Genomic DNA, 71,914 nt, shown 5'->3' with positions numbered 1-71,914 from the left:
GAGAGGGATTTCCTCGTTTGTTATTGTTTTGGGCGTTTTTAGTATCTTCCAACCGCATCTCCCTGCACTGTCATGCCCTACGGAGAAACACAGCAAAAACAAACCTCTGCCGCCTTAAGGTGCTCGGGGCGGGGGATGCGTTCCGGAGCCTGCGCATCGCATTGTCCTTGTTCAGGCAGGACTCTCTCGCTAATTGACGGTAATTGGTGCTGCGGGACCAGCAGCGGACCAGCCGCAGGGCCCCTCCGAGCCCGCGGCCCCCGCTCGCTGCTGCTGCGGCCTCCCCGCTGCCGGGCCCGGCCACCCACAGGGCTCCGCCCGCCCCAAGCCCTCCGCAGGGCCGGCAGCTCCCGGGGAGCGGCCCCTGGCAGCGCCGCGGGCCGGAGGGGAAGGGAAGGGAGGACAGCACGGCCCGGCCCCGCCGCCCCGCTCCCTCCCTCCTCGCCGCCGCACGTCCTCACCGAGCGCGGGTAGCGACTCGTCCGGAGCCCCGAGCGCCGGCCCCGATGGGAGACGGAAGGAGAGCCCGGGTGGGCAGCGGGGATGGCGCGTCCTGCCCGGTCCGGCCCTGCTGTGCGGGATCGGGGCCGCGCTGCCCGGGGCTCACCCGGCCATAGATTGAGCCTCCTGCTCCTCGGATCCCTCCAGGCTAAGCCCCTCCTCCCTGCCCCTTTCCCTGCCTCCTCGGCTCTCCAGAGAGCTCCCACAGCTCCCCGCTTCGAGCGCGTCACGTTTTTTAGTTTTTTCTTTTTCTTTTTTTTTCAGCAAAATAGAGTGGTTCTTTCACATTCCCCCCACGGACTGAGGGCCAATTGAGACTTCAGTTAGAAGAAATGTTGTAAAAGAATCTATTTAATGATATAAAAGAGGAGCACCTCTTTTATGCTTACAAGTAGAAAATAGTGAAGTGTAAGGTATAGGAATGTCAGGAGCCCTGTGTTTAAAACATGCAGCAGAAACCTCGCCAAGAAGCTAATGAATATCTTATGTTTTCTGCAGACCATCATGCAGAGCAGTTCTGCTGCTTGGAAACCCCCTACCCTTCCCACCTTGATTGAAACAGCAAGGATTCCAATCACTAGAGCTCAGAAGAGATGCCCCAATTGTCTTAAAGTAGGAATATTGATGAAGTTATTTATTTAACTAGCAAAACGAGTTATGGTGAAGGTTAAATTTCAGAGCAGGCGTATTATGCATAAAATGTAAAAGAACTTACATAACCATGACCCAGCATCAAAAGGATGGATTTTGTTTACGAAGTAGAACATGCTAGCAGGAGTAATTCCCTGTTTTCCTGGCACCAAAATAAAGAAGCATCTGCTTATTCACATTTTGTGGAAAAGTCAGTGTCCGTAAAGGAGAGAGAGGAGTCCAGCAAATTCCTGTTCGGGGAGAGGGTACACTGGGCAATAGCCCTGCGAAGTGTCTCGAGGTTTTAGGGCACAGCCTCCTTTTATCCTAAACTCCTGATTATGCGTTGCTGTGTTCCTTTCCTCATTGGCTGAGGTATTAGGAAAGCATGGATTTCCTGAAACACCTACTACATATTCCCTCTTGAACATGCATGGTCATTTTCCCCTCAAGTTTGGAAGTTCAGCCCAAGTTCCAAAATAGACTGTGCAGATCCCTTTCTGCTGTTACTCTCAACTCAGAAAATCAAACTGCCTGGGTCCAACTGTCTGGGTTCTGTAACTTGCTCAGCTTGATGTTCATAAAGACATGAAGACCCATTTCCCCTAAAGGCCCCCACAGCCATTATTCCAGAACCTGATTGGTTCTTTCCAGTCATTCCTGAAGACAATAACACCCTATTGCTCCTATCATTAGTGAAGACCCCCGCCCATCGAGTTGTTTGTGAAGATATTAGCATATATTTTTCCTATCAACATAAAATTGATGTTGGATAAGTTTCTTTCATACCATTTGCTCACATAAATTTATATGTTATGTTAGACTAATAAAAATTCACTGGAGTTATCCCAGTGCGTCCTGCACCATCATGAAGTAATGCTTGCTTCTTAAAACTACATTGGTGTCAGGGAGTTTTATTCCTGCATTTTGGTGACAACTCAACAATGCTGAAGTCTGACATTTGTTGGATGTGAAGAACAATGGCACAGGTGAGGATGTGGCAGGCAAATTTCCTTATAAAGCAGCCAACAAGTGATACTACAGATAAGACACAGCTGGCCTATGACTGGCAGTCAGTAACTTCATCATATAAAAGTTGGTCCCTCTTTTTATTTTTTTAAAGAAATTTTCTATCATTTTAAATTTTAGATAGATAAATTTAGATAGAAATTTCTTTAAATTTTCTATCTAATTTTGAAATATTAGAAAGCAGGCATTCCTTATTGCATTGCTGGCCACCTGGAGGATATTTCCTCTAATTAGGTGTGTCAGGACACTTTACTGCAAAGCATTTATTGCTCCATGCTCATATGTATGGATTACAGTGTACTTCCTGGCTAAGACACAAACATCACTTTCCCTAGAACTAATTTCCACACATCTCCCTCTTACTGCAAGTCCTGTTATGATTGTAGAGGGTTATCTGAAGGGGCTTCTGGTGGTCCTACTCACCAAGTGCCCACAGTGTTACAGATGTCCATGTCTTGACCTTCTCTTAGGGCATGTGCTGTTGCTTCCTATTACATGGCTGTGCCACAAAAGCCACTACATCCCTCATTATGTGTTTATCCACTGGTTCCAGCTACACTTAGCATCTTGTGTGCATACTTTTACATTCTGTTATCTGCTTCTTTGTTGTTCCTTTCTTTGGACTAATAAAGCATCATTGTGTCCTGTCCCTGGCTAGGTCTGTGCAGAAGCCTGGGCACCAAGGAGTTCATGTTTTGCTGTGTCTGGAACAGCAGCAGTAGCCACTGTAGTGCAAGTGGGCAAAGTGGAACAGGATGTGTCAGGAGAGGAAGTCTGCATGTAGGAGGAGCAGCACCTTTCTGAGGCCCATTTCCCTATTCTGGGACTACACCCACAAAACAGTGCAAGCGCCAAGATGGGGTCAAAAAGCAGGCATGAACTGTTGACCAAAGCATTGAGACCACTAAATACCTCCTCAAAATCCCACAACCGACTTCCAGAGATAGCCCACAGAGAGATTTAGATTGACTGGAGAGCTTTGGCAATCATCCAACTCCATGAGTAGATCAAGAGCAATCGCTGAATTCATCACCTGGGATAGGGTAATCCTGGTTATGTGTGCAAATTGGGGACTCTAAGGAGTTAAAAAGCACAGTTGCCTATCTGAAACACTGTTTAAGGCTAGGGAAGGACTTGCAATAGGATAAATGTTGTCATCTTACCACAGAAGCCCCATACCTTCTTGGTGATTGCTCACATGCAGCTCCTCACAGCACTGACACCTTCTCCTTCACAGTACAACAAACAAACTCCAAACCTCAGTGATTACTCATAGGCAGCCCCATACAGCACAGACTCCTTCTTCTTCCACACAGCCAACAAACTGCATCTCTCTCCTCACCCAGCTAACCCACTCTTTTATAGCACTCATCCTCATTGGACACAGCTGTGGCCTGTGAAGGGCAGGCCTGCTCCTAATCTTTGGTGATTAGCACAGCTGCAGCTCCTCAGGTGTGAGATTGCCTTCTGCACTATTCTCTTCCATTCTATCCCTCCACAGATAAACACAAAAAGAAGGAATTTACAACAGGAAGGGTCCCATTCCAGGCCTGGTGGAGGCCTTATCTGGTTAACACATCCTGATCAATGCATCCAGACAGAAATTTCTGCTGTGGCAAGCTGTGTGAAAGGAAGCAACTACTCATACACATACCACTGATCAAAGATCACCCCATGTGATGGACACACATTACCTGCAACCAACAGAAGCCCCTCAAAACCTTGGAGGAAGCATTGTCAGAAAGAGGACCTTGCCTACCCTCACTTTTGCATGCCATGAAGACACACCCAGCCTCACTTCATGTGCAAATTAGGAACACACTTCCATTGATACTCAGAACCTGGACTGCATAAAGGTGGGACCACCAAAAGAACAAGTATCACCCCACCACTGAGAAGCCCAGGGTGAGGAAGGACCAATGGGACACCCCTGGCTCCGTAGATGGTGGATCTGCTTGATATCTCTCTCTCTCTCTCCTGCTCTCTCTTCTCTGTTTTCTAGTTATTTTTCTGTCTCCCTACCTCATGTTTGTTGTTAAGTAAAGTCCATGTAGTGGACTCCAGCATATTGTCTCATTTGCTCCTTAATTCAGGCAGAGTCATCTCTCACTAGTAACGGGGATGTGAGGCTGAAGAAAAGGCCCATGAAAAGAGATCTGGTGATTTGGATTGATGGCAAGTTGGGTAGGAATCAACAGTGTTCCCAGGCAGCCAGAAAGGGCCAACCACATCCTGGGGTGGATATCAAGCACAGCACTTTGAGCCTTTTGAGGGAGGTGATTGTCCTGCTCTACTCGGTGCTGGTGTGACCCCACCTCTGTAGGGAGAGTTGTGTGTGAGTTTTGGGCACCTCAATATAAGAATGACATCAAATTACTAGAAAGTGACCAGAAGAGAGAGACCAAGATGGTGAATGGCCTCAACTGTAACCTTTACAAAGAGTGGCAGAGGCCACTTGATTTCTTCAGCTTGGAGAAGGCTGAGGGGTGTCCCCATGGCAGCCTACAACTTTTTTGATGTCATGAATGAGTATTTTGGCTGTTTAAAAAATCATCATCATCAAAGTTATTAGTAAAGGAGGTTTTAATATATATTTGTGAAAGTGTGGCTTAACAGAGTTCAGTGGCGAAGTTTACTGCCACATAGAATAAAGCATACAAAGAAAAACAGGATCAGAAAATGTTAAAAATAATTTTCACAGACTCTGGGTTACAAAAGGATGAGAGTGCTAAAGGGTAAGGGAGACATTCCCATTGGGTCACAATATTCAGAATGGACCCCCTTGCCAAACTTAGCCTCAGGCTTGCTCAAGATTTTTATGTCTAAAGGATTCAGAAGCACTTAATCATTATTTTAACACTTACAAAATTATTCAATAGAGTTTGCCATAAGCAAAGTAACTGAACTATAAATCTAAGCTGGCAATATTCATATAGTACTTGCTCTAAGGGATCTAAAGCCTTCAGACACACAGACAGAAGGCAACGTGTTCAAAGGTTCCTATTAAAAATTCCCCCCACGCTGAGGTCAGTGAAGGAATGCCTTTGCATCTCTCAGCAGGCTCAGCCTTAAAGAGCGGTGTATGAACACAGGCCCTCTTGTCAGCTTTCAGAGATGGTCCTCCAAGCACCAGTGTGAGAGCTGGCAGCTCTGAGAGGTGTCCCACTCAGTCAGAGGCTGGGACACAAAGCCTGCTGACTCTAGGAGAGCTCTGAGTCTCACTTTAGACTGCTGCTCAGAGGGTTGCAACATGCTTGGCTTCAGTCACCTGTCAGTCTCCAAGATGATTCAGGCAGGTAATGCTCCAAGGCTGATTATCTCTTGTCCTTTGTTAGGCAATGGGAGCTTCTGCTGAGGACAGTCTTTCCCACCATAGTCATGCATGAGTTTCTGGTAAGATTGAGGGAAGCTTCATTGCTAAGTCATGGCTCAAGGCTTAGTCCTAAAGGGAATTGCTGAGAGCAGCCTGAGGGATGGAATGCACCACCAAAGGGAGCAGTGGAGGAGGAGGTGCTGATCCCCTCTCTCTGGTGACCAGGAATGGGAAATGGAACAAAGCTGTGTGAGGGAAGTCCACACGGGACATTAGGAAAAGGTTCTTCACTGAGAGGATGGCCAGTCAATGAACAAGCTTCCCAAGGAATTGCTTGTGGCTACAAGTCTGTCTGAATTCCAGGAGCACCTGAACAACACTCTTTGTCATATGGTTTGGTTTCAGAAAGTCCTGTGAGGAGCAGACAGTTGGACATGATGATCCTTATGAGTCTCTTCCAATGTGAGATATACTATGATTCTGTCATCTGAAAATCAGTTGCTGCAGAGTCGAAAATCCTTCTCAACATGCCAAACGGGTTTCAAGGGCCTGTGCAAATGAGGAATTAAAACTTGTTTCTGAATTAAAACAAACTCAATACCATGCTACATTTCTATTCCCTTGCACACCCTCACAACTTCCCATCACAGCAGATATCAGGAATCTGCTGCAGCAGAAGCACCTGGGATGCTCATTGTGTATTGCTTTATGCGTAGCCCAAGGCTTTCTGGTTTCTTTGCCAGCCAGTGTCTAATCTTTGGGGGATCCTTGACCTTTGCATTCTCCAGATTCCAAGCTGTCAGAGCATTCCTCCCAGCCTAGTGCTGTTGGTGTGGCACCCCTGCCCCTTCCTCTCCTTTGTAAAGTATGTATACCTGCACAGTATCCTGTGCTGACAGGAACTGGAATACAGTGAGGTGTGACCAGCACTTGTGAGTCAAGGTATCTGCCCCCCAGGCTGAATTTTCTCTCACTTTTGTAAACATAACTGATGTTGTCAGATAACTTTTACAATGGAAGTTGCTTAAGGAAGAATTTCGGGGTTTTTTTAACTGATAAGATTCACCCAAATCCCTTAAGCATTGTGCAAGATCACATCCCCTAATAAATATGCATTAGGTAGGCAGAGGCTATGCATTAGATGGGTTCCTCTGAATTTTACTTTGTAAAAGAGATAATTTTTTGTCCCTCTGTGTGCTTGATTTATGAAACCTACACCTTGTAGCCTGCAGGAATCAGGTATACTGAGCCCTGGTGTGTGACATGGCTGAACTGTGCACAAGAGAGCACTCTGAAAAAGTAAAGGAGTCCATGACACATACCACCATAAATTAATTATTGGAAGGTGGTGTCAGGATGCTCTACTTGAAGGCTGGTGCAATCCAGCAATTATATGCATTACACTGCATTGGGCCAAATTGCAAAGGTAGCAGTGTTGAAACACCAGGTTGAGAAGGAACATCAGCAGTAGTGGAATTAAGGTAAATTAGAAAGAATTTATATGGGGAGGGTTGGGTTTTTTGGGAGGAATCAGGGCAGAGACAGGCAGGTGTGTGCAGGAGCAATGAAAAAACAAATGGATAATTAGATATAATATGAGGTAAAACCCAAGAAGAATGGGATCTTTTGGCACTAGGACTGAGAATGATTCTCAATGGTGGCATTTTAAAATGGAGGTACTATGGCCTAAACATGTTCTGGTTTCAATATCCATTCTGTCTTGGGTTCAAATGCAGTCCATGGCATGTCTTATTTGTGTGTTTCAGCTAATCTACCAGCTTAGATTCCATTTATAATTGCTCTACGTTACATTGATTTTTGACAAGATTGAGTCTGAATAAACTGGTCAGGTCACTATGATTTGTAGTCCACACAAAGTTAATTTTATTCCAATGAAAATCCACCATCAATAACAGTATTGTTCCCTGCATCTTGGAACACAAAAAACATTACTGATTCATTGCACTGACTTTCCATAATTCGCAGAATAATGAAGGCACACATGAATTCTGAGAATAATGAAGCTCACAGACATACTCCCCCACTTGTTATTTCCGTAATATTTGCTAATAATAGGTGGAAATTGTGTTTTCACTGAAAGAAACAGTGTTGTGCTGGTTATGGAGATGCTGTTGAACAGTATCTATTTTTTACTACCTGGATCCACATCAGGGCCCTGCTTGGGTCCATCCCCTGGCCCTGCTGAGACCCTGAGGCTGTGCCTGACCCAGCCCAGACCAACTGGCCATGGCAAGAGCACACAGCTGGGCAAGGCATCCCAGGTTCAGCTCAGTGTTACACACTCCTTCCTTTTTGACAGCAGATTTTCACACCCACACAGTTGCACTCAAGCAATTCAATGTTGCAGTAATCAGGAGCTGGGGTCACTGTGAGCTGATGGCTGTCAGCAGGCGCTGGATGTTCATATTTGTGAGCTGAGACTGGGTCGTGCACACCAAGCCCCGTCCTTGACTCCTTGCCAATATTTCCGAGTCCTCCCCTTGCAGTGAATAACATGGTTATTGTCAAAAACACTCATTATAACACTGGCTTTTCGCAGATATTAAAATGGATGCTGTATGTATAATGTTAAAGTAACTTTGCTATAAAGATATATTTTTATTTCTGCCATTAACTAAACTTATACATAGTAGTGAAATAGCTGATGTAGTTATGCTTGTGGTGGTTGAACTGCCTGCTTGGTTGAGATAACATGCAATGAACCCTGATGAAGACCCCTGCTACTGATATGCCACTATCAGCACCCACCATGTGTAGAAAGTATGGACCAAAGCCCAAGCTGGAGGTGATAACAAGAATGCACTAAAACCACAGCCAAGGAATACTCATGCTCCAAAAAGGTGGATCGAGGAGGAGCCATGCTAAACAGTTCTTGGAACATGTAAACTAGTTTGGGGAAAAGTCTAAATATGCATAATTGTTTATGAATATCCAATGGACTGACGCAATGGAAAAGGTATGTAAAGGGTGTCTCTGAAACAGCAGGTGTGCTCTTGGCTGAATGCCAGGCACCCAGCTGTTAAACTTTGCTTTATCATCTCCTATTGTCCTTTATTAAACTTTTAAATTTCACCAGGAGAGTGAACCCTGTTTTTCACAGCTATCAAAGGGATATAAACCAGCAGAATATTTTTTGTAGTCTACCCATTTTAACTGTGGTGCAAGTACTCAGTTTTCATTATGGCATTTCATTGATTTTATATGACAGACAACCCATCCTATTTATAGCCACAGCAGGACCTTCACCTTTATCCTTAAAATTGTGTTCTGTCAAAAGCTTCAAACACGAAGCTGCACATATGCATATTCAAAAGGGCACCTCCACTTCCATCATTTCTGTTCTTGCATTTTCCTATTTTATTCTGCATCTCTGACCATTCCTGATACAACTCAGTTATCCAGGTTAAAATATCTTGCTCTGAAGGAGTTTCTAGTGAACTTGAGTGCATAATGAACAGCATCTGCATTGCAGAAAAGGGTTTCAAAGAACTAAATCCCCAATGCCCATCAACCTGATTTTCTTTAAACTGTAAAGATCAGGGATAACCAGTAATTTCAGCTCTTCCCACCTCTGTCCACTGTCTTTGTACTGACTGTTACAGTTTTGGTGCACCACTTATGCAGTCAGGACAGCTGAAGGTCAACGCTTGCTACTGTTGCTTCATCCTCAGACCTTGGAGGCTGGTCATGGTCACTAAACCCTTGAAGCCAGGGCCTCCAGCTCAGTCAGTAACCTGTAGAGTCACAAATACACCCTACTTGTGGGGTGTATTTCCAGTTTCCTGTTTTCTTAATCTTCCTGTTTCTGTTGGGCACCGATGTTTGGTTTTGCTGACCGCATCGCACGCCCCAGGCTGGCAGTGTGTCTGACAGACATATTCACCATTCTTTCAGCAGTTTCCTAATCCTGTTTCTCTGATGAGCTTTCACATCTGATCCTCAAATGGTTCCTAGACTGATTCATCCATTTATCAGTCTCTTTTCAGGGATCCTTATTGAAATAATCTTCCTGTTTCCCATCTCTCCACTGCAACTTGGCTCAAGCAAATATCCAGAACCATAATCCCTGCACTCAATAACCTGAATCTCAAACCACTCATCCTTCTATCACCTCATGACCTCTAAAATCACTGTCAGGCCTGCATTCTGGGATCATCTGCCCAGGAGTTCACAGCTGCACATCCAATGCATTTAAAACTGAACTTCACAACAGCCAGCTGCATTTTGCCTGTGCTGAAATTATAAATTCATGCTCCAAAGCCTTCTACCCACATGATATTCTTTCACAGTGGTTGTGCATTCTTGTTTTGGTCCTTCCTTTCTAAGGGCATGGAATCATAACCTGAACAGAATCAAATTTAAACTCATACCACTAATATGCCATAATGAGGCAGATATTAAGGAGAAGCAGTTAAAAAAAAGATGTTGCATGTATTTATTGTATTACCATTAATAAATAAAGTGAGTTTTGAAGGTTGAGTGCGCTAAGACTATTAAAACTCCACATCCAGATAAAACTATCAAGATAGAGTATATTAAAGCACACCAAGTTACATCAGAGAAAACATGAGCCATGCTGCCAGGGCATTGTATCTCCATAGATGTAAAACCCATGGAGTCACAGATGGAAATGCTGTCAGGACACTGTATTTTGATGGTGTAGCCTTGAAGCCCAGGTGAATTGGTGTTGTGTTTGCTGGTACAGAGGCAGGAGGCTGCAGTTTAGTTCTGTACTGCTTCAGGGCTGAGATTTGCCAAGAGTTGCTTTGTCCAAGCTTGTTTTGGCCCGCAAGGGGCTCTGCATTTGTTTGTTTAGCTGTAACAGCAGTTGCCTAACAATCAGATTACATATAGTATTATCTAACTGGTTCTGACATTAGTTAACTTTGTGCAATTGTACACTAAACTGTATTAGAAATTTTTTTTTTTTTTGTGAAACTATGGTTAGTGCAAATAGGTCATGATTCTGTGTGTGTGACCTAGATTTGCCTAGAAGGGTAGGAGTGCAGGATGATAGCAGAGTCCTTGAAAGCCCAGGCACGTGATGATACCAGAGACCCCAGGGTCATAAACACATTGCTGGCACTCAGTTATTGGCCACTAAAGGAATGTGGCCTTGGGAGCTGGATAAAACCAGTTTTAAGGGGAGGAAAAAAAAAAGAGACAACAAAGAGGAAGTGTCTAACATAATATAAAATATAGCAGACAGTGAATTTTGTTATAATAAGAAATTGTGAAGCAATGGAGAAAGAGGAAGATGTGGTGTGTGTTACAAAATATATAAAAATAAATCGAAGCACAGACCCTAGAGAGAGGAAGTTTCCACCACCAGCATCAAATTTCTCCCCACAAAGAGCAAGAGACACCAACAAATCTCCTATTTCATGATCAACCTTTGAGGCCAGAGTGATTCTAACACCAGAGAACAGAGACAGCTACTAGGAAGTTTCCATACAGCTGTTTTAACTGCAAATTAATGTAACTTTTTCAGTAAAAATGTGAAATACAAAGTCGTGTTTTGTGTCAGGTAAATAAAGGTAACCTGTGTAATTGTAATTGTGAAATGTGTGGAACACTGCCATGGGACATAAAAATATAAAGATGAGTTCTAATAAACAATTGAAAAAAGCAAAGCATGGAAGAAGGTCTTTGAACCAGTCTTTTGTTTGCAATTAACTATTATAAATCTTAAGCTGTTTTGTAGTAAGATTATTTGGATTATAACTTTAGAATGTTGCTTTTTGATAAGAACTTTTTGCTTGTAATTAAGTCTTAAGCAGTTTTGTAATAAGAACCTTTGAAATATAGCTTTAGAATGTTGCTTTGCATTAAGGATTTTCAAACTGTAGCTTTAGAATGTATAACGGATTTAAACAAAAGAGGGAAGTGAACCTATCCCAAGCTCCTAAGGAAACGGTGAAAACATCCTGAAAAAGGAAGATGGACATGAACGTTGCTGATTAATGATTTCAAAAAGGGAAGCTGGACATCACTATCATAGATTAGTGGTCCTAGAAAATAGAAGTTGGACCCCACATCTGGAAGCTGTACCCCACCATCTGGGATACAGATCCTGGGATCTTGAAACCTGGAATAGATCACAATAGAGTATAAAAATTGGAAAGGGCCCAAACATCACCATCACAGATCTACAGTCCTGAAGTATAGAATTGTGATGTAAAAAATTGGAAATAGAAACTGCTGAGAGAGCTCATGAATATGCATGAATATGATCACTAAATACCAGCAAGTCCAGCAATGTGCAGCTGGAGGGGAAATCCCCCACCACTGCACCCAGTGCTGGTTTTGCTCATACGTTACCATATTCATTAATTGAATTACTGCTCGATATATTGGCTGAGTCAAGCCTCTCATTTCTAACAAAAATTATATTATTTAAACTATTCATGTTGCTACCATTGCCACCAGACTGAAAGCAATGCTTTGCTCTTAAGACATTAGTTATGCAAGCAATAAATTTTACTAGTAGAACGTATTTTTTTTAGCCCACAGAAGTGGTGCATGCTGCAGCCCAATGTCAAAGGAAACCACAACCCTGTAATTCAAAATTGCACAAGGGACCTGAAACATGGGCACGTGGAGGGTCTGTTGAGGATGTGTATGACTGGTATCAGAACAGGAACCATGTTTAGATGTATAATTAAGACTGGTATAATTAAGACACATGCCACAGGCAGGGTAACAGTTGTAACTCCAATATAATAATGAATACTGATAGCACAGGCACCATTGTCTCAGAATCAGATGTGCAGAATCAACCACTACCATCCTATAATCATGCTATTTCAGTTTTACCTTAGTAGGGGCAAATGCACCTCTGGGGTTTGTGTTGTCTCCCATTTCTTCCACTTGAAACCTGTTGTAATATGGATGCAACTGTCCAGGACAAGAGATTTATTTTCAGAAGTATTTTCTTGTTCAGGCAATGCCAAATCAAATAAAGTTTTTCCTCCCAGTCAATCAGATAAGCTATGCCTTAAAGCAGTTTTCAGGATCTCTAACCACATATATCCGGAATATTTGTTTTGTCTAAGTATTTCCAAACATGGGCTGTATCACCTGATTTGCAGCTGACTGGTTTTCTGATGGTTTTTTTTTGGGGGGTTTTTTTGTGGCAAGAATATTGCCTTTGGCAATGCAGTAGGCATGGTGGCTAAGAAGGATGTGTTGGGTCTGGCATGTTTAGTCTTGCAGCTTGCAGAAAAGTTGCCAATTTCAATTGTCCTAGGGCCTCTTTCTGCCTTGGACCCGTCACAAAATAAGTGGTTTCGCTTGCCTAAGGAATCACCATCAAAGGTTTTGGTGAAAACAGATTTCAATACGAAATTGCAAAAGCACAACAAACTTTGATGGCAAGGTCCAACCTACTACTTATTACATGCATAATACATATAAACAGAAAGCAAAATAGAATCAATTTAGAGTGATTTTGGTGGAGGGCAGGGATGAAAAGGGGTAAGAAAAAGGTGACCCTCTCTAAACTCCTTCTTAGAGAGGAGTCTGGGTGCAGCTGGATACAAACTTAGGCTTGGATTTGGCCAGTGGTTTAAGTCTAAAGGATTTAGGAGCCCTTAAATGTCAAATTAACCAATGATCACTTACAATCATGACAACAATGACAATTATGGATTCAAGATGATAACGTCTTCTATATTTGTTGTAGGATGTTCAAGTCAACACACACACAAAAATATGTATATTTACAAAGGCACACCTATTAAAAATTTCCCTCAAGAACGAGTGAAACACCCACATCTAATGCCTTTTGGTGGCAGGGGCTGAGTAGCTGGGATATTAGCCCAGGTCCCATTAGCAGTCCTCCAAGTTTCACAAATTGGGAGTTCACACACTGAGAGATCCCACTCAGAGGGAGATGCTGGTGCAGCCCACTGCACTTCAGAAGAGCTGATAGGGTCTTGCTTAGGAATGCTGTTTATAGGGTCCTGAGATGGTTGGCTTCAGTCACCAGTAAATTTTCTGGCTGCAATCCAAGACTGGCAATTACTGAAATTTTCAAAATACCAGCAAGGGTAGTACTGTTCCACTCAGGCTGCAATCCAGATAAGGGATATTTCTGGGCTGCCAGGGGATGACAGATCATTCCTACTCTCCTCTTCCACCTTGGCCAGGCAGCAGCAGTTCCTGGGAGGGTCACTGCTGCCCCTGACCTTGCAAGAGTTCCCAGTACAGCCCAGGGGAGCTTCACTGCTCAGCTCTTACCCAAAGACCACAATTATTGAGATCACAGAGCAGATGCAAGCAGGCTAGAGAAGAGGGGGTGAGGATGCACCTCCACAGGATGCCATTCCCACTCATAAATTGGATTGAGCAAGGGTCACATGGTGTTCATGAGCCTAACGTGTAATTTAAAGATTGTGTAATTAATTAATCAGTGTGTTCAATCATGAGCACATGTGCAGCATATTTTTCTGTCCATGGGAAACACCATGTGTCTTTGATCACCAGCTGCATTTATTCTTCCTAGGAACTGTATGGTTATTAATGTAATGAGGATATTAGCGTGTATTGCCAAGGGAGTTTCCAAAGCTGGTCCCAAATCTGATTGCTGTAGGGACTGAAGACATTGTGAGCAAAGCACTCACTGCAGGAGTGCACAGGTGACCACAGAGCTGAACCCCCTCAGCATGGACAGGGTCTGTGCAGGGTGCCATGCCAGCATCTGTCCAATGACCAAGCCCCTGTTCTTCAGTTATATTCAGGTGGGTGTTCCACCACAAAACTTCTATTTTCTCTTTTTTATTTCTACCTATTTATTGTCAGCCAGCACCTATAATTCATCCACCCAGAGCTTTTATTTTCCTCATTCAATAAGCTTCCCTCAGTCTGTGTTGCTGCTAATGTAGCAAAATGAGAATGAGAGAGTGCTTTTTGTTTTAAACAATACTGATTTAACACCCATTCGTGATCTTATAGCATCAAACCACAACCACTAAGAATATCTGTCATATTTCATTTGTCTTGGCCAGATCACTAAGACAGTCTGGCCAAGATGACTTGGATATGATAAGGGAATATCAGCTGAAGAGTGGACACCATGTCTCTTTTGACAGGGGAAAAAAAGTGGTTTTTGAATGTGCCTTTCATTCTTCAAGCTACTTCTTGAGCTGGCAGTGACTGTAAATGTTTTTTTCTTTTATCCTGTCCAACCTACCTGACCTACTTTTGCTGAAACTGTCCTCCATGTGTCTCCCTCTGGAGATTTTATGGATCAAATACTGTTCTTTATTTTCCTGCTATTTTCCACATCTTCAGTTCCGTCCTTCATTTTCCCAGTATGTTCTCACTGATGTTCTGCGGTCTTGGTAACAATCTGATTTCTGTGCTGTCAACAGTCACAATTCTTTTAATCCTTCTCTTTTACTTGTTTCTGCTGGTGCTTTCAGACACATTTTGTATTTGCATACCTTAGTGTTCCTACCACAAATTTCTGCATCAAGAGGCCCAGCGACTGTATAGAAATCAGCTTTTTTATGCTCTGTCTAAATTATCAGTCACTGTGTGTGGTTCTTACCTTTTCTTTATTTTCCAAATAATTAGTCTAACCACCTCCTTCCACAATTAAGTGGTGGAAAGATCTCTTCTTGCCTTCTTATTTTGGATTCCCTGCCAACTTATATGGCAGTTAATGAAATGAAACTCACTTCAAGACTCATCAGATAAGAAAAGCGATTTCTACTTCATTAATCAGCTGGCTCTGTTTACTCATATTTTCACCAGCAGAAGTATCAGTATGTGCGTGTCCAGGAAATCTGCACAGTTTGTGCACAACATGTTGGACAGGAGATGCCAGTACTGCATCCTGTCTACATTTCCTAAGTTCCTCTTCATTGCTAAAAACAAACAGCATTTGGTTGGCTTTGGAGAGTCAACAGTGACTGTGATCTTGGTATTTAGTTTTACTGCACATGAGTCTCAGACAACACTGCTGGGTCATTGTTTTGGTTTTGTTTTCCTTTCTTAGTTCCATTCTGGCCCAGCCCAGTTTCTTTACCCTTCTGTCATCTTATCTCATGGTTTCATTTTCTTGTTCTCTCGTCATGGAATGAAACCATTGACAGGTTGCACTGTGATCCAGGTGAACTTCTGACCTTAGATAACAATATGTGCCATTATTTTATTACTTTTCTACTGTTTTTTCTCATCTTTCCACTTGCCCAAGCACATTTCCACTCTCACTTCCAGAACAACCTGAGTTTTCATGATGCAAATGTCTGCATAAGTTCCAAATAAAAGTTTGGGATTTTCATTTGCAGGTTAGGATTCCAAGTTGCTTTCTGTTTGAACACCATCCATCACTAACATCATGCATATAAGTTAAATTGCTAGTTGTATTTGTCTCTTCTGTTGCCAAACAACTTCTAGCTGGACCCACCATAGGAAAGGTTTTTGCTTCTGAGGTGCATTGTCTGTTATGCTTTCCAGTTCTTCTTCTTTTTAATAAGGATGCTATCAATATAGGTTAATTCACTGTTTTGTAAGTTGCTAAGGCATATTCAGAATTTGTGGACCTAGCAACCCAGGATTGTGTAGTGTCTTAAGAACAGAACTTATCAAATGCCCTAAAAGCAGCCTTACAGCTTTGTTGTCTCACCTATCTGGAGGATATGTGTGTCATGCACAACACTGCAGAGAACTTGAGACCCTACAGAGCATCTTGTGACAAAACGAGAGCAAAACCAGGCCAGTGACTGCCAGCTACAGCAGTCCCAGTGCAACCCTAAATACTGGGGTCTACCCAGCATGCAAGAAGCCAATTCCTACAGAGTCCAGATATTTATTTCATGTCTGCTCAGAGACTGGTGCAACATGGTAAATCCAAGCTAACACCCACTCAGCAGACCAGCTGCCTGCTTTTATGCATTCACACTGATACATGGAAAAACTCCACAACTGTTAAAAGTTGTAAAGTAAAGTAGGTGTGTGTTTATTCAGCGCTGGGTGTGTGTGGGATATCTCCACAAAGACATGAGTGCCTTCTGAAAAATGAAAAAGTAACCCTGTATTTATGCCCTGAAATGTTACATATGCATCGAGTTTCACAATATACTCATGCATATTCATTTCTCAGTCCTGCCTAGCCCCAAAGGCAAACGAGTTTTCCTCATCTTCTTCAGAGATGTGTTCACTTTCTCCTCTTGCTCATGCTCTCTGGTTTCCTGGTCGCAGTTCAAACCACAGAGCTAGTTTAGTCTGGTTTGGGGTCCAAGGAGCCTCTCCTATGTCAACAGCCTTGCAAGTCTGGCATTCCTTCCATCCTGCATTTGCAAGCAGTTCCTCCCTTATCAGAGTATCTTTGCATTCTCTCCTCCTGTCTTTGCAAGGACAGCAAATGTCAATAAATATACATCCTCTAAACAGCCATTCTTAATCAATCACCCTTCAATTTCTAACCCTCTTGCCTCAAGACTGTGAAAGAGAAACATTTTCCCTATACACAACAGTCTAAACCCACATTCATTGAGAGCAGATCTTCTCACCTTCCCGTAAAAGCATAGCACCATTTATTTTATCATGCATGCTTTGTGGGGAAGGGGCTTATTTAAGTAACGGGATACTGCAGCTTTTGGATGCGCATTTTACTATGCAAATAACTAAAGGTTAGCACAAAAGCTCAACCGAAATTCTTCTTTGGCCTTATCAATAGTTTGTTCCAGTGTTATCTCCTTGTCTGGCAGATTTATGGTGTCATCTTGTTCTCACTTCTTCTCAGAGGGGCCTTGATTCTTGGGTTCTGATGGTTATCTTGCAGAGATAGGGTTTATTGCAGCACCAGCCACCATTTGTTCAGCTCCTCTCTTGAGTTTCCATAATTCTTACAGGAGTCCCAGTGACGACACAGTGTGATGGAAATATTTCATCCCAAAGCTAGACTGGTAATGCCTCAGGTTTAGAGGTAATTCAGAGATCTGTCCCTTTGCTGACTACAAACCCTCTTTAACACACTTTTCTACCTAAATGCTAAACAGAATGTTGCCTTTCAAGGGCCAGTTTGCAGCCCTGTTTATTTGTAAATTGGTCTGAGGTTTTGCTGGAGTACCCCAGCTCTGAAGGGGGAACCTTTACCATTTTTGATTCAGACAGGCTGAGCTTGGCTGCAGCTTCTGTACAGGATCAGCCTCTGGGATCTGTGGTAATTTAAATGTAGTTGCTCTTTCTTTTCAGGTTTTTCCAATGGTTTGATTTGATTTTTCTGCATTTCCATTAACTTGAGGATTTTCTACTACCATGAAGTGTGTTTTATAACCTCTTTTTTTCCCACACACACTTGGATCACTTTAATCAGTTTAAGTAATTCCCTGAAGCATGAGTGGATTTTATGAAAGGGTCCTCTGGAAACCATGTATTTTGTCAGGTATGGAAGGGCAAAAACCTCCATGCTGTCCTTTTCTGGGAGAATTTCAATCTAGCTGGTTAATGACATCAACAAAGACAATCAAACAGTTATTTCTCCTTGCTGTAGTTTGCAGGAACCCTGCATGAGTGACGCAAAAGTCATGGTGAAGACCCTGGGTTTTGTGGTACTGAATCTTTATTCTCCTTTGGCTCATTAAAGCTGTGGCTTTTCTGATTAATTAAGCCTTAGAGCATTGGAGTGTCTTGTGTTTGTTTTTTTTTTTTCTTTTCCTTTAGCATAGCTATTTAGTGCTGGTTTGTTTTGAGCTTTTTTTTTTTCCGAGTGTAGGTATTCAGTGCTTGTTTGGAGGATTTTCAGGACTGTTGGATTAACTCCCATTTGCCATGACCACTAGAACCAGCTTTGTGCCTCTGCAAATGACCTGCACTTCTGTGGGGTTTTAGAACCATGTGCACATACATTGTGTCATACAGAACGTTTATGATGAGTTCTTTTACATCATTTGACTAATCTTGTGGTGTTTGTCACAGGTAAATTTAGCCATAAAGTATCTGTCTGAACCACATAGCTTGAACAGATTTAGGCACAAAATTGTGAGTAGATGAGCAAGTGGGGAGGTTTGTGTGGAGGGTATGGAAAGGTATTTTATATCTCTTGCTGTGCGAGAAGTTTGCATGGAAGAACCCATGTGGTGGTGACAGTAATTGTTCTCTCCCCTGCTTCTCTTCCTATTTCTATCTGTCTCTCTGCCTCACATTTATTGTTAGGTTAAATTTGTACCATTGACTTTGGCATTTGGTCTTGTCTGCACCTTAATTCAGGCAGAGACATCTTTTAATTATCGGACCCTAACATTATTCCAGACGTGGGATCCTAACATCATTCTGGTGGATCTTAACACTCCTGCATCAAAAGCAAATCCACCACTTCCAAGAAAATACTCTCATTCTCACAAATCTATTACTTTTTCAGCAGCAGCCTAAATTTTGAGCTCACTCTCCCTTGAACATCATCATTGTTGTAATTTTCTAGACACTGCAGTTCCTCTTCCAGGCAAGGTAGCACAAGTGTCTGGAGATAGAAAGAGCTTTTATCTTGCTGAAAGAGATGTCAGCTGCTCAATGTCTCTGTCCTGAGTGGCCTTTGAAGGGAATGATTCTCCCTTTTGTTCCCAGGACAAGCAGTCATCTCCTACTCCTGACTCAGCCCAGTGTAATAAGTAGCAATACAGTTTGTTCATTAATTAAATCAATAGCTAAATAATTTAAATTATAAAAGCAATAGCTAAACAGCTAAAACCGCTTGTTCGGCAGGATACAATATGTACCTATGTGCAGTCACATATGGTAGCAATCCTTAACCTCGCAAGAATTGCTTGCCTTGCAAATTCCACTCTATAGGTATAGGATACCATATGTAACTAGATACTGCCACATATGGTAGCAATCCTTAACTTCTCAAGAATTGCTTGGCTTGCAAATTCCACCTTACAGATATGCCTTATAAGGGAAGGTTCACTCAGCAGCCAAAGAGGAAGACTTGGGGCCTTCATCCCACGACCACCAAAGGCAGGAAAAGACCCCCTAGCAATCCGAGGAGCAAGCGCAGAAGACAGAGCACGTCATCCAGGAATCTGGGAGGAGAAGACAATAAAAAGCGAACCTTGGAGGGGAAAAGGTGCGCGCCCAGAGGAGCAGAGACTCCCGGCCTCCCAGCGCTGAACCTTGCTTATTCTTGCTTGCATCATAATAAAGATAATTTTACCATCCTTAAATTCAATGAATTCGTTTATCACACCAGGAGCTGCATTCTCTGCTGCTGTCGCAGACATCTTTTCATAGAAATCCTTTCTTTGGGATTTGTTCATCTTCTGGGAAGCTGAGGCCCCAGAAAGAGAATGTAAACAATGATTATCAGCTGCTGTGAAATGCAATAGGATGCACCTGTGATTGGTTCACGTTCCATGTGTACAATTAAGGGCCAATCACAGGAGCAAGCTCGGGGAAAGATTCCCTGGACACAGAACTTTGTTATTCTTTCTTTTCTATGCTATTCTTAGCTTAGCAGCCTCTGCAACTTCTCTCCTTATTCTTTTTAGTAAAGTTATAATGTATTATATATCATATATCAATAAATCCAGCCTTCTGATCATCAAACAAGATTCTCATCCTTCTCTCACCCTGGAGACCTTCATCGGGTCTCTGTAATATGCTGCTGCTGCCCCAAACGCTGCTTCCAAATGAAGAGCCCCCTTCTGCTAAAGCAAGTGTGATCGATGAGTAATGCGATGATTGACTCTCACAATTAATAGACAAATATCATGTATATAGGTTAAGAAAAGTTTTATAGATTTATGGTTATGTTGTACCCCCTCACGTGGTTATCAAGGGACATCTGGGAGGGCTGGCTTGTCACTGTGGTGACACCTGACCTCCAGTCAGGATTTGAGGAGATCTCCACCACTGGGCAGCGAAGAAGGGGTTGATGGACAGAACTTTGGGAGGGATTAAAGGGTTAAAAAGGAAAAAAACCCTCCATTGTGAGGGAGTTGAGCACATGGTGGGGAAAATCTTTTGCTCCCAGCACCATAACCTTTTTTCTTTTTTCAGTCTTCTGTAGTATTTCTGTGAAATACAAAGCTCTGTTTCGTGTCAGGTACATACAGGCAATGTGTGTATTTGTGATTGCAATATGTGTGGAGATTGACCATGAGACAGCTGCGAATTCTAATAACAACTGAGGAAAGTAAAGCATGGAAGAAGCCTTTGAACCTATCTTTTGTGTGCAATTAACCCTGGTTGATTTAGGAGCATTAGAATTAAAGTGTTAAGGATGTCGCTCTTTGCTTGTAGTTAAGCCTTAAAGAGTTCTGCAATAATAACCTTTTGAAGTATAATTTTAGAATATTGCTTGTATCCTTGAAACTATGACTTTGGAATATATATAAAGGAAATATGCTTATGTCACACCTTAATAAAGCAGAGAAAAGCAGCTTGAGAAAGGAAGATGAACATCAACTCAAGGATTTATAGTTTCGACCAAGGGAAGCTGGACATCACTCTTATGAGATTTATAGTCCTTGCAATTAAAAGGTGGTCACACATCTGGGGAGAGGGACCTCACCAGATGGGTTTCGTCTTTCTTCTTTCAGAAATCAGACCACCACCATCTGGGGATACTCCTTCAGGGATACATCCTGAGAAAAACTAAATCACAATAGTGTATAGAATTGTGACATAAAAACTGGGAATAGAAACTGCCGTTGAGTAAAAATTGGGAATAGGAAGTGCTGAGAAAGCTTATGAGTACCCCTATAAATACCTGTAAGCCTCAACTATCAGTGTGCAGCTGGAGGGAAAACTTCCTCCAATGTACCCAGCGCTGTATTGCTCGTACTTTACCATATTAATGAATAAATTGATTGCTGCTTGAATATTGGCCTAGTCAAGCTTCTTATCTATAACATTTTTGATAAGGTTTAATAAACCTTCCTAAACAATGAAAAATGAGTAGCTATTTCTCACACAAGTAAACCTAAAAAGGCTCCATAAGAATCAATGTAAATAGCAGAAGGCAGCAGAGCAGGTCTGTCCGATCCCACACAATGCACCTTGACTCCAGTTGCTCTGAAATGAGGGCCTGGAAGTGAGGTGAGCCACATCAGGGGTCTGGGTGCATGGGCTGGATCACCAAGCCCTTATCAGGGACCTGGGGATCTCAGCTATGTGGCTGCAGACAAATATGTCCCTATCCCACAGGAGCAGGAGTGTCAGCTACATGACTTAAGGCTCAGGTTGGGTACTAGGAGGTAATTCCATAAAGCTGGCACACCACCTGAAGAATATATGCATGACTGTGTGATATATGTTATACAGCAACTCGTGCTAAAGGAAATTAAAACCATAGCATCTTGTGTACCAAGCCAGTTTTGGGCAAGGAGCAGTAATAGACTACATGATAAAGGATGGAGATTCAAACACCAGGAGGACACTGTCTCCAGGGATGTATATTTCAAGGGATTTCTTTCCTTCTGACAAGACCCCAGCAGGAAGCATTTGAGAGGCATCATCAGAAGTTTATCCCAGAAAGTTTTCACCTGACAGGATTCCAGGAATTATCCACCCATTCCAGGCAGCAAGAAAGAAGAAACTACAATAATGTGCTAAAATATGCTAAAGAAGAGCCCTCTTCCAGAGCCCAAAAGACTGTATAACACAATGACATTTTGGAGACCCACAGGGAGTGTGGTGTGATAGAGGCCAAATCCTGAGTCTCCCTGACCCTGATTGCATGGCTCATAGTCAAATTACTTGTGGCTTTTTCCAAATTTATGCTTTGATAATTTAATGAATTTCCTTAATTATTAAATTGGAGTATTCATTATTAACAACTCTATGCTTTGGATCTGCCTCTCTCTCTCCCTATCTAATACCTGCTCATTGTTTGCTAGCTGGTCCTGCAGGCAATATAATTACTGCTCATCTTTGGAGTCAAGGGGTTTCTTGAGTCAGTGGTCACAATCTCCTGCTGCTGGAATTACTTCTTCTTTAAGGACTTTGGTTTTGAGCCAAAGCAGTTAATTATGTAGTTCATATTCTTGATTTGAGTAGGACCTTGAGGCCAAGATCTTTAGGCTGCCCTTCAAAGTCATTGTTCCTGGGCATGCTTTTGAATGCTTTAGTGATTCTTTAGGTCATCTTGACCTTCTGGCATAACCCAGCAATTTGGGATGTACACTAAGCAGCAACTCTTAACCCATAAAACCAGCAATGATTTTCAAGGAGCCCAACAGCAAAATGTGTACGCTTGTACATTGATGTTCCTGTATTTGATTCTGTCAAGGTAAGACTCTGGTTTTGACCATCATGGTTTGTGTGTCTCACTGGGAATTTGGACATTAAACCTGCAAGCTTGACTTTCAAGATCCCAAGCATGTAAGGTACCATTTAAATGAATTTTCTCAAACCGCGTTTATTTTTTCACTCTCTGAATGTACTCATGGCTCTCAGTCCAAGATCATCTACTGGGAAAAGCCAGGAATTCAGGGGATTTGGTGGGACCACTCTGTGTCAGAGGTGGCTCTGTGACTGAGCTCGTGTTTTCTGTAGTGCTAAGGACAGCAGTGGTCTGGCTGTGATTTTTCATGAGTGAATAGCTGTTCTTTTGCCAGAATATAACCAGCTCATTAAAGGACAACTAAGCTAATTCATACTTAAATGCTATCTCCAAGCACAGTGTAAAACCCTTCTGCCTGGATAAATGAAAAGCAAGGTGGGGAGGCAAGGTCACACAGAAAGCTGTGATTTACTTGCATCTCATGGGAACAAACTGACAAAATCCCATTGTTTTCCTGGATACATATTATCACTGAATTTAGGGAGGCACTTCTATCAAAATAATACAGATCAGTAGCTGGACATTGTTCTCTTGTAAACAGCATTTGGTCATATCAGGTGTAAATGAGAAGCAGCCCAAGAATTTAAACATAGATTAAGTAGCCAATTATTCTGTGCTAAATTGTGTTTTCTCTTCTGTCTGTGTACTGATAGCTTTTGCTTTTTAACCCTGTTAAATCAAATGTTATGCATCCCCAGAATGCTTGGCACATACATTAAAATCACAGAATCAGAGTGGCTTGTAGGGGACCTTTAAAGATTGACTAGCCCAACCAAAATGTATACAGAGTATTCTCACAATCTTTTGCTCCCTCATTTAACTAATAAACAGAATTACTGGCAGTGTACAGTCATGTACACTATGCCAAATGAAGAATCTTTCCCAAAAAATGCATTACATGTTCTCACAGTGACACAAGCACTGAATAAAAAGCAGATTAATAGAACTTTCTTTCTCAGGACTGAACTTTCTAAACAAGGAAAAGCTGTTCATGCCTTAAGAGAAGTAGTACCAGCAAGTCCAGTTATTTATATATAATTTTAAGGTGAGGAAAGGTGCCATTTATTTCTATTAGATGTTTGTCTTTTTGATAATTCCCAAAGATCTTCCCTTCCACTTGGGTTACACAAATGGCAGGCTGGAGGACCTCCATCCCCCACACACTTTGATCACTTTCTGAAAGGGACAATAAGCCTCAGGAAGGCACAAGCCAGACTCATTCAGCCTATTACCCACTGTGGCCCCAAGAGGAAATCTGAGTTCTCTCTACTCTCTGGTAAGAAGACTCAGCACAGAAAGGGCTTGCTGGAAATCCACGAAAAGTGCAGCTTTTTATTGCATCTTAGAGTGATGCCTCAGGTTTCAGCTTTTGTATTTTTCAGATTCTGTGCTGCTTTGCTGTATTCTGAGCTTCATATTGGGGCTCTCTCCACAGAGTAAGGAGACAAACCAATTCCTTCTCTAGCTGGGGACCAAGGACAAATGATTCAAATTTCAGGGCCAAGAGCACAAACAACATGGACTGAAGAGAGAAAACAAGGAGGAGGGGACTTCATAAGCTAAAGCTGTAATTGGACAATTAACTTCAATATGCAAATGGACCAGAACTTATAAAAGTGAGAGATCCTGTGACCAGTTGTGCATTTTGTGACCATTTTGGGTTCATCTGGGGTGTAGCCCTGGCTGGGCTCTTGTGCTGCTTCTAATAAATCCCTACTTTATTCTTTAACTCTAGTCTCTGTTCTAGGTCAGCCTTCTCAAGGCATCAATAATGGAAATATATAAAAGGTTATAATGACAGCTGCATTAGCACAGTCTGCACAAGAAAGCAGTATCTCAAGGTACCACTCCTCCAAGGACAGATGCATTCACTGTGCAGGAATGGAGCTGATGGACACAGCACCAGAACACCTCTGTCCCTCAGGCCCCTGCAGAGGTCAAGGGACTTTTCTCTGAAAGGGCTGAGTCTCTTTTTGCTAAAGTCTGAGGGGCCTTCCCTGATGGACAACAGATAAACAAGCACTCTCTGGAAATCTGTGATTGCCCATTCTTCAGAAACTTCAGGAATCTCCTCTGCCCGGGCTTCTGCCTGGCTTTTCCCATTGCACAGTCAGCATCTGTCTGTAGGACGATATGAGCCTGCACCATGGCATGAATTCTTCCCTTTCAATTATTTTCAAGCTACTGACTGAAAAAAAAAATTGTCTTGGCTGACTCACCTCTGGAGCTGTCATTGATCAGTCTTCCCATCAAACTTCTGCTCTCAGGACACCCATACCTTTTCCTCTGCTTTCAGCACAAACAATGTATGCTGCTTCAGGGCACCACAGAAATGCATCAGCAGGCAGCAATGCAGGAGTTTTGTCAGGAAAAAACAAAACTTTTCAACACACATTTGTCGAATTTTCATCAGCAAAGCTCATTCTTCTTTATTATTTCCAAAGGTAAAGGCTGGATGACCAGGGTGGAATAGGTTTGGAAGGAAGGCCAGACAAACAGGGTTTTAGAGGATTTAATTTTCTGATGTAAATTATTTTTTGGCTTTAACAGCTTTGTTTGATGAACTTAAAAAAGTAAAGAACAGGTAAGTATGTTCAGAAGGTGGGGAAGGAACATTTGTATTTGCCAGCCATTTGCAGCTTAATTTGTAAACTAAATAACAAACAACTGTAAGCTATACAAGACAACAAATGGTATTTGAGCTATGTGGAATTGGAAGCACCCTTAGGAAAACATGACACCTACAACATTTTAAAAGCTCTTAGTCTGCATCTGAAGTAAACAAACTTATCTTGATTAGCAAGAATGCATGAAGAATCTTAGCTACTGTCTTCTCCTGGGTGATCTACAGATAAACAGGATACCAAGGTAAAGAAAACCCCAGACTCCCAGAGAAAAATCAACCACTGTCACTGCAGAGGTGGAAGTGCCTCTACAGTGTGGCTGTGAGACTGCAAGAAACATTGCTTGGATTCCTGTCTTCTCCAGGACTGGGTGTGCAGAACTCTGGATCCTGATCAGCACTGCTACATGTAGTAAGTGTCCTGTTATCATTGGAAGGAAAAAAAAACTGCTGACATCCTTCTCACAACAGATATGTATACACTACGTTGTAACTATAATAAAAGCAGGGCACAGCTATAGCAAAAATAAGAGAAAGATGAAGAAAAGCTAAAGACAATTATGCATAGTTCATATAGGTTTCCTTGGATCATGATTTTAAAGGGTTAGCATTTTAGTTGAGAGTTAGAACTGCAAAAATGCATATTTTATGATTGTCTTTTCACAAATACTAAAATGAATATTATATGTGTTATGTTAGGAAGTTATGCTGTATTAATTTTTTTAAGTAGTGAGTTAAATATAGCTTTAGGTTATAGCATAATGTTAAAGTAGAAACTATATATGTGAGATACTTTTTTCAAGAAAGGACTCACAGCAAGATAGCAGCCACAGGACGCCTAAATCTTTCAGAGAAAGAGAATTTATTGCTCTCTTATCAGAAGAAACGAACTTCTTCCTGCTTCTCTCAGCTATGAAGACACTGTCAGGATTAAGAGGTTGACACTGACCAGACAGAATCCTGTGTTTGAATGGAATTTATGCATCATGTGTGAGATGTATGAATATGCAACAGGCCATTGTTTTAAGGGTTAGTCCTCTGTTAATGTGTGTCCTTTTTTCAGGCTTACTTTGCCCAGAAAAAGGTACCTGGACTGTCCACAATTCTTTGTTTCTATTGTCTCATATTGTCTTAATCCTAATTGTCCAAATTATTGTTATTCTAATTATATTACTATTTTTATAACCATTTTGTTACTATTAAACTTTTAAAATTTTAAAAACAAGTGCTTGGCGTTTTTCACAGAACCAATTCATATTGAAGTTAGATACACCAACAATAGGTTAATGATTATTAGATGCTTAAGCTAAAGATGCTTTAGATGCTAAAGATGCATTTAGATTTTAAAGCTAAATAATATAACAATTAAGCTCATAATTGTTATATTATGAGCTCATTTGTAGAAGAAAGTGGAGCAAGTGAACCGTTCTGGCAACATACTGAAACCAGTAGAACAATGCCCAGCACCTGGACTCTGTGTCCATCCATCACGAAGCAGGGGGCCTTGGATCATGCCAGAGGGTCACAGAGACCTGATGAAGATGTTCCTGACTTCATCCCTGGGACCACTGACCCAGTTCAAGACCATTGACCCAATTCAAGAGAAGAATTGCGCATGTGTGAAGAACTAATAACTTAATTTTAATACAAAGTGGGGATGGGAGGTGCTGGGGTTGTGTATATGTATTATTTTGGGAAATAAATAGAAGGCAAAAATCCTTGAGCAGGCGTAATAAACATACCACTCTCTAACTTTGATTAGTTAGAGAGTCTTTGTGATGTTTGGTTTTAAGGATTCATTCTCAAGTGGCATATGTGCACTGGCAGGATCACTCCTTTGTTAGTATAGCTGAGACTTCTTAGTTTCTGTCAATAAGCTGTGTCACTACAAAATAAATAAAACCACCCTGCTGATGAGCACTGCTCTGGGTCAAAGGAAAGGAATTTAGGCCTGGCCTTAGGTCTTATCTTTGCAACATAATCAGCTGACAGCAACCATGTCCAGGAGCTTAATGGTGAGGACTGTAATAGAAAGGCTAAAATCGGTGTGAATGGGACATAGCTGGGAATGTCTGGGTGTAACTGGTGTGAATGTGATATAGTTGGGAATGTCTGGGTGTGGGAGAGCCAAGTGCAGCCATCAGGGAGAAGAGCCTGTGTTAACAGCACCCAGCTAGCAGCTCATCAAGAACCATCCAGATTCACAGGTCAGACGTGGAGACATAGAACTGAAATGACTCCTGATGATGCCCAGGGACAAAACCACAACTGACCACTGTGAAGACACAAGACTATCCAATCCCTGCCCATGGCTAGCAACCTAACAACCACCCAGGGGCTGAGGAGTCCTTGACACACAGCATCACTTGTCCTCCCTGTCACAACAGGTCTTGGATAGGAGACCTGGATCGGTCACAGTGCCCTCCTGGTGGTCACAGCTCGAACACCCAGGCCCTGGTATGTGGAACCTGGGTGGCCTCCTTGGACACCACACGCCTCTGGTGCATGTGTGGAGGACTGAAAATAAGTTTGTTTCAGTTTGTTCCAAACCAAGTCACCCCCATAAGTTCTCACCAGGGTGTTTCCTACTCCGTTCATTCAATACTGCACAAGTATTTCCTGTGACCAAACCCTCCTAAGGTCAATCCAGTCTTTTGGCCATCTCCAGTTCAACTGACCTGAGAGGAGCTGTGAAAAAATGCCAGTCATCTGTTTTTAAAATTTTAAGAGTTTAATAGTAATAAAATGGTTGTAAAATAGTAATAAAGTTAGAGTAATAGAAATTTGGACAATTAGGATCAGGACAATACGAAAATATGAAACAATAAGAACAAAGTTACGGACAGTCTGGGTACCTTTTCTGGGCAAAATAAGCCCAAAAAAGGACCCACGTAAACAGAGGATTAACCCTTAAAAATAACAGCCTGTTGCATATTCATACATCTCACACATTATGCATAAATTCCATAAATTCCGTTCAAACAAAGGATTCTGATCAGTGTCAACTTCTTCCTCTTAATCATGATGGGTCTTCAGGGCTGAGCAAAGCAGGAAGACTTAGTTTCTTCTGATAAGGGAGCAATAAATTCTTTTTCTTTGAAAGATTTAGGTGTCCTGTGGCTGCTATCTCGGTGTGAGTAATTCCTCTCTTAAAAAAAAATCCCACATACATAGTTTCTATTTCAACTACAAAAACTGCATTTTAACTACAAAAGTACAGTTACCATACTATTAAAATGTTAATATAGCACTACTAATCAATACAACATAATACATATAGTAAATATCTGTGTAGAGCCATATAATATGCACTTTTCAAAGAGACTTTTTCCATCCTCACAATACCATCATTACTCCTACAAATGAGCTTTTACATTTATGCCCCTAAATATTACTTTAAGCATATTTTTTGTGTCCTCATTGTGCTTTTACTGTCCCAAATGAAGGGTCATTACCCACTGGGCAACTCAAATTCATACACCAAAGAGAAATATTTCTATTTGTAGCTTGCACAAAGTAGGGAGATGTGTGGTAACCCCCAAAGGGCTGACTCCCCAGTCATCAAAACTTCGCACTATTTATACATTTTAACAAACAACCAAACAATTCAGTGTGAAGTGGTAAGAAATTACATAACTTTTCATTATTTAGCACTGAAACCTGTATTTGCTAATTTATATCTGTACTTCTGATGCTGATTAGTTCTTGTGGATGGTTCTTCCCTCCATCTGCATTGGGGGTCCATTTTGAGGAGGTGGTCAGTGGGTCAGTGGTCACAATTCCCCTGCCAGAAATACTTTTTCCCCAGTTAGGGCTCAGTCCTGCTGACTTCACTGCTGATGGCTCTCATCCAGACAGCCCATTCATCTCGGGATTGTGCTCCCTTTTCCTTAAAACAAAGGATTAGCCAAGCTTACAAGTTTCTATAAATTTCACAATGCTGCTGCTTAATCCCAGCTGCCTAGAAATAGTTACTGATTAATAACAAAAAAACCTGCAAAGTTAGCTTCAGATAGTGAGGCTAGGTGACTTTCTCCATCACTATCTCACAATTTTAAGGTAAAACATTAAGGTTGAAAAACCCAAACCAACAAATTTGGTAAGACACTGAAATCCTTTATATTTAAAAAAGGAACAACAAAATAACACAATGACTCTTTTTACTTACTGTTTTTTTGGTTGGTGGTTGTTTTTTTTTTTTTTGAGTGCAGGTAATCTTTAACACATTACACAAAACATTAATATTAGAGCAGCTGTATCACTTTGTTATGACCCATCATGATTCTAAACTATTTGTAATAATTTGTCAATTGGTCTTGTCAAAGATTAATCACATAATTTTCCCTATGACCTTTTTCACTGAAACCCACTGCAAGCTGATCTCTCATCAGGGACTCTGTTGATTCCCATGGTATTCAACATATCAAAATGTCAACATTTAATTTTTAAGAGATTTAGATGGGTTAGGAAACCATCCTACTGTGCTGTGTGCCAGAGTAGGATCTCAAAGACATAAAACATACCCATGCAGGTTCATTTGTGTTGTGGGTAGAAAAGGAACAGGAGTACATCATGTCTGTAAAATGTCCGTGACAGTTCTGAATGCTCACATCCACACTTCTGATTTGCTCTTTAGATGATGCTTGCGGAAATCTGCCAGGCTTGCTGTGTCAGGAGTGATAATTGCAGGAAAATTTGCATGAAGAATTGATGGGGAGGGTTGACCAAAACCATGAGCTAAGCCAAGCTTGTCCTGCACCTGGCTGGGGCAAGGCTCAACAAGAGAGCATTGTCTGTGAGGAAGCAGAGGCCTCACAGCCCAGCGTTGTCTCTGAGGAGCACAGAACAACAACAGGGTCTCTGTGCCAGCCTCATCCCCCTCATCCATTGTGATATCTTTGAGGAGATGAGGATGTAAAGGCTCTCTGGGAAGGTCAGATGGCCTTTGCTGCTGCCTCAGCTGCAGGAGGAGGATGCTGAAGTGTCATGGTTCTGTTCTGCCTCTGTTTCTCTATAAGTCACACAACTCCTTCTGACCAAAGGTAACCAAAGACCCTCATTGTCTATAATTGGAATATTAAAAATATCCCCACCAATATCAGCACAAGAAAACAGTTGTTCCCGAACTGAATCCTGCACTTGCAGGATATGATGTTTCTGAACCAATCATATTTGACTACAGTCACATCTCCATTTTGCCAAAATATGAATTTTATATTTCAAGTCCTCTACTTTGGGAGGACAAGAATATGAACCCACTTTGCAGACAAGACTGTGGGCTGGCTGCTCTGTCCTCCCCAGAGCAGCAACACCCCTTTGTTAGGATCTGCACCTCCACCAAACTGCATTGGGTGTACCTTGGAACACCTCCACACAGCACTATACACTTATATTTTGTGGACATAGTGGATTTCTCACTAACAGTCTAACAAGAATCCATAACCTGGAGCTTGAATGAACTACAATTTTGTTAATCTGTGATGATTAAAGTTCTTATTGAACACAATCTATAGTGCCAAATTGGTTATAATCAGAAATTAAAACCTGCCTCACTCAGGCCCTCTGATCTCTGAGGAGAAGCTTGAATGTGGGGGGTTTATTTTCTGCCTAATTGCATACACTTATCAAACATCTGACATAGCCCCGTTTTAATTTAAATCTCTTTCAATGTGTTATCCCTTGCTTCATTCTACACTACACAAAAACAATATCTTCAATCCCTTCTGTTTGTGTTTATCTGAATGAGGAAAATATTCTGCTAATGGAACTGACCTGCTCTCAGGCTTCTGCTGCATCTTAACTCTTGTCATACAGGGTTGTGACCTGAATGCTGAGTCACAGGGGGGACAGCAAAGGGGGGACAGCTGCAGGCAACAAACTGAATACATGCATTTTTATAGTCAGGTCTGATGAAAATTATGATTGGCGAGAACAGGACCCCGATGAAACAAATTTTTGTTTTATTTATAATAATTATTTTGTTTTATTAATATTTGCTACAGTGAAAAACAGTTAATAGTGATGCCTTACTGTAGAACTTTTTATTCTAGCATATAACAGTGATGAAATAAAGTCCTTCTTGGCAGAGAAGGAGGCTGAGCTTAGAAGAAGCAACCCCTGAACTTGCAGTGAACTCAGAATGTCAGGAGATGGGTTCTTGGCACTAAATCTGTTCTGTGTGCACATACAATGACATTCAGGCACAATCAATAAAACTGATAGCTCTTCCCCACATTACAAGGTGTCATTTGTTTGATTCAAGGTGACCCAGGCCCTACAGATCATGACTGAAAAGCAACTCCCCATTTTGAGCCATTGCTGCTATATATAATAACTGTTAAAAAGCAATTAAGAAACTTAGAATAATAAAAAGACTAATTATAATCCCCAATAAACTCTGCTCTGCTAACTCTGTGATTACAGTTCTATTGATTAATCTTGCAGAACTTCTACCACTGAAGAAGAATAATTTAACTTTAGTGGGTGAATAAAATGTCTAGCTTTCCCTACTGCTTTTATTGTGCTCATAATAAGTGTGCAGTACATCTCTTTAGAGACAATCTGGATAGCAAATCAGATCCACTGTCCAAAATTAAATTAAATATTTGCAGACTCTGTCATGGAAGAAGGATGCACCGCACTCAAAAGAGAGAAGCAGTAAAATGTTTTATTGAGGTAGAATAATGATTTTTGACAAAGTTTGATGGAATTTGACAAAGTTCAATGGCAAAGTTCACTTAATTAATTACGGCATGGAGGAGACATACAAAGAAAAATTGAGTTAGAATGGCTCAGACAGGGACTGGAGGCATGAAGAGTAAGAAGGACTGTTTTGTTGAGTCATGAGGTGCCGAGTAGATCCCTTCACTCCTTTCCAGAGCCTAGGTATAGCTGGACCCTGTCTTGGTCTGAGACTCCATCAGTGGTTTGAGACATAAACTTTAAGGAATTGAGAGATTTTAGAGGAGCGAAGATTTTAGTTAGAGATAAGCTTTATTGGGGTTCATTAAAATAAATGGGTAGGCCTTGATGGAGTTAAGAGTTAGTAGTTAACTAATAATTGATTGCTTGTCAACACAATGTTTGGTTACCTGGGTTGATAATGAAGAATATAGAAATTGATAAATAGCTTTTAGGAACATAAGACAATTGCAGGCCTCCTCTGTTCTGAAACCAATTGAAGACAGGGAACAGGAGTTCTAACAAGGGTTCATTTGTCATATTTGCACTGAAAAGGTAGAAAGGTCAGAACAAGCAAGACTTCATTTACTTCCTCATTTTGGGACCCCTCCCCATGAAAGGACCACCGACCCATTTCAAGGAACAAACTACACATGCTTAATAGATTTTGAACAAATGACCATAGAAGCAGGGAATGGGATGTACCAAAGTCATGAATATGTATTTGTATTTTGGGTATTCAATACTTGTATAGATAAAAGGACTCTGTAATCACCTGTAAATTGTGGTGTGTGTTTGGGAGCTATCCCAAACGCTGCCAATGTCACAATAAACACTTTCTAACTTTAAACTGTTAGAGAACTTTTGTCCGTCACAGTTGGATATCTAGATCAATATCCACATTTTTTGATTAATCAGGTTCACTTTTAAGGGAATTACTCACACAAACACCTGAGTACCTACACAAGTCAGCAATCCTTCACAGTAGGAGTTCAGCATGCTCCCATCCCATCCTGAGAACCTGTCATGGGTATGGGATCTCTCAAGCCCAAGGAGTGGCCTCAGGGAGGTATTATTGCCATGCAGCCTCTGCTTCAGCAAAGGGAGCTCAAAGCTTTGTGTTAAAAATAGGTTAGAAAGTGTTGTAAAATAGTTGATAATTGTTAAACATGTAGTGCTAGTTGGGTTATTATATTGTAAAAGGGGTTTAAAGGGTAGTTGTAAGAAATATGGTACTCAATGTACCATAACACACCTCAGTAAAGTGCAGCATCCCCCACGTGAAATGAGCCAGCCTGGACAGAACTGTAATGGGCCAATCCAGTGCCTTAAACCTTCATGCAAATGAAGGATCCAAAAAGAAACCAATCCAGAGGGACAAAAAACAGGATAAAAAGGGGCTTCTGACCCACTGAATCTGTGCTGCTCCATCAGGGCCATTGCTGCTGAAGCCCCAGCACCAGCGCTGCAGCATCCTCAGCAGGCATGCTCCTGCTCAGCCTGGGCCCTCTTTGCTTTAGGCCTTTCTTTTTCTTATAATAAAACCTGAAATCACTTTAGTTTTAAGACTTTGCATGGGCTGTCCATGCTTGTGCACTGAAGTAGTTGGCTGCAAGTCAACAGCAATAACAAGACAAATATCCTGTCTTAGCTCTGATATCTCATTCTGTACCTTTGGTTATCTTGAACCTTTGGGTTTTGAAACCATCTTTTGAAATATATTTTCAACATGCCTTCACTCCCTTGTAGGTGAGGCAGGAGCTTAACAGCCTGCAAGTGTACCCCAAGGACATGAGGCCTTGTTGCATTCATATTTTCTGAAAAGTCCCTTCGCCCAGGATTTTTCTCCTGGGAAGCTGAGAAGCCTCAGAGAAAAATGAAGACAATAATAATCTCATTTTCTTCTCCTGTGTTTTGCTCCTTTGGAATGTGTTTGGAGTTTGTTTACCAACGGGTTATTGTTTAATTGGATTTCTGGTGTGAGTTGTTTTCACTCAATGCAGTCAGGGCCAAGCTGTGTCAGGACTCTGGAGAGAGTCACAAGTTTTCATTATTGTCTTTTTAGCATTCAGTAAGTATCCTTTCTGTATTCTTTAGTATAGTTTATTATAGCATTCTTTAATATTATATAGTATCATAAAATTATAAATTGGCCTTCTGAGAACTTGGAGTCAGATTCATCATTCCTTCCTTTGTCTGGGGAGAACGCAAATACAATAGGGCCTGTCATTGGTGAGTCTGAACCAAAGGACAGGTAGGGTCAAGTGTGCCCATCACATCACCCCAATCCTGCAGGGTAAACCTCAGAGAATACAAGGCTACTACATCACTGAGGAAACTTTCCTGTGTGACCATGCAGGAGCCACTGGCAGTCACACTCCCACCACCACCAGAGGCTTTCACTGCTGAGCCTGAGGCTCCTTCACAGGCTCAGGCCTCTGGTTCCTTCAAGTAACTTAATTGAAGTTACTGCTGGTGCAGCAACAATTAAGTTGAGAACAAGCTAAAGTAACAGCTTGAGCTGGTGCCTCCAAGAAGGGATCCCAAACAAAAGGAATCCATGGGCTTTTATACTCTCACAGTCTAAGCCCATTATAGTCTGGGGTTTTGAGCCCTGGGCTCCTGACTGCCTCTGGGTGTCCAGTTACCCAGCTACCCTCATGTTCCTGTGTGCCCTTTATCCTGCAAAGGGTTGGGACTGGTCACTTCTCATGGCCTGGGGCTCGCAGCACCCAGAGCTCAACCTGCACCTGCTGCCCAGCCTACCTGCACTCCATGTATTCCTCATCTATGCTCCTGTAACTTAACAGTACAGTATTTCTGGTAATTTTTAGACACAAACATTGTAACAGGCAATGTGGCTTTGCACAAGACAAAACTAGGCAGTAGAAAAGTAGAGTGTGAGCAAGTCTGTGGTTGGTTAAGAGTCATAAGACTAGACTTTTCAAAAATGAGATTTACTCAACCTATCTTGAAGGAGAAGTAGCCTTTTTCCACTTCTTTTTGTGGTTAGTTTTTGTAAAATACATTAGCTCCTTATTTTTCTTTCTTTCCTTCCTGCCACCACCAAAGAGAAAGACACTTGAAAAAAATGTTTGAGTTTCACTATTATGCAACTATGCAGTTTAGAGGAAGCTTCTCCTTATTTAGGCTAAAAGATCACACAGATGTCTAAGCAGCCAAGAGCATATGTTCTCTGACCTACATCCTCAAATCTCTCTCCTGTGGTTTCTTTCCCATGACACACTTTCCTGTCGTCTCCTTCCTAGTGCAAGATTATTGACAACCACATCCCAACAGCTTTTCCTACAGCAACCATTAACTAAAGATTCCACAAAACTGTTTCTGCAAACTTTTATTTTACTTCAAAGAGAATATCCCAGAAATCTGGCACAGAATACACATTTCTGTATGGCATGAACAGGCAGCCCTATCCACCTTTCCCTGTCTTGCTGTTATTTTATTTCCTCAGCAGCACTACAGGTTTGGTGCCAATTTAACAGAAACAAATCAGTCTGGAAATATGGTTTATATGGAATTTCTCTAAATTGCACAACATATGTGAGGTAATTGGATTTAAAATCCCTCAGGGGTCTGTTCTGGGGCCAGTTCTGTTCAATACTTTTATTGATGACATGGATGGGGGGATTGAGTCTTTCATTAGTAAATAAGTAGACGACACTGCATGTGTCGATCTATCGGAAGGGAGAAGGGCTCTGCAGAGAGACCTGGTATGGATGGATGAGCAGAGTCCAATGGGATGAAGTTTAATAAGTCCAAGTGCCAAGTCCTGCATTTTGGCCACAGTAATCCCCTGCATCACTACAGGCTGGGGACACTGTGGCTGGACAGTGCTCAGGTGGAAAGGGACCTGGGGCTGCTGACAGCCAACTGAACATGAGCCAGCTGTGTGCCCTGGTGGCCAAGAAGGCCAAAGGCTCCTGTCCTGGATCAGGAACAGTGTGGCCAGCAGGAGCAGGGAGGTCACCCTTCCCCTGTACTCGGCACTGGTGAGGGCACACCTTGAGTCCTGTGTCCAGTTCTGGCCCCTCAGTTTGGGAAGGACCTTGAGCACATCCGGAGGAGGCAACAAGGCTGGAGAGGGGCTGGGAACACAAACCCTGTGAGGAACAGCTGAGGGAGCTGGGGGTGCTCAGCCTGGAGAAAAGGAGACTCAGAGGTGCCCTTATCACTCTCTACAACTCCCTGAAAGGTGGCTGTAGCCAGGTGGGGTTGGTCTCTTTCTCCAGGCAGCACTGACAGAACCAGAGGACACAGTCTAAAGCTGTGCCAACGGAAATACAGGTTGGATATTAGGAAAAAGTTTTTTACAAAAAGAGTGATAAAGTACTAGAATGATCTGCCTAGGGAGGTGGTGGTATCACCACTCCTGGATGTGTTTAAGAAAAGCCTGGATGTGGCATTTGGTGCCGTGGTTTAGATGAGGTGTTGGGGCATGGGTTGGGCTCGATGATCTTGAAAGTCTCTTCCAACCAGGTCATTCTGTGATTCTGTGAAAAGGGGAAGGGCAAGGACAAGGACAGCCAGGCTGACTGTTTCAAAGGGTTAAGCTTCAGCTAAAGAAATGCAAAGCAGAGGACAGTGGAGCATAGACAAGTACAGAAATTCCTGATGGATGCCATCCTCAGAGAAGCAGTGAAGTTGAAAAACATATTTCTTTCCTTTCTATGTGTAGCCAGTATTGGTTCATCCATACTGCTTGGTCAGCCAACAGAATTTGCCAGCCATTCCCCTGCAATCACCTGAAAACTCTAGGGTGTTCTGTGGAAGTTCAGTTTATGTTATATGTAAGTTTAATTAAAGAACAGAATTTTATTGATGGGAATTTTCAATCTTTGTCATCTTTGAGAGTTTCCAAGCTAAGCACAAAGAGCAAAGAAAAAATTACTTATTTGATGCCGAATTTTGCCCCAAAAGGCGAGAATAACTGCCTAAAAGACTCAATTTAAGTCAGCATAGACAGGAGGTATTTTATTACGACGCGTCGGAGAAATCACAAAAGGGATTTCTAAGTATCTTGCAACAAAAGCAAGCCTTTTATACAGTTTTGAATATAAAGTTACATCATATCACATGCATAATCATGTTTTTGCATGCATATTCATAAGAGGCGTGGTGTAGGCGGAGAGTGGGCGGAGACATCTCTTTTGAGGATCATTTTGGTGGTTGTTCCGGTTGCCTTCATCGTGGGCAGGGGTCACCTGATGAGTCTTCCTCCTTAAACTTTTGAACTCCTATCCTAATATGGCCAATTCCCGGTGTACTTGGCTTGGTCCCATGGCTTGGCAAGGCTCTTAGGGTCAGTTTGACATTGTTGGCTCTGAACATGCTTAGCCCATCAATTCCCCTATCCCTATCTCTCTTTCCTGTCATTGTGTTCCATGCCTTAGCCGATTTATTGCTCTATATGTTTCCTAAGTGCTATGCTTTCTTCGAATGTTTCACATTCCATGTTTTAACTCATTATTTCTTGAAGGCTATCCGTTTTGGGGCTTCATTTTGCAAAGATTTGGATCAAAATAACTCACCTGCAACCAATACCAACTCCTCAAATTGTTCTTAGACATAGTTTTTCCTTTTGCTTTCCAACTGCATCTCTTGAAAAACCTGCATTACTCCAATTACTCTCCACTTCCCTCACATACCTGTGTGGTATTCCCTTTAATATTTACTTCACTTGAGAGCCTTTGCAGTGTGCCAAATATGCAATTACCTCTAACTTCTGCTTACATAATTCCTAACAGTAGCTGATATTTATTTTGCACACAATGTAAACAGCATTGCCTTGCTTCTGTTTGAGGCTTGCAGGCCAGACAGTAGATCTACATTTGCCCCACAAATAGTGTCTTTGCCGTTGCCTATTGTCATCCACAAACACAGAGCAGCAGGGGCGTCTTATTCAGCTTAAGTTACAGCCTCATAAAAAACAAGGAGCACTTACAGATTGTAACAGGCCTGGAAAAATTAGGAAGTGCCTCCACACATCTAGACCACAGTTTAGCACACAAAACTTTTTTTATTGCTCACTACTGGGAACTTACATCCCCCAGCTGGGCCCATGAACCAAGCAACTTCCTGCAGGGAGAAGAGTATTTTGGGGAGCTGCCCCCCTTATACACTCCTGGTGACAGGCAATTGATAATAGGAATGGAATATAATGATGCCTGACTTATCCAAGTATGGGAACAATGAGTTTCAAAGAAGTAGATTAGGGAATGTAGAAGAAGACACACAAGATGCTAAATGTAGCTAGAACCAGTGGATAAACAGATAATGAGGAATATAGTGGCTTTTGTGGCAAAGCCATGTAGTGAGAAACAACGGTGCTAAGAGAAATTAATGGCAAAATCATCTATAACCCTGGGGACACTCCAGTGACCACTCTGGTGACCACCAGAGCCCCCTCCAGACAAGACTCTAGGACCATTAAAGGACTTCCAGTAAGAGGTAGATGCATGCAAATTAGTTCTAGGGAAAGTGATGTTTCTGTATTCTCCAGGAATTGCACTGTAATCAATATGTATAATCATGATGGATCACTACAGAATTGGCTGTACCCCAGCACTGCTTGTGGTCTCCTACACAAATGCCAGCTCAGCTCCAGCTCTGAAATGAGTGTACAAAGTACCTTCTCCTTACCTGCCCATGACCTGTGATTTGAGATTTGAGCCCACCACCACTGACTTACAGTCACCCTTTGAAGGAACAAAAGCAGGACACAAGATCTGCTCTCCTACTGCAATGCAGCAAGCCCAGTTTCAAGTGTCAGAGACCACTGATCAGACACAACTTACACTGGCTAAATGTGACACTTTTCCCAAGAAAAATACTATGCTTGTTAGCATGGAAAGAGCATCTTAGAATTCATACAGGCTAACAAACCAGAAGGCAGCAGAAATTAGAGACTGCTAGGCACAAAACCTTCTGGCATGAGAGATTAGGTACATGCTGTACCCTTGAACAGTGTGTTCCTTGGTGCTTGACAGTTTTACTGCTCTTAGTCATCTTCCTACTTAGAGACCAACACACGGCATTCTTTTAACCTTCCCTCTATTGTTTTTCCTGCTCCTTTCACATACAAATGTTACATTTGTAACCCATTTGGAGTAATTGCAATACTCTTGCTACAAGTCTCAGTTGGGAAGTCAAAGCAATAAACCTCTATGTGTGTTTACCTTCTCTAAGTTAATGAAAGGTGGAATATTTTTCAAAATGCCCATGAAATGTCACTGCCTCTGGTGAATCGTTCTATCAGTCTAATGTTATCTCTGGATAAGTGTATATTGAAACAACAGAAAAACAGGTATTTTGGAAAAGACATTTTCAGATTACCTTTTTGTCATTCTTCATACCATGTGATACCTGTGATGAACTATCCATGGAAGTGTCACAAATATTATTTTCAAAATAAAAGTGTGCAGTGAGACCAATCTTGTTGACCTCAAAGAACATAATATGTTACACTTGCTACATCACTTGGAAGAACTCAGGGTGGTTTTATATGGGGTAGTCCAAGAAAACCAGAACTTCCATGAGTAATTAGAAACTCCTTAATACATGCCATGACCTAAAAGGCACTGTGTAAGATAAATATATAGATATATATTTTGTGTATATATTATGTCTATATAGTATGTAATATATAGATAGTTAAGTCACAAGATTTATAGTATAAAAAAATGGAAGTAATTCTGGAGGTTTCAAGCTGAACATGATAGATTACTAAGATTTAATCTGTGGTATAATAAAAGTCTGCCAGTTGTAAATAAATAATAATTTGAAAATTACTTTGGGGTGTCTAAATGTCCCTTTTTTGCTAGGAGGCCATTTAGGCAGATGTCCTTATCTATGCATCTTATTCCAAGACAGGAAAAGATTTCACCCTTTACAATGAGGCATTCCAGGCACCCTGTATGTGTGATGCATTAAACACCTCTGGGAATTGCAGTCTCCCACACAGGGATGTCTGTAGGGATTCCTCACTATGGCTGTCATTCCGAAGCTCTGCAGATGAGCTGGGCTGGCTAAAGCTCTTAAGACCCCACACAATACATGATTTCAAAATCATGGAAAATGAAATCCTCACTGAGTGAATCCCATCATCTTTTGTGCCTGGATAACCAAGCCATCACTGTGTAAGTGAAAAAAAAAAAAAAAAAGCTGTCAAACAAGATTGAGTAGAAACTATAAAATTGTTTTACTCCTATTTAAACTCTGTCAATGTTTCCTTTTTTTATATACAGCTCAGTGACCTCCTGACTCCTTAAGAAGTAAACAGAGCTGTGAATTACAAATCAAGTAAGACTTATGATTACTTACTTCAGCATAGCTCCTTCTGGTGTCAGAACCTGAAGGGAATCAAATACATTTGGGTAAACCTGATACATCACTATGACAGTAACGTTGCCATGATTAAGCAAATAGTAATAACTGTAATGCATAAGCAGTGTGTGTGTGTGTGTGTGGTTTTTTATAGCCTCTAAAAGAAATTAAACCTTGGACAAGAATGCATGCACATTCACTGACCCTAAATCAAGAATGTCTGTTTTGCATAGGTGTCTTGAGCAAAGATTGTTAAGATGCCACATCTGCAAGACACTGTCTGTGTTATTAGAAAACTGTATCTTGGAGGATGTCTAAGAGAGAAAGGCACTGCCTGTTGGAATATCAGCCAACCACTGAGTCATGTAACTTTTGGTCAAGAATTGTATAACAACCATGGGAAACAGTGTGACCTTTATGTTCCAAAATGAACTAGTGATGTGTGTGCCATTGTTTCACAACTAGGTATGCAGAATCCATCTGGCATTCTTTAATGCTTTGTTTGCAAGTGTTACCTTGCCATCATTAAAGAAAACAAACCAGGAATGCCTGTGTAGGATCAAGTATCCAGCTCTTGAGGCCAGTCCTGAGCAGTGGGCCACCATCCCCCAGCCAGCTCCCCCCAGTTTTATTGTTGAGCATGATGCCATATGGTGTGGAATATCCCCTGGGTCAGCTGGGATCAGCTGTCCTAGCTGTGTCCCCTCCCAACCCCTTGTTTTGTATCCAGATGTCAGCACAGGCTGCCAGTCAGATCAGATCACGGTGATATTGCAATATTCCTTTCCAGCTGGTTAGAGTTTTTTAAATTACTGTTCCAACATGCACTCTGGTACCTTGTTGCTTGCCAACATAATTCTCAGTCATGTTAATACTGAGCAATAACAAGAGCTGGCACCATTGCTAACAAAATCTAATAGTCCCAAGAATCTCCCTTATTAAGCACAGCTAAAAGGGGCAGTGAACAGTGACAGCAGCAGTGTGTGGGCTTGTGCTTCTAGATCTGGCCCCTCTGGGATCATTGTCAAGGGACATCTAAGAAGCCTTTGGGAAGCTTGATGCTGTAGGGAATAGAGGCCTTGATGTCTAGCAAGGCTAGTAGGGCTAGCAGATCTGTCAGTTCTTTTTTGATTAAAGGGGCCCTTGGAGGTTTTGTTCCAGATGGCACTGGTTGGGGAGGGTCTGGTCCCCCCCTCAGCCTGAGGGCTACCTAAAACACACAGGCCTTTTGGGGCATTTGGTGTGGGAAGGGCTGGTGCCTTATCTCATAGCAGCACACGCTTCCTCAGCACTGGTGGGGGTGTGCTACAAGCTGTTGTCCTCAGCTAGAAAAGCTTTCCCTGTAACACTGGAGGTCTCAACCCCAACAGGTCTTCAGAGGGTGGGTGCTGGTGTGGAGCAGAGGGAGAGACACCTTTTGAAATGTTTCAGTGAGCAAAGGAGCTGCAGGGGGCAGCTACGCAGCATTAGGGGTTGTGGAAGAAACTGGATCTTCTCTGAGGTCCTACAGCTTCAAGAAACCAGAGTTATGCACTAAAGGAGGGGCAGGCTGACTCTGTCAGGTTGGGATGTACAAAACTCTCGGGATGGTGAAAGCTGGAAGCCTGACATTCCCGCTGCTGGGAGGAGCACTTATGCTCTGCCTGCACATTGTAAGTACAAAATATGCTCAGTGCTGTGCTTGGAAAAAGGAGGCTGAGAGCTCTGCCAAGGGAACTGCCTGAGCCCCACAGGAGCACCAGAAAGAGGGCTGCTCCCTTAGTGCTGACCCCTCTGCTGTAGGGAAGGGGCCTGTCTGCTGACCTGTTGTCTGGGGCACCTTTGCTGCTTTTCAGGGACTCTGATTTACTGTGCAGAAGCCTGCAGAAGCCTCTCTGGCTCTCTGATTATTGATGCCTGCTGCTTTTTCATGTGTGCATCAAATGCTCTCTAATTATTGGAGTGACCTGGATAGCATCAAATATCATACATATAGCTCATCTGGTGTATCCTCAGCCCTGCTGGTCAGCTATGATGGGGTTGTGGTTTCTATGAACCTGGTTTGCTCTTTGAGGCCTGAAGGTTGCTTGGAAGAGCTGGGATACGCTGGACTAGGTTGGGAGGGGCATCCTTGCCAACAGGATGGTGAAGCTGGTAAGAGCTTTAAACTGAGAATGATGAGGAAGAGAGGATGACAATCAAATGAAGATGTGATGAATGAGGTTATCAAGAAAATTATGAGGGCTTATACAAACAGAGGGGACTTCATAATCAACTTGGCTGTCACTGAAGTACATGCATATAAACACCAGGTTCAGAAAGGATTCCCTTGCTTTCTAAACTTTTAAACTAAATCTTAATAATTATCAAGTAGATTGATGTTACCCATTCTGATGATCATGGGCAAACATTTTTTGCTCAGGCTCAAGGATTAACCTTGAGGGGCCTCCCCACTCAAGGGAGGAATCTCCACACACATTCCCACAAGTCCTCCCTGCTGGAACATGGGACTATGCCTTTACAGCACAAAGTGATTGAGTGTCAGTCATATGTGGCTGTGGAGGATATCAGATATCATGGGTCTTCAAAGAGACAAGAAAAGATGTTGGCTGTAATAAAGTTGTTTATTGCATGAATACATCAACCTCGAAGGCAAGGAGTTCAGAGCATTAAAGTCTGTGCTAAAAGTTTTCTGGCATAAAGTCCCAATGTTTTGAACAAAAGCAGCAGCAGCTCCCACAGTTTTTTCTTCTTCTTCTACCTTTTCTCTCACCCCAATACAGGGATTTTATTCACAAATCATCCAATCAGCTAAAAGCACAACTCTAAAACATTCTTCCTAAACCAATCTAAGCTTAACTCTAATGTGCAAAAGCAATGTCAGTTTTTACCCAAAATCTACGCATATAATTTTGTCTATTTATGCAGATAGTTCCATCTGTTCCATCTAGAAATGCAAGCAATGCTCTGCTATGTGTTTGTTATGTCTACAGCTAAGTTAATTTGTGAAAGGTAACACTACTGACCTTTAAATTGGACTTTAGGGCCTTTTACTAGATAACACAGTCTCTCAAGGCACTTAAGATATATTTTTACTTACTTAAAACTAAAACTTACACTTCTACTTCATGTCAGTGTGACTTAATATACCTCCATTTCTCTAAAGGCTCCAATTCAAGCCTTCCATTCCTTCTCTCTGAGGAACTCAGAGAGGCTTCTATTTCATGCATTCCAACATGCTGCTAGGCTAGTCACTGATATGCCAGCTTTTTTTTCTTAAATAAGACATTGTCACTTGTTTGTTTTTCTCCTTCTGTAAACATCTGTCTTTCACATCCTTGTTTGTGTCAGTCTTTGTAAGGAAACATCTATCTTTCACATCCTGTGATGGGTTTAACTTAGGATTGTTGGTCAGGCTGATCTCAGCATCCTTCAACACTAAAAACAATGTTTTCACTGGAGGTGAACTCCATTGAAATGGAGTTCAGGATCTTGAAAGGAGGAAAGAAGACAAAAGCTAGGACTGCTGTCCTGGATTTCAAAAGGCTTCAGCATGTTCAGGGATCTACTTTGGTGAATCCACTTGATATCATCCTGGAAAGAGAACAGGTCCAGAAAGATTGGTTTTGATTGGTTGGATTTTTTTGTATCTCACAAGGAATTCACTTTCTACAAGCTCAAGAATGGCCTATTCTGTTTTGCAGGAGAATCTGAAAGGATGGCAGGAGGGTTTGCATGGATGTGCAAGGAGAGCTTGAACTCAAGGAAGGAAACTCATAAAAAGGAAGCATACAAGAGGTGGACATTAGCACAGGTGACTCAGAAGGAACTGTCTAATTCTGCAAGGATGAGTTAGGAAAACCAAATCAGTCTTATCAAGGGATGTAAAAGGCAATAAGAAGTGGTTCTACAATAGAGAATGTGCACCCACCCCTGAATGTGACTGGGACCTGGTAAAACACAATGCTGCAGTGGGCCATCACGAAAGGTACTGCAAAGGTAGGTGACTTCAAGTAGAACTTAGGCAGAATTTAGGTTTTGGTGGCAGAGAAGCACATGTTAGTGTGAGGGATCACTGAACCTTAGCATACAATGTGTACTGCCACTAACAATGCAGTCTGTGTGTGCTCTTTGTAAGGGCTTGTTCCCACAGGAATGTGTGAAAGTGAAATGCTTTCAGCAAACCTCAGTGTGTACCCTTCTAGAACATTTGGTTTGTACAGTAAGAGATGGATGGATTTGTTTTACTTGGAGGAGTACTGTAAAGATGTGAGGAACAATGAGGCTATTGAACCTTGCCACAGAATGCTGCACAGCAGTGGCTCCACCAGAGAGGACTGTCCTGCTGCATTGCATGTTTCCCAGCATTGCAGGAGACACATCAGACTAACTTTTAAAAACACCTTTTTCTGTAGGGGAACAGAATATAAGAAAATAAAGATAGTGTAGAAAGTAATCTTACCCCTAAGGAGTTGCAGCTGGGCCAATTATCAAAGATTAGGAACAGGCCTGATTTTACCAGGCCACAGCTGTGAGCAATGAGAAGAAGATGCTATGAAAGAGTGGGGTGGCTGGGTGAGAAGGGAACTGGAGTCAGTGCTTGGAAGATGTGCCTGTGAGAAACACCAAGAAGGTATGGAACTTTTGTGATAAGGAGACAACAGGACAACAGTATGGAACCCCTGTAATAAGATGATGACATTTTTCTCTTAAGCATCTTGTGCCTTCTTTTTTTTTTTTTTTTTTCTTCCTTTTGAGATTCAACTGGACCAGAACTTCACACTACAAAGCAGACATAGAAAGATTTAGGTTCTGAATACCATATTTGCCTTAGTCTTTATAATGCAGTTGGGGTTGAAAAGGATCTTTAAAGGTCACCTAGTGCAACATCCGTGCAATGAGCAGGCGCATGTTTAACCAGATGAGGTTTCCATTGAGCTTGATCAGGTTTCTCTCCAGCCCAGTATGGACTGGATAATTATATAGTGAGGTAGATTGGAAACAGCTTCAGCTTCTGAGTTCAAAAATCAGCAGCACAAAGACATTCTGGAGACCAATCCCTTGCGTCAACACTAAGGTCATATCACACAACATCTTCCTTAATGACCTTGACAATGTCACATGAAAAGTGCATGCTGCCAAGTTTATAGATGGTTCAAAACTGGAAATAGTGGTTGATGTTACTCATTGTTCCCAAAAATGGATAAAAATAATAATAAAAAAACACCCTTAATGTAGTATTATGAAGCTGATATTCTTTATTGAATGCTGGATGCATGAGGGGATATCTCCTCTGAAATATTGTGCATGCTGAATGAAGAAAAGCTCCTTTTTAAATGCTGTATTTTACATGCATGTTCATTGATTTTTCCAGAATCAACATACAGAGGATGATAATTTTCCTGGAATCATTAACTTTTTCCCACCCCTTTATGCACATAGTCTTCTGTCCTGGGAGTCTCTTAGGTGATCCCTGGTGGTTGACCCCAAAGTGATACCTGACTGTCTGGTGAACTGGTAGAAGTTGGCACATGGGCTGGCTGCTTTCCAGTTCTTCTTGCAGAATGGAAATTGTGTAGTTCCATAGGCCAGTGGTTTTTGAAGAATAGGTGTTGTATTAGCCCACAAGGGTACAGATGATTTTTTTATCTGACAACATCACAATGTGCCTCTGAATTGTTGTCCTCACAACTGACAGGTTGGAGAGATCAGCAGATAGGAACATAATGAAGCTCAGCCAAGGCAAGTGCTTTTCTGCAGCTGGGGAGGAATAACCCCACATACCAGCACAAGCCTCACTCTTTGTAGAGAGTCAGTGTTAGACCTTCCTGAGTCACTCTTTATATCCTGGTGCTTTATCAGTACAGCTTCTCCACGTGTTCAGGCTGATGTGGCTGAAGTCCTTCCTGCATCTGCCTGCAGTCAAACCAGTTTAAGAGCAGCCTGTGTCTGCTCCTTGGGATAATCTGATGCCAGTTTGAGACAGAGCATAGGTGTGTGAAGTTTGGCAGTTCATGTCCTGCTTCAGATGCAGCTCCTGAGGCAAGACAGTTCCTGGGCTAATTATTTAGTTACTTCCAGCTGAGAAGCTGAGGAACAGTAAACCTACCCAAGCTATATTATGACTGTGATAAATGGATATGTTCTGTGCTAACTAAATCATAACTATATCAATATTTTAGAAAATATTTGTTATAAGGTAATAAAGGGAAAACAGATTTGCCCTTTGCAGATGTTACATGTGAGAGAAGCAGGATACAGGATGTGGTATTGATATAAGCAAGATCCTAAAACAGAATCAGCCTTGGGATGAGCAAAGTTGGGATGATTCCACGTATGCGATCTGAAGTAATGGTCTCTATGAAATAATAAGGTTTATTTGGAATATAATGCTTATTTACACAACACAAAGCTTAGTGCACATACACAACCTGCCAGGTTATTCAGAGGACAGCGAGGAAGACAGCAAGCCTTCCTCCAAAAAGACGACCAAAGAGCCAGGGGACTCCTTAGCAACGAGTGGAGCATGTGCTGTGCAGTACAGTGATGTAGAGTTCAAGAATTGAAAATAGGAGCAGATTTATGGAAAATTATTGGTGAATATGCATTAGTATACAGTATATAAGGTTTGGTTTGGATTCTTTTGTTACCCATGTGAGGCAGGATGAGAAGCCCTCCCCGTACCCTGGCTGGTTTTGCTTATGCTTTATACGAACCTTAATCATACTTAAATAATCACTGCCAAATTTTTGTATATGCTTGATTATATTTAATATACTTGACTGTATTCATTTATACAAAATTGCTGTTCAATTAACATTCCTGCTGAATTAAATTTTGTTGTTTATTAAATTAGACATATAGAACTTCATAACACTACCCACTTCCAGACTCACTGCTGAGGAAAGTGGTGAACTGAATCTTGTGAAAAATGGGAAAAGAGCTGGTTGCTCAGGTCAGCACAGGCCTGTGTGCTGTTTAGGTTTGTCACTCAGAATATATCAGTACCACACAGTTTGCTACAGCTTTATCATGTCTTCTGACTCCAGGGAAGGGATCCTTCAGGGAGGCCTGCAAATGGAACCAGGAGTTTGTAATTAGCAGATGTGACTTAAAGTATTGACATGACTATAACTTTACTGAAATTCATGTCTTAATTTTGCTTAACAGAATAGCTAACAATGGCAAGGAAATTTAGGAAGCAAAACTGGCAAAACAGGAAGACAAGCAGCTGGATATAATATGTGCAGGTAAGAGATAAGGGAGACTGTCTGGTTTTGCATTAACAATTGGCTAAAAATATAGTAGCTTGATGGAATGTATACCTAACCACTTGCTTATTGAACACTAACCAAAAAAAGGAAAGAGGTAAAAATGCTGTTTAAACCCACTGAAATCTATATGGAACATAAATGCTTCTAGAGAAGCATTTCATAGAGTGTGGGCTCTAATGCTTTCTCTCAGCCAGCTTCATAAATGCATTTTTAACAGACAAAAACTGTTTAGTCTGTTGACCTTTGTTTCAGCAATTGGCTCATGATGACTGAATGGCATTGCAAGGATAAATGTTCAATTATGTGCATGAGGTCTCACAGTCAAACTGGTCACATACAAGCAATTTTTCTTTAGGGGGTTTTATAGCTTTCACTGTAATGGTACAACTTGAATCATCCAATTAGCCACTAATGGATATTTCTAATTCCCCAATCATAAAATATATTTTGTAGACCTTGCAGCATCATCATGCATCAGCATCTGTTGAAGCAGTGATCCTGCAGAAGGGTGTAGTTTTCCTCTGAAGGTCTAGTGGTTTTGTAGACCTGGTGGCCTGGTCTTCCTCTGGGAATCCAGGGAGAAGAAAGCTGCTCCTCTGGGAATCCAGTGGGAAAAGGCTGACTGGTGTTCCAAATCTCAGATTCTATCCAGGTAGGAATGTTTGGCTCCTCCCCCTGGACACAGCATCTCACAATGGGACGATGTAATTTTATCAGTCATGCAGTTATGTCATGCAGACTTTAGGGGGTTTTGTCAATGGCCCATTAACAGAAGATATTTTGGAGGGAGGATGGGTTGTGGAAGAGATGAAGAAAACTGCCCCACCTGGTTTTAACAGGTGGCACATTTAACAGAAGATAACTGCCTGACCTCTAACAGATGGAAATAGAATACACACCCCTGGCCACATCTTGTATTTGCAACCTAAGACAAAGCAGGAATATAAAAAGGAAAGGAAAAAGAACCAAGACTGTGACCATGTTCACAGGGGTCTGAGGAGGAGGGAAGAGAGGATCTGACTCAATGTTTCAGAAGGCTTGATTTATTATTTTATTATATAAGTCATATTAAAACTATATTAAAAGAATAGAAGAAAGCCTTCTGATGAAATCCTATCTAAGAATAACAAAAGAAAGAACGAATAACAAAGGCTGGTGGCTTGGGCTCTGTCTGAGCCATCTGACTGTGATTGGCCATTAATTAGAAACATCCAACATGGGCCAATCACAGATCCACCTGTTGCATTCCACAGCAGCAGATAATCATTGTTTACATTTTGTTCCTGAGGCCTCTCAGCTTCTCAGGAGGAAAAATCCTAAAGAAGGGATTTTTCAGAAAATATAACCCAAAAAACAAAGACAAAATTAATTGCAGGACAAAAGAGCTGGCTCTTATCGCTGCAGATAGACATGCTAACAGGAAACCGGGTGCTGTGGAATGCCTCTACTGATGGCAGGAAGGAGGAAAAAGCCCTTAAAACCACTGTGGCCCTTGCCTGAAGGCTCCCAGCCTCCCCTGTACCGCTTCCAGGCTTGAGAGACCGCTTTCTCCGAACTATTAATGTAATAAAGGAATTCACCAAATTTAAGAATCGTATAATTATCTTTATTTTTATGCAAGCAAGAGTAAGCAAGGTTCAGCGCTGGGTGGCCAGGAGTCCCCGCTCCTCTTAGGCGCGCACCTTTCCCCCCTTTAAGTTGGCTTTTTATTGTCTTCTCCTCCCGGATCCCTGGATGACGTGCTCTGTCTTCTGTGCTTGCTCCTCCAGTTGCTAGGGGGTCTTTCTCTGCCTTCTGGTGGTCGTGGGATGAAGGCCCCAAGTCTTCCTCTTTGGCCACTTTCCTTATAAGGCATATCCATAAGTCTAAATTCTACAAGCTAAGCAGTTCTTGCAAGGTTAATAATTGTTACCATATGTGATGGTATCTAGTTACAGAGGGTCTCCTATACCTATGAGGGGGGTTTGTAAACAAAGCAATTCTTACGAAGTTAAAGGTTTTACCATATGTGACTGCACATAGGTATACATTATATCCTGCTAAACAAGAGCTGTTTAGCTATTGTTTTATAATTTAAATTATCTAGCTATTAATTAACAAACGTATTGCTACTTATTACATTAACTTCTGGAAATGGGGAGTGAGAGCCCCGGTTTTTTTACTGTGGGATGTTTCAGCGCTCCAGGCCGCTTCGTGAGGCGCTCCCAAGGCGGGCCGGGATCAGGACTACATCTCCCGTCATCCTCCGCGCGCCGCCGCCATCTCGGCACCGACCGCTGGGCCGGGGCCGGGCCGGCATCCCCGCTCTCCCCGCTCCCCATCACTTTCCTCGGGCCCCGCCGCAGTCCCCGCTCCCTGCCATGAGCTGGGACGGCGCTGGCGAGGAAGTCCGGCTCCTCCTGGACCTGTGAGTGCCGCCCCGACACCGACACGCTGCTGCCGCCTGCCCGCCCTGCGAGGGGCTCAGGGAGGGGGGCAGGCCTTGGGCGGCGGTGCTGGAGCGGCCGCAGCGAGTGCGGGGCGGGCAGGGCCCGGCGGCGCTCGGGAGCGGCGGGAGAGGTGGCGGGGATCGTCAGAGCTGCCCCCTCGGGAGGTGTGACAGGGCAGGTGACAGGGGTGACGAGGTTTGGCAGGCATGTAACAGGATGTGACACTTGACAGATCCGGGTGTGCAGGGGCGGCTGAGGATCCCTGGCTTCACCTTGCCCCAGAGAATCCACTGAATGGTGTTTTGCTTTGTGTTTTTATCCATGTTGATACAGAAATTGGCTAGAAAACAGGTTTTCTTACACAATTTGAAGTATTAGAAAGCAGGCATTCTTTATTGCATAACTGGACACATTTGGAGGATTTTTCCTCTGAGTATATCCTGACACGTTACAAGATGTGTGTTCCATAGTGCTCTATAGACACTTTACAAGTGTCCATTCCATACGTGTTCTTTAAAGCATGCTTGCTGGCTAATACATAAACATCACTGTCCTTCAACTAATTTTCATGCATCCATGTCTCACTGGAAATCCTGTTGTTGTGAAATACAAAGCTGTGCTTCCTGTCAGGTACATACACGCAATGTGTGTATTTGTGATTGCAGTATGTGCAGAGACCGACCGTGGGACTGTTATAAAGACGAATTCTAATAAATAACTGAGGAAAGTAAAGCATGGAAGAAGCCTTTGAATCTGTCCTTTGTTCACAATTAACTTTTATAAGTCTTAAGTTGATTTGAATTAAAGTTTTAAGATGTTGCTTTTTGACAAGAGCTTTCTGCTTGTAGGTAAGCCATAAAGAGTTTTGCAATCATAACCTTTTGAAGTCTAATTTTAGAATATTGCTTGTAGTAAGGATCTTTGAAACAATAGCTTTAAAATATATAAAAAGGGAACATGCTTATCTCACACCTCAACAAAACAGTGAAAAGCAGCTTGAGAAAGGAAGATGAACATCAACTCAAGGATGAAGAGTTTTGACCAAGGGAAGCTGGACATCACTCTTATGAGATTTATAGTCCTTGCAATTAAAAGTTGGACTCACATCTGGAGAGCTGGACCTCACCAGCTGGGATATTCCTTTCAGGATGTACATACTGAGAAGACGAAATCACAATAGTGTATAGAATTGTGACATAAAAATTGGGAATAGAAACTGCTGAGCAAGCTTATGAGTACCCCTATAAATACCTGTAACTATGGGGGTGCAGTTGGAGGGAAAACTTCCCCCACTGTGCCCAGCGCTGTATTGCTCATACTTTACCATATTAATGAATAAATTGATTGCTGCTTGAATATTGGCCTAGTCAAACTTCTCATTTATAACATTGTGGTCCTAGAGGGTCTGAAGAGGTCTCTGGTGGTCACCAAGTGTCCCCAGTATTGCAAAGGGTGACTTTGCCTTGAACTTTTCTGAGGACATGCACAGTTGCTTCTTGTTACCTAACTTTGCACAAAAGCCACTGTATTTCTCATTGTCTGTTTGCCCACTGGTTGCAGCTACATTTAGCACCCTGTGTGTCTTCTTTTTTATTATTTTATGTAATTTGCTGGTAGGTCTTTAAGCTCAGCCTTGCAATTCTGAAGGGGAGCTGAATATTTCTATTCTCTACATTATCTATCTATGTCAAATTCCTTTGTGTTCTGGAGGAAGTTAGAAACTGCACAGGAATAAAATATTTCATTTGAAAGATAAAAGAAGAATATGTAGCAAAGAGTACAGTTAGATTGTTATTTGTACCTTAAAGCACTGAAGACAAGATTATAGTTGCCATGGTGTAGCCAATAAGTGTTTTATAGTTTCCTATAAAGTAGAATTACTGTGAAAACTTGTATTATTTAAATGATTAAATGTGTAAACTGCAGGTCAGTATTTTGCTATGAAAATAGCAAACAGCTTTTTGAAAAGAAGGTGACTTATCTGAATAACCATTCAAGCTAAATTTAATATGCCATTGTAAGAGTTGGCCTAGCTCAAATTGATTTCAATGTATCTGGGTTGGGTTTGGAGCATTTTCTCTAGATTTGAACTAAGCAGTTGTTTAGATTTAGAGGTCCCTTTTGGAGGTGCATTAGTGAGACAAGCCCCTGCTTTCTGCTCACCATGTTGCACAGATCCTGCCTGTGAGCAGGTTCACATCTATGGTCTTCAGAGATGATAATAAATGGTGTGTTTATTATCTTTGAGATTTTATTTTTTTTTAGAGATGAACAACTAGTCTTAATTTCTGCAGTCAAGTAGAGGAATGTTGTGTATAGATTCAAGTGTTTAATCTCAGAACAAAGAATGTGGATGGTGTAACCTGTATGTGCTGAGGCAGAGCTTGGTACAGGCTTCTCTGTTGATCCGTCAGGAGTTCATCCAGCAGTCACTGAGGTTCTGTGAAGGTGTGGAGTTCTTGCACGTGTCTGCAGGAATGAGTTACAGGTGGTCCTGGTGTCTGCTTGGGTATATAGGGGTGTCTGCAGGCAAGGCCCAGGTTCTGCTTGAAATGTCTCCTCCATGCAGTGTTCTTGCAGTGACCTGCTAGAGGTGCTTGTGCTACACTGTATGAACTTCAGTGCATTTTTTAAATGTGCTTCCATGCTGGAAATCTTGCTTCTTTCCTGCCTTAAGTCTGTGCTACCCTTCAGATTATAAAGCATTAATATGTTGATGTCTTTAAAGTTTTTATTTGGTGTGAGTTTAATTTCCTGCAGTTTGGTGGCACTCTGATGCCAGACAAAGTTTTGTTGCAAAACCAGTTACCTGTGGTTATATGCTGAATTTAATTTGGCATTACTCCAGGCTGCTGCTGCCCCCTGCACTCAGCCACTTGTCCTGACAGTGTTGTTGCTGTGTCCTCAGAGTTCAAGGGGATTTTCATTCAGATCAGACACTTAACAGTCCACACTGCAACTGTGAATTTCAGAGGCAGCTTGAGGAAGGCACAGAAAAAAATGGTTGAGGGGCTGATTTTTGCCTTCAGCTGCTTAGGGAACAGTTCACAGAAGGATCAGCTTGACCCCAAAGGGCAACAGCTGAATCAGTGATAACATGGAACAGCTGAAGCTAATAAGGTCTGAGGGAACCATGGCTGGGTGCAGAAGATGACAAAAGATGGATTGGTTGTTCTAGTTCTACCATGTAATGCTTCTTTTTGACTGTATTGTAACTTTCTTTTGTTTCAGATGCCTTCAGTGTTTGACAAAGAATCTTTCCAGATACTCTGCAGATATTAAGTCATTGCCACCCAATATAAAGGATAAACTGATCAAATTAATGAGTAGGCAAGGGCAAATAACTGATGAAAATATCAGTGAGGTAAGAATCCATACTGTCTGTTTTGGGAGAGGAAAGCAGCCTCTCTTGCACACTAGTCTGTTCCTGAGTGAAGTGTGTTTCAAGATACTCATGCATAATTTATTTAATACATATATTATATAAAGGATTTCAGCAGCTTGTTAGAAAATTCTGTTGGTAGAACTCAATTGACACTAAGCACACAATCCCCATATAATTTATTTAAATTTTGGTTCCTTGAAATATAATGATGGCAAAGCTAGGAATCAGTAGTTCAAATTATCCCATCCCTTTTGCATGCTGCTGTGTGTCAGTGTTTCAGTATGACACCAGTTAATGACATTTCTTCAGCTGTAAATTCAGCAGCCCATCTGTTTTGTATCTACTTACTGTTATCTTGTTCAGCCTCAAAGGGAGGCGTGCGAATTGAAGGAAACTAAAGGTTGGCCTTGGTGAAACAGAAAATGAATGACTCCCTGTGCATTCCTGCTGAGACCTGGAATTCAAGAGACAAATATTCTCACTTTCTCAGAGTCATGAGAAAGAGCCAAGAGTAGACGCAGAAGCAATGTGGAAAACTTACAAACAGAACAATTTAGCTTCAGGTAAAATGATTTTGTGCTTACACAAATTAAGTGTTTGAGAAAAAAATCAAGTTGTTTGGAAAAATTGACTGGACAAAATCTGGTTTAGGCTAATTTTCCAGTAAGGAATAATTTTACAACATCATAATAGATTATATATTTAAAGCCATGTGATTGTGTGTGTAGGAATGCACAAAATCCATTAGGATATTTTTAGCCTGGAAATGAACTAGAGACCTTAATTTACAGACTTTTCTGCTGTTTCTTTCTAAAGTCTCCTCTGTATTTGCCTTCATTCAGCAGTTCATCAGTGCCTTCTCTTGGAGCCTGTTTTCCATGTGACCCTGGGAAATTCTGCTCTGGTTCTTTTTTCATGTGTTTTTCCTTTCTATGTTCCTGCAATTTTCTGTAATTATATCCTTTGTTGTCATCATTTTCCCTGGGCATGTTATTTCTTAACTTTCTTTGCTAGCAGTATCACATTTATTCATGTCCTTCACGTCTTTCCTCTGTTTTTCAAGGGTATTTTTAAATAATTTTGCTTGAAGTTAAATTTCAGTTGAAATTGTTAATCTGAACTTTTGTGTGTACTTCTATTTAATCTCTCACCTCTGTGTTCTTGTCCAAATTTGTGTTACCATGCATCTTTTCCCCCCCTTACTCTGCTTTTTGCTTGGAGCAGCCATCCACATGCAAGCCAAACTCCTTATTCTAAATCCCTTTTACCATAAAGTTTTATAAAACCATTCAGCAAGTGTCCACAAAATATAAATAAAATATAAAAGACATTTTTAAATGTCTTTTTTTTTGTGTGCTGCATCCAGACAACCCTTTGTCTATCTCAAAATCTTACATATTTGCAAAACAGCCAGTTTGCCTTGGAGTATCTTTATTGTACATTGTTAGAGTGAACAACGGGAGGAATAGGCCTTTAACAAGCCTTTCAGCTGTGCTGTTATCTTTGCTAGTTTATGGAAATTCATATTTCTGTCCCTGGGAGTGAAGGATGGGAGTGACAAGCTGAAGGGAGTATCTGGCTGTTGTTACTAAAATCTGATGCCTTCCACTGCTTTGGGTCTAACTTTTATAAATGTTCTCTTGGGAAAGATATCCAAAAATTCCAGTCTGGGTCTTGTGGGAGTGAAAGATCCCATTTAATGAGGATTTGGTATCTCTTCATGGTATGGTAATGAGGGTGCCTGTTTATGAGCAAAAGAGTGTGTGTGGGTGAAAAAGTACTTTGGAGGGAAATTCCTTCTAAATATTATTCTTATTTGTTATGCAGGTTGAAGTTTTGATCAAAATCACTATTTTTTGTTTTGCACTTCAGATTTCTGCCTCCAAAGTTTTGCTAGCAAGCGTGAGGGCTTTGTCCTGGGTACACATGTGGCAAGTGAACCACCAAGATTGTATTTCCATAGTTTGAGTGGCAGTATTAATGTGTTCTTGTTCCATGTGTCACAGAAACAGTTTGTGCTGTGGGAGCTGAACTGGTGCACAAATAGACCGGATTTTCTGTGGGTTTTAGTTCCTGGGACTGGTAACCCTGTCACAGACATATTTTATGAAAATTCCTTTTGCTAGGATCTTTTCTCCTGAGAAGCTGAGAGGCCTCAGAAAAGAAATGTAAACAATGATTATCTGCTGCTGTGGAATGCAACAGGTGGATCTGTGATTGGTTTCATGTGGTTGATTCTAATTAATGGCCAATCACAGTCCAGCTGTGTCAGACTCTGGTCAGTCACAAGATTTTCTCATCCCACTCTTTTCTATTCCTTTGCTAGCCTTCTGATTAAATCCTTTCTTCTATTATTTTAGTATAGTCTTAGTAGATAATTTTCTTTTAATATAATATATATAATAAAATAATAAATCAGCCTTCTGAAACATGGAGTCAAGATTCTTATCTCTTCCCTGGTCCTGGGACCCCTGTGAACACCACCACAGTAACCCCATCCTCTACTGCAAACTTGTATGTTATGTGTAATATTACAAGTATTTGCTGTAAAAATGCATAAGAGTGTGTTTGATGGCAAAGCAGAGATTGACTGAACTGTGGGTTTTCATTTCAGGTGTTGCACCCTGCTGTGGAGTCTCTGGACCTCCGAGACTGTGATATTTCAGACAATGCATTATTGCAGCTTTATAACTGCAAGCAGCTGAAAAAAATCAACTTAAATTCTTGCAAGGAGAACAGATTTGGAATTACTTCAGAAGGTGTGTTATCTGTTCACAGATAACTGGGATCTTAATTCTGGCTTATTTTTCTTGTTAGATTGGAATAAATTGCAAAGAATATATCTAGGGTAAATATTGCTTAAAAAAGAAATCCCCAATGCTACCCCAGTACTAATTAAAAGTCTCTCCAGTGGTGTGAATTTCAGGCCTAGAGCAGTAATTATCTTAGGAGAGAGCTATCAGGTTACTCTGCTGCTAGATTTCTGCTAAAACCATGCTATGCTCAACATGTTTTCCACTTTATCTTAATTATTCCTTCCTCAAAACCTGTTCAGAGCCTTTGGACTCAGCATGGTGGCTATGTTAGAGAGTGAATAACTCTTTGAAGTGTTGTTTCTTTGGCAGGAGTCATAGCACTGGCCTTGTCCTGTCCCTACCTGCGAGAAGCCTCTTTCAAAAGGTGCTGTGATATAACTGACAGTGGAGTTCTGGCTCTGGCACTCAACTGCCAATTCCTGCAAATAGTCAACTTGGGCAGCTGCTCAGGCATCATGGATGCATCTCTGCAGGCACTGGGAGCAAACTGCAAATTTCTTCACAGTGTGGACTTCTCATCTACTCAGGTAGCTACAGTGGCAATTGGCCAATTGACTTTTGTTTGTTTCTGTTTGAAGATTGTCGTGATCGAGTTCAAAGGGGATCGTTGTAGCTTTCCTCTTGACAAGATTTAGGACCGTAGTTTATTTCTAATTTCTTCCTCTTAAGGAAAAGAAAAGTTATATTTTGCTTACTAGTGACTGGAAAAATACATATTTTGGTATTAGAGCATGTATGGTGAACCGAAGATAAACTTTTGTTAGAATCTACCTTGGGTTTTTTTTAGTATACTTATTTAGTGCAATAATTTTCTTTAAGTTGTTAAGTAATCCAAAATATTCCATTTAAAAAAGTAGAATCTTGGACAGATTATTGCCTGCTTTCAGGTAGGACAAACTGATGTGGGTAATAGTCTAGGATGTCAAACAATACAAGCCCCTAGTAGGAGTAAACACTCCATAATTAAATTATATTTTAGGAGTGATTGTGCTTGTCAGAGTTATATTACAGAGTCAACACTGAAAGAATGACATTTTAAGTGTCAGAAATGGCAGGGAAGAAGATTTAACAACAGTGTTTAGCATGAGGAGGGGGAGACAAGCTGCAAAAGCCATCCTGTAACATATTTCATAATTACAGGGAGATAATGAAGCGAGGGAAAGGTTTTTTTGCAGTAAGTGTAGCGTTCAGTTGACACTGATGGTAATTATGTTGAATGTGAGTCCAGTACTGAGCATTCACAATGAAATGTCAGTCTGGAAATCATGTAGGAGGTTCTTATTTTAGATGCTATTCTTCTTTTGATTTTTCCAGAAGTAGGGTATAAAAAAAGTCTTAATATTTCATTTGGTAATTTTTATTTATTGCCATTTTAACTCTTATTTCTCCAGACTTACTTCACTGCTTTTTTATTTCCTTGCCTCTCTTCCTTTATAGAAAACAGCTGTTTCCCTGTGTGTATTTTAAATGAGGTAAAAGCTTCTTCAGTAACTACATGTTTACACTTTTTTTTAAACTTTTCTGCTATGATTACTTTTTTCCCCAACCCAAATTGGTCTAGTTAGAGCAGAAATGCTTTTTAAACCTATACATTTAAAGTGCTATGTTCTGACCATATTAGTGTACCCACTGTTAAATGAGAGAAGGAAGCTGCAGAAATAACAGTTACACAGTTGGAAGTATCCTTGCAGAAAGCCAGGCTGGATCAGGTGGCAGGAAGATGAAACAGTATTTAATAAAATGAAAAAACCCACCTTGGATAATTTTCTCTACTACTTTAGCTGGGAAGAAAATACTGTAGCATTAAGTGTATTCACTGACTGCAGGGAGTGAATAAATTAATATGATTTTTGCATCTAAATAGCTGTGCTTGAAAAAATTGAGCTTTAATCCATTGTGGTTATTCCCTCAGGTAACAGATGATGGCGTTGTAGCACTAGTGAGTGGAAGATGTTCAAAGAATTTAAAGGTAACTGACTTAACCTAATAACAAAGGGCTGAACAAAAGAAAATACCTGCATTTAAAAAGTATAATTACTATTATCAACAGCATTACTTAGGAGGGAGGGTTTTTACTGACTGACTTTCATTTCTGTCCTCTTTCAAGATCCTTGGAGTTTATAAATTGGAAAGACTTTGCAATAAGACAATGGCTTTTTTTCTTTTATCCTACAATCTCCAAAGTATATTTTACCAAATCCTAATTTTACTAGATTTGATGGTCTTTTTTCCAAATTTCTTCTTATATATTATATTTATTGATAGGTAAGGCAATTCAGAGGCAGGGAAAAAAGTTGGTAATAACCTGTTTTGTTATTCTGCTTTTCATCTTTTCCTAGCATGTACAAGAGGCAGTAGTTGTACAGCTGCAGAGAAATTAAGAAAAGAGCAGGGTTTAGTCTAATACTGAAGAAGTTCTTTGATTTCTTTTAGGAGCCATGTAGATAAATAGAAATACCAGAAACTTCAGCAGAGGCTGTTTTGGGAAAATTTGGGAAACACCAGAATTTAGTTTGGGTTCTGTTCTCCTGGACAACCAATTGGTAGGAGAATGTCATAGTCAAAGTGATGGGACTCAAACACCATGGAATCTCCTTGAAGAGTTTACTCAGATGTCTTGAGTGCTGTGTGTGTGCTGGAAAAATTCACCTTTGATGTTGGCAAAGATCAAAGTTTCACAGATATGGATGCTTGGCAGAAAGCTCTCTGAATGTACAACCTGAGAACAGAATAGAGATGGAAGCAAGTTTTGAAATAGAAGAAAAATAGATGTCTAAATTGAAAATTATTGAGCCAGTCGTTACTGGACAGCTAAGAAAGCAAAGGTTAAGTCAAGCTGGAAGGAGGTTTTATGGCTAGAACAAAGGATTTGTTGATCACAAACAAAAAAGATGCTTTTACCAAGCAGAAATAGGTCTTAGGAAAAGAGGAAAGATACCATAGGCAAACAAACATGCCAATGTGGCAAGTAGAAAAAAGGTCTAAGAATTTTCTACTGCAAGAAAACAGAAAAACAGCTTAAAGCTTAAACTGTAACATATTAACTCTTGTGGCTGGGTAGGAATGACTGTAATAGGGTAATGATTGTCACTATAGGACACGGAACAACACAACGCGGCCTCGCTGCTCTTTCCAAGGTAAAATGGGACTTATTATTTTCTGACTCCAATATTTATAGATTTCCAAAAGTGGCAGTGGATTGGAGGGTGAAAGTGCCACCTCTCCAATGACACTGGACAAATCAACAGTCCATCAAATTTCTCCTCCTCCATAAAAGAAGGCAAAACAGTAAGTTATTTACATGAAGTGTGTGAGAAAGTTCATTACAAGAATATAAACATCAGAAGGCTTAGAAAATCTTAAAAAATCAGGGTGACAAATGATAGTAATTGTGATAGGCTATAGGTAATAGTAAAGATATTGTGAATTATGCTGATTGGTTGTTATGTATTAAGATGCTCAGCAAAGAAAAATCTATAACACATTGTAAGCAAAACTAAAGTGGCTTCAGGCTTGCCTATAGCTGTAGCTGGCAGCTGTGGGCAGGGCTCTCTTAGCCATGACCTGAGACTGCTGTAACATCTCCTATACAATAAAGAGCATTTTGAAGAGCTGCCTGGAGTCCCACATCTCTCATCTCAGGCTCTTACACTTTGTTTTTAGTTTAGACTCTTTACAGAAAAGCTGTCTTATTTTTCCTTAGGGTATTTTCCTGCTCTGTACAGGACCACATATGAGGTCAATGCTGTAATTCCTTCTGGTTGGGGATTTCTGAAATGGGTTGGGCAAAGGAAAGCTTTTCCTCTAAAACTCTGGCTGCTCTGACAGGCTTTGACAGGAATGAATGTTTGTTATTCCCGTTTTCCTAACAGGAGATCCACATGGAGCGCTGTGTGAATCTGACGGACATTGCCGTGGAAGCCGTCCTTACTTGTTGTCCCAAGATACACATTTTCCTGTTCCATGGGTGCCCACTGATAACAGGTAGGTCTCATCACAAGAAGATAATTACTTGCTGATCATACCTTCTTGCTTTCTGAAAAGCACACTGTACTCCATAAGTAATCCCAAACAAATAATAACTTACTGGTTAAAATAATCATCATACACTGAGATTTTCACAGCAAGGTGAGAGTTTTGCTTTGAAATGTGGCAGCAGCCTTCAGAGAGGTGATTTTTTTTGTTCATTTGGAAATGGTATTTTTTTCCCCCTTCAGCATGCTGATGAAGACCCAAAGACTTCAGAACAATATTAGCATCTTAAACCCCTACTCTATTCCAAAAGTGGAACAGCACCAGTTCAAGAAAAGTGGAATGGGGTAGGACAGCCTATGGGTGTCTTTTACAGTTGGTACAGTTGGTGATGCGTTACAGTTAGATGATTGGAAAAAGAACCAAGAGGGTTTCAATTACTACACATGTATCTGAAATGTGATATTGTGATAGCAAAATAAATATAAATGCAGATATAGAATTTCTTTACTGTGTTGTGTGCCTATTCCAAATACCACCTTTATATTCTGAATGAATAACAAGAAATTCCCTTGTTCTTTTTCAGATCGGTCTCGAGATGCTTTAGAGCAACTCATCATATCAAACAAAATCAAGCAAGTAACATGGACTGTTTACTGATTATTTATCCTGTACATGTGAGTGTCAGGTTTACAGGTGGAGAGCTCCTTCAGTAAACAAGCACCTTGTAGAACTAGCTGGTGACTTTTGTTCCAGCAGGTTGCATCCCTCCTGCTTCCCACTGGAGGTCTCCATTGCCATTGCAGTCCTTGCCCGTGAGCCTGGGCTTCCTCATTGACTTTCCTTGGGGCCCTGTATTTGCATTGATCATACTTCATTAAGAGGAAAGTTAAACTATTATTAATATTACAGGGCTGTTGCTCAGGCTTCCTGAAGTGCTGGATTTGGCTGCTACTTAGCATCCTTTAGCAATTTAGCCACAAACTCAGTTTAGGTAAGTGTGTGTTCTGAGTTTGTATTCTGGGATGGTACTTAAAATTACAAGTACCCAGTTCAAATCTAACATTGACACACAGCAGTGTCTATGAAGTTGGGAGTTGAATCTAAAAAAAATCAGCAGCCAGAACTGGTGAATGGAGGTGGCATTAACAGTGAGACAAATGTACTTGCAGTAGTAACAAAGAATCTCCTTTTACCGTGTATGTTTGCTAGGTCTGGAGTAAAAAACATAGGTACCTTCTGATGTTACTGATGCTGCAGGTTTCTGTTCTTACTTACCATCAAATACTTGCTGGATTTTTACACATCCTCAAGTACAGCCTGTCAATGTGTAAACATAAACTCGCTTTGGAGTTGTTATGGTGACTTTACAAATTTCAGAGTAGTAGCTGTGACCAAGAACAGGATTTTATATGTGGGCAAATATTTAATTTGCCCTGGCTTTTGCCTGTTTCTACATGAAAATCCTTTTAGGGAACAAAACACTGGTACTTTGAAGCATATCTGTGAGTGAAATAGGACCAAATGGAGTGTCTACCATAAATCTCAGGATGGTAGAGTGTGTTCTGCTGCATGCAGTTCATTACATATCCTGTGGCCCCCAGAAGCTGAAAATATAAATAAATTTATTGTTCAGTTATAGTAATACTAAAAAATAATTTTTGAACTGTAGAGTGAGTTTATTACTTGATGGAGCAGTGCTCTCATCACAATTGTAAGTCATGTTCCTTGGCTTTCTTGAACCAGCATAACCACTAGTCAGAGTTATAGGATTTCTGCATTTAGCTCCTTGATGCCAGCCATTTTAGCTTTATAAGGGCATGGAGCACACTGGGTTCATCCTCTGGATCTGGAAGTAGAAGGGTTTAGCTACAGTGGTCTAACATGGATTTGATGACATCTGGAAACCTAAAGAGTTTAGGCAACCATAAGGAATATGTTTACTTTAGCATTTAACGCTTGTCATAGCCACACCTAAGTGTTGCAGAAATAAACTAGTCTTATATTAATCTATTTAAAGTTCAGGTCTAATTGCATGGAAGGTAATTTTTGTTGCCAATATTAAATGATGTTATGATGTCTGACAATAATCTTTGTTTTTCTGTTGATTATACGGTTTATGAAAGTGGAAGACTGTTTAGAAAGGTTGTTCAGGTGTCAGTAAAAGCATATTTTTCCAGGACCAGCACCTAAATCCCTTACTCTTGTTGCATGGCTCAGCCCAGTAATGAATATTTTCCTGTGATCCCTGTGGGTGTAACTGCACCAGTACAAACCATTGGTAGAAGGAGTTGATTTTGCTACAACAGCCACAAGCATCTGGCAGCTGTCACTGCAGCAAATCCTTGCACCAGATAGAGGCCTAATAACCAAATCTACCAGGTTTTATTTATTTTTTTAATTTTTTTTTTCTGAGGAGTAGTTTATTGTTATGCCCTGTGGAATCCCTGGGATCAATCAGGACCCATCATTCCTTGGAACTCTTGGACAATAAATCTGTGTTGCACTATTTTTGATAGTGAATCATACAGCTGTTTAGGCAGCTCTGTGAAACAATTCTACTGCTAACCTCAGTGGCAAAGTTGTCCTTTTTCTCCTTGCTAATATAACCTTGGATTTGTCACTTGTTGAAGGCAATTGCAGCTTATACTGTCTTTAAGTGTGCCTGTAGATTTACCATCTTCCCCTACAGCCTCTTCTCAGTGTGTAACTTAGTGGTATATCCTCACCTGGTGCTTAAAAAGCTGTTCAACACTGCAATGAGGTAACACTGTAATTTTAGGTTTATTTTTAAAGTTACTTTAAATCCTTCACCATTAGAGCTTATATTTTTAGTATTTGCATAACACTACTGGAATGTTTTTTGGTTCACAGTAATTTTCAACAAATGTTTACAAGTACTGGGTGAAGTGGGAGAAGAACCTCATGGCTGTGCTTGCCACTTCATATTCTCTATTGTTTGGACATTGTTATTCTTGTGAGCCTTGCAGAATATTCACATATTGTTATGAAGATTAAAGCTCAGAAGTTGGCTGTTTGGATAGTTCTGAAAACTTGCTGGATTATAGAACCATGTATGTCTGACTAAGCTCCTAAACCTCCTACTTCATGAATGGCATGGTTTTCTGAGTGAGTACCACACACTATTGCACATTTGTAAGCTTTCACTACAGCACCTGGCACCACTGCACAGTGGGCTATGGTGCAGTTATAGCTCCCTATCACTGCTTGTTCAATGACTGACTGCTCAAGTTGACACTTCCTCTAAGACTGCTCTGAAAAGATTGTTTTTTTCTTCAAATGGCCACAGTTAGAGCATCTTACCTGAGGATCAGGTTTTTTTTTTTGTACCATGTTTGGCCGATGAAACTGGTTCTTAGTTGGCAGATAAAACTGAGAATGATTCTGGAGTTTGTCCAGCATCTCCTCAGGAGAAGAGCAAAATAATTCTATCAGACTTGCATTCCCTGTTTTTATTTCATTGCCCTCTGTTTGTCAGAGAAGTAAAGACTTCTTCATCCCTCAGCAGCTTCCCAAGGTGACAAATTACCTGGTTTACCCTTGCAAAGGGTAGTGTAGGGAAGGTAGATCATTTGACCCTACTCTCAAGGGAATGAAGGTACCCCATAGCTGGTACTATTTATTCACTTTCCATTTATTACAGCTTTTACACTGGCTGGCAGTCAAGAAGCAGAGTTTAAATTTGGGTGCAACTCCTACATAATCACTCTGTCAGTTTCAAGGAAGAGGAAATTTTTATTATAGAGGGAAAGGGGGAGATTTAAATTAGTTACTTTGACATTCAGAAGAGATACCCAGAAAAAGAGCAAGGCACTTCAAGTTGAGCATATTATGAGCTAAAAATCTAGTGGAGAATTTTATGGAGGACAGCCATAATTTTCTATATTTAGAAATTTTCTATAAATAAGCTGCAGAAACCTGTAGAAGCAATGCAGTAGTCCTTCAGCCACAGCCCTCTCCCCACAGCAGTATGTTGGACATCCAAAACATTTCACAGTAATGTCAGCAGGACACAAATACACATAGGAAACATCAAGCATGCAAACTCCTACGTGTAAGTTGTCTGTAGATCTGCACTTCAGTGCAGGCCCCTTTGAATACAGTTTGCATGTAGCTTTTACATCAAATTGAGCAAAAGCCTCAGTGAGTATGATTGAAATCACTCCAGTGAAGGTACAGTAAAGCTGCTTTACTGTTTAATTCCCATTTTCATGTTATATACCTGCAGAAAGCCAATCAAGTGAGACAAAATCCCATAGAAAGGCAGCTTCAAGAATCATCTGAGCTGTTTGAGGGCTGATAACTCCAGACAATACTTGATGTTAGCCCATAGTTTTCTTGTCTCGTAGACTCAGGCAGTGAATATTCTATAACTTTGTGCAGCTGGCTGTGAATGCTGTGGCTTAAAAACTGATGCCTGCCAGGGTCACCAATCAGCACTTCAGTCTGGTGAATCCTGATGCACTTCTGCAGCCAGTGATGCAGACCATCAGCAAGCTGTTCATCATAAAACATATCTCCTAGAACTATGAGGTCCCAGTTGCCAGCCTCTGAATTAATGATGTTCTTAATGGTGATGGGGAAGGGATCCAGGTGGTTCAGTTCACAGTTCAAGATCATTGCCATTCCTGCAACTGAAGAAAAGTCAAAGGAAAATTAAAGTTACTTTTTAGGATTCTGCTATTCAGCCCTCTTATATATTTCTGTGATTAAATTTTTCATTTTCATCTCTTAAATAATGTTGTTCATCCCATCTAGGGTGCTTCCACAGTTTTTTATTATGAGTCAAAATCTAGCATGAAGTGATGAAATTTTATTCTCATTACCCATGACACAGGGAACAAGCTTTCCTAGAATGGATACCACTGGAAACCAATCATGGAATTGAAGTAGAATATAATAACTGCCTTAATCTATGGATATACTTCCTTCCTAACTAATGAGTAAATTATGAATAAGCTGTATTCATAAGTCAATTATGGAAAGACAAAGCCTACAGGAAAAAGGCAAAATCTAGGCTCTGATGTACATGAAAGTACAGGGAAATGCTGTGGTCCTACAGAGAAGCCAACTTGCTGCTTGTGCTTGGAGTTCTCATCCAAACCAGCTGTGGTGGTGTATGGGCAACACTTGGCAGAAAGTTTGCTGTTTGTTCTAAGGAGCTATGGAGAGATACCTGGGCCAAGAGAGGCTGGTACAACCCAGCTTCCAGTACTGGCAACACCCATTCCTCTTTGTAGCATTCTTAGGATTCTGCTTGGATCTTGAATTTCTCCCAAGTGGAGCAAAGAAAAGTCTGTGTTAAAGGTGCTTTAAAAATGAGTAAGTATCTTTACACAGAGATGGAAAAAAGCCTTACTGGGGTCAATGTCATTGGCAAGGACTTGGGATGCACCACTCATCACAGCAGCTATGGCTGTTGCTCCACATCCACTTCCAAGATCCAGAACCGATCGCCCTTTAACCACGCGTGGATTATCTAAAATATACCTGAAAAAGAAAAGCTGTTAAAGCAGTGAACAAGAGCATGCAAATTTCTCAGGTTTACAGTACACTGCGTAAGTTTCTTGCCAAATATGTAATGAAGTGTGGTACCTTAATACTATTCCACATGTGCAGCTGCCATAAAACTCCTTATTTGTCTCAGATGATACAAAAATCAAGGACTGTAATTTTTCTCCCTTAGTGTCCTCCCCCACCCACAAACAAAAAGAAATTCAGCCAAGTAAGCAACATTTTATGTCAATCAGCTCCTTCTCTGACAGGTGAGCTTATCTGTTAAGTAGACACTTCTAGGTAACTAGAATTCATCAGAATCCATGAGAAATAGTGAAGTAAGGATTTGTAGAAATTAAAAGCAATCTGACTGAAAAAACATAATATGTTCACAGTGAATATGGTGCCCACCCACCAATCTGAAACACTGCTTATGCAACTGCTTGGAAGAAGAGGATTTTCTCCTGTTTTTTTTTCCTGAGCCATGCAGATAGAGATGCAAATACTTTGAGACTGCTTAGTGTTGTTCCTGAGTAGCAATGAGAAAAAGACTAGAGCTGTAGTGAGCAGAAAGGCTATCTTCATCTAATTGCTGACACCTGCCAAGAGAAATCCTGAAAAACCTCTAGGCTGGAAGTGGAGAACTGACACGAGGCAAGTAGCAGTTATTGTTAAATACTATGAACCATATTGTAACTATTGCAGAGGGTTCAAAACGTTAACAACTGCCATGAAATTCAATTTGCTGCCAAGGGGAAAGCCCCAGGTGTCAGGGAGAAGAGCACTGGGTGAAATGAATTACTGCAAACTGCCATAATTTTACTATCAATTTCCATAACTACTTTTGAAGTAGAAATATGAATTCTACATTTGTGTTACCTTCTGACAGGGAGAGTGATGGCTGACTCTTCACAGGCATCAGAGGTGGGCACAACTTTTGCAGGGGGACTCCAGTGCAGATGACTGTCACAGAAATGTTAAGACTGGTGTACAGTGGGAATGGATGGATGGAAATGTCTGGGCCTGGAAGCACCAGCAGGAATGGCACCAAGAGGCTTAGTAAGCTTGTCCAGTGCATGACATTTGTGTCCAGGCTCAGCAGCTCAGATGTTTAACAGCATTCCCCAAGGCCATCACTCCCCTAAGTACAGCCCCTAGTTTAGCACCAGGACCAAGGACAGGCGTGGGATCTCCACAGAAGTGCTGTGTTTCTCCTTTCCAGGAACCCTTCTGGGATTTGCCAGACTTTCCATTAGTAATTTGTGTAGGGTGTGATGTGGCCCTAATGCTGCAAATGCCTTGTTTCCAGCTGAGTGGTTCCTGAGTTGCTGCTGCTGGTTGGGTGACTCAGGACAGCTGGATGCTGCTGTGTCCCCTGGCACAGTGCACACAGTGTCTCTGCCCTCCTGGCTTAATGAGCAATCTTGGATTACACCAAGAGTAGTGTGAAATAGGAGACTTCTGATGCTGTGGAAATGCCAGGTCTGATAGGAGGACAGTTATATGGGGGCAACCATGTGTCTTTGTGCTCCCTTTTTACTCTTCCAAATTATGCAACTGATTTCTGACATTTCTTAATACATCAAACCAGTGCATAAACAGTAAGACAATAAAGTAGTGAAATGCCAGATAATTATTACTGCTACCCAAATATCCAAGTATATAAATGATAAGAAAATTTAGAAATTAGCTAATCTATTTTATATACCCAATGTTTAGGAGCACTCTAGTTCATCTACATGGCATGATCAACTCATAATTTAACAGTAAGACTCATCTTTTACCTGGTCAAAACTGCCTTCTTATTTATGCTTTCTTGCAGAAAAACAGTAACGCCCCAATTCAGATTCTTCCCTTTCATCTATGTGGGGACTCTCTGACAGCTTGTTCTCTGCTGTAAAAATTAAGATTTTTTTTTTTTTCTGTGGTTTAAATGAGAGATTTGATTTCACAAAATAAAAGAACTCTAGTTCTTCTGAATCAGGAACATTTAAAGACATTTTGACAATCAGCAGCCAAAATCAAATGTGCCTTCTGATGTGACTAAAAGCCACAAAAAGTCACGACAATAAGGCTGCTGAATCCTAGATGAGGAGAGTTATTCAGGCTAACCAACACTCCAAGTGCAACAGCATTAAACTACTTTTCTCAACAGAGGCACATCCACACTCCAACAAAAAACCCATACACTCACTTTATGACAAAATAGCAATCCTCTTGTTTGGAGTGACAGAATTAACACCTCACTAGGTTTTGATGGCATCTGCACAGCCCTTCATGGATCCAAATTCAGCCCCGTTGCCAGCACATGCATAGCCATGATTATAACAAATTTCTATTTAAAAGACACAAGTTATTTTCCACAACAGGTGCTGAAGTCTCTGCCAGCCAGCAGGGACTGGCACACTCCAGTATAAGCAGAGAGGAGGATGAATAATGCACCCATAATAGGCAATCACACATCACTAGGAATTGCTAGAAACAGAGCCAGGTCTGACATCCTGGCACACTGCACTTATCAGCTGTGGTGAATTTTGCTGCATACCTGGAGAGGGCTTGGCCTCCTGGCCAGTAAATTGCCCAGAATGGGTCCCCATAAGGCCACAGGTCAGGTTTCTCTCTCCAGAACCTGCAGCGGGGGGTGAGCAGGCGCAGCCGGATCTCTGGCGTGAGGTGCCCGCTGTTGGTGACCTCAGTGTTCTCCTCCAGAAACGCTCTCACCTCGGGGGCCAGAGCCTTGCCCGAGCTCCAGTGGCAGCAGCGCTGCCAGCACACAGAGGGGCCTCCCCTCCTGCTTCTCCACACCTTGGCTAGGGTGTTCTGCCTGCCCAGGAGGAGGAGCCACCTCCAGCCACGGAAGGCCATGCTTGCCCAAGGACACCAGCCTTCCTCAGGAGAACTCGGAGCACAGCTTATCTGAAGAAAGTTGGAAACGAACTCACAGGATGTTGTTGTTCATAGTGATGGATGACAATTCCTGAAAGGAGAAAAATGCTATGTCACTGATGTTTCTTCAGTGACTTCAAGGCTTTAAGAAGAGGAGATCCCTGTGCTCTTGTGCCTTGCCCCTGCCCAGTCTTAAGTCTGAAAGAAGTGGTATTCAAGGAAGAAGCTATCAAGAACCCATTCAGAAGAGTACTCTGAACTTATCCAGTGAGAAACAACCAGTTAGTGGGACAGCCAGATCTAAAAATTGAATGTGCAACCTTTTAACATCTCTCTCCCTCTGCCCTCAAGATATACACACAGCAATCTACTCCCATTTTGGGTTCTTCCACTGAATCTTCAGATTTTGCAGGAAGACTCTGGCATTGCAGGGCCTGTGGACATAGCAGTGGTTATCAGTAGGTTGTTTGAAGAGACACCATTAATTAACAGTTTTATAATGGTGATGAATCCTTATACAAAAGCATTATTTTAAAGGCAAGCAATTAAAGGAATTCTTCTCTCTCCCTAAGATTTATCCATCTGCCAGCTCCAAAATTGACAAAAATAGAAAAAAACCCAAAACTGATCTTAACCAGAGTAGTCCTAATTCACTGCATTAGAGGATTGGTTAGTCTTGTGGTGCAATAGTCTCATGTGGATGCTGTCAGTTGTAGAACAAAGCAGGCCTCCATCCCTGTAGCCCACTCTGAGACACTATATAAACATGCTCTAAGCTGTCTGAAGAGAGAAACTGAACCCAGCACATTTAAATTCATTTTTAAAAGGTGGATAAATATTTGGACTGGACGGCCTTGTCACACCACTCAAGGTGTGTAGTACACTTCACACAGGTAATGAATAAGGAATGAAAGATTGGTGTGTAAGAGTTTAGATTCATTTAAGAATCAAGAGCATGGAGAGTGGAGAGCCACAGTACTACACTGAGATGCAAAGCAAGAGCCTCTCAGCACTTTATCACCAAACTTTCCTCACCCACCTTCTCTTGCAGACCCTGGGCCTTTCCTACGCTGATCTTGAGAGTACACTCAGCAAGAAGGGGCCTGAAGGGAGAGGAAAGGTTTTCCATCCTCCCTGCTTAGATCTCCTTCACCCATCCATTAGTATTTCCATATCCTTTTTCCTTCCTCACCTTGCTCTCTAATTTCTTTTCAATAACTCAGACTTCCTTGCTTCAGGGCACGGCTTTTGAACCTCCCCTGAAACTGACGACCAAGGAGAAACAAACAAGAAACTGAATTCGTTGTTTTGTACATGTTTTCTCTCTTCTGCACTGGTTTTTACAAACCAGCAGAATAACGCACGAATAAAAACTTTCATCCCAGTCCCAACAATTTTTCACAACAAAAGAATCATGGACAACTTCAAGCTGTGCAGGTTGTCCTTAAAACCAGACAAAGGGACAACAGGAAGAATATGTCAGTGAAACAGTCTTAACACTTTAATTAGATCCGTTTTTCTTTATTTGTCTGTATCTTTAGAATAAAATTCATAGGTGTTTAACTGTATTTTTGTTGTGTGCTGGCCTCTGCTTTAAGTACTGGCTTTAGTTTCATCACTTACTCAAACATTAAGCTGTGAACTTCACACTTCGCTTTTTAGGCTGATATTCCTACTAAATCTTGTTTAAATCATTGGCTAAAGGCTTTGTGTTTCTATTACAAACAAATACACATGATCAAACATTTTGCATTTTTCCACACTGGAGAATGCCATTCAGCAGAGTCCATGTAATTAATGAATGCAATTAGCAAATGCCTTCCTTCTTGAAGGCAGATCTCTATAATCCTCATCTGCCTAAGGGAAGCATGATGTTAACTGCAATCAATTGGAGAGATGAGATAAATCTTGTCAGTAAATGCTGTATGCTGGCTTTTCTCCACGAATTGCTGCAAATTAGCAGGGTTGAGATCCTGTGGTGTTTATTTTGCATGGTCTGTCACGATGGTTACTCTCCTGAAATTAATTGTTGGTACAGAAACACCTGCCAAGAGCTCAGCACTCACGATGCCAAACTGAGCTTAAATGCTTAGTGAGGGAAGGCATCATGGACATCCATCCCTGTGTTGACTCTCCTGGCCCATCCATCTTACAGGGAATAAAACCAGGATGGATAACAGGATGGACATCCCTGTGTTGGACACTGCTGGCCCATCCATTTTACATGGAATAAAATCAGGGTGGATATCCCTGCATGTGACACTACTGCTTGTCTTACTATAAATCAATGGGCGAGTAGAACTTGGACCAGAAGACAAAACCTAGCAAAACACATAAGAAAAACCTCACCTCCCCCCCCCCCCCCGCCAAAAAAAACCTAAATCAAACCCCAATTTCTATACAATTTAAGCTTTTTTTTTTCTTTCTTTCTTTTTTTTGAAGCCCTAGCACCCAGCCCCATCCCCTCGGGGGATGCCAGCCCTCCCCACACGCCGCCCGCGCCCCGGGCCGAGCGGAGCTGCCGGGGCCGCCGCGCCGCCCTCGCCGCCCGCCCGCAAAGCAGCCACAGGCCTCGGCAGCTGCACGGGCAGCTCCCGGCCGGGGCAGGGGGACAGCCGGGCCCGCTGCCCGGCTCGATCGGAGCTCCCGGCCCGCACGTACCTGCTGCTGCCGCCGCCGCTGTGCCGGGGCCGGGCCGCGTTCCCGCCCGCCCGCCCTTAAAGCGGCAGCGCCGGAGCGCCCGGCCCCGCCGGCCCCGCGGCCTCCGCTGCAGCTCGGGCCGCTGCTCTTGGCCCTCCTGCCCCGCTCCCAGTCCGCAGCCCTGCTCGGTGCCTGGGCTTGCTCCGCTCCCGATGCGTTCGAGAGGCTTTTCTGATAGACGTGCGTCAGTGCGAGCGAGCTCTGCGTTTAAAAACGCTGATAAAATCCGCGCGGGAAAAGCAGCGATAACACACGGCCCAGCTGAGCGGCAGGGAAAACGAGGGGTGTATTTTGCCCTTCGCGCATCAGATCAAGGGCGCTGTCAATGCGGTGTGGGCCAGGGAAAGCTGTCCAGCCTCTCGGAGACAGCGGCAGCTCCCACAGGCAGCGCCCAGGCCTGGCTCTGCCCCTGGGGCGAGCGGGACCTCTCTCCGCTCCTCTGCTGTTCCCATCCCGCCTGCTCCATGTCCCGTTCGCATTTCTGCTGCTCCAAAGATCCCTTTTCTTGTCTCCCCAGACCCT

The 71,914-nt window shown here is 41.7% G+C and overlaps 2 protein-coding genes across 3 annotated transcripts; one reads left to right on the top strand and one right to left on the bottom strand.

The window, feature by feature from the left end:
* Positions 1-49,956: 49,956 nt before the first annotated feature.
* Positions 49,957-61,838, top strand: AMN1 (antagonist of mitotic exit network 1 homolog). Its single transcript, XM_054282091.1, has 7 exons — positions 49,957-50,094; positions 53,348-53,480; positions 56,116-56,260; positions 56,627-56,844; positions 58,230-58,286; positions 60,190-60,301; positions 60,876-61,838. The coding sequence occupies exons 1-7, from the start codon at positions 50,048-50,050 to the stop codon at positions 60,947-60,949; spliced, it is 786 nt and encodes a 261-aa protein (XP_054138066.1). The 5' UTR covers positions 49,957-50,047; the 3' UTR covers positions 60,950-61,838.
* A 596-nt stretch (positions 61,839-62,434) lies between these two features.
* Positions 62,435-71,390, bottom strand: ETFBKMT (electron transfer flavoprotein subunit beta lysine methyltransferase). Of its 2 annotated transcripts, XM_054282090.1 has the most exons (5): positions 69,885-69,921; positions 69,013-69,126; positions 68,352-68,783; positions 65,670-65,800; positions 62,435-64,944 (listed from the first exon to the last, which is right to left on the bottom strand). In XM_054282090.1, exons 3-5 carry the CDS (start codon positions 68,669-68,671, stop codon positions 64,580-64,582), a joined length of 816 nt encoding a protein of 271 aa, XP_054138065.1. In that variant the 5' UTR covers positions 68,672-68,783; positions 69,013-69,126; positions 69,885-69,921; the 3' UTR covers positions 62,435-64,579. The 2 variants fall into 2 exon arrangements, with proteins under 2 accessions (XP_054138065.1, XP_054138064.1); XM_054282089.1 differs by lacking the exons at positions 69,013-69,126; positions 69,885-69,921 and adding an exon at positions 71,354-71,390.
* Positions 71,391-71,914: the final 524 nt, after the last annotated feature.

The sequence above is a fragment of the Melozone crissalis genome, unplaced genomic scaffold (assembly GCF_028551555.1).
Source record: "Melozone crissalis strain CALT ecotype California unplaced genomic scaffold, PUWL_Pcris_2 ptg000033l_1, whole genome shotgun sequence".
Lineage (NCBI taxonomy): Eukaryota > Metazoa > Chordata > Aves > Passeriformes > Passerellidae > Melozone > Melozone crissalis.
Note: the sequence above shows the minus strand (reverse complement) of the source record. Positions and strands in the feature narration are given on the sequence as shown.

Bases quoted from the DNA above. Each gene is read 5' to 3' on its own strand.
- ETFBKMT (XM_054282089.1), bottom strand. From the start codon at position 68,671: ATGGCCTTCCGTGGCTGGAGGTGGCTCCTCCTCCTGGGCAGGCAGAAC. The intron at 65,801-68,351 runs GTATGCAGCAAA...TTTCTTTTTCAG, and splicing joins GGAGGCCAAGCCCTCTCCAG to GTATATTTTAGATAATCCAC. The intron at 64,945-65,669 runs GTAAGGCTTTTT...ACTTTTCTTCAG, and splicing joins TGCCAATGACATTGACCCCA to TTGCAGGAATGGCAATGATC.
- AMN1 (XM_054282091.1), top strand. From the start codon at position 50,048: ATGAGCTGGGACGGCGCTGGCGAGGAAGTCCGGCTCCTCCTGGACCT. The intron at 58,287-60,189 runs GTAACTGACTTA...TTTTCCTAACAG, and splicing joins GATGTTCAAAGAATTTAAAG to GAGATCCACATGGAGCGCTG. The intron at 60,302-60,875 runs GTAGGTCTCATC...GTTCTTTTTCAG, and splicing joins TGGGTGCCCACTGATAACAG to ATCGGTCTCGAGATGCTTTA.